The 72089-nt window shown below is 33.9% G+C and overlaps 2 protein-coding genes across 2 annotated transcripts; both read right to left on the bottom strand.

Moving 5' to 3' along the window:
- Nucleotides 1–21652: 21652 nt before the first annotated feature.
- Nucleotides 21653–22761, bottom strand: LOC142235864 (uncharacterized). The gene is made up of 2 exons (XM_075307117.1): nucleotides 22750–22761; nucleotides 21653–22699 (listed from the first exon to the last, which is right to left on the bottom strand). The coding sequence occupies exons 1-2, from the start codon at nucleotides 22759–22761 to the stop codon at nucleotides 21653–21655; spliced, it is 1059 nt and encodes a 352-aa protein (XP_075163232.1).
- Nucleotides 22762–33619: 10858 nt separating this feature from the next.
- Nucleotides 33620–64546, bottom strand: LOC142234371 (uncharacterized). The gene is made up of 3 exons (XM_075305494.1): nucleotides 64406–64546; nucleotides 64113–64229; nucleotides 33620–36053 (listed from the first exon to the last, which is right to left on the bottom strand). The coding sequence occupies exons 2-3, from the start codon at nucleotides 64113–64115 to the stop codon at nucleotides 34035–34037; spliced, it is 2022 nt and encodes a 673-aa protein (XP_075161609.1). The 5' UTR covers nucleotides 64116–64229; nucleotides 64406–64546; the 3' UTR covers nucleotides 33620–34034.
- Nucleotides 64547–72089: the final 7543 nt, after the last annotated feature.

Genomic DNA, 72089 nt, shown 5'->3' with positions numbered 1-72089 from the left:
TATATGGCCCCCATAAAAAGCGACCCCGATATTTCAATTCTAGCTCTATACACTCAAAAAAAAAATGAACTCTCTATTTCACTAAAGCCAATTTAACTTTATTTTAGTTCATGGAATTATTATGTTTGGAGAAAGTTTCCTTTACTCTAATAATTTTTTGTGTACGTTAGTTAAATTAACTAAAATCGAGGAAAAAAATATACTCAAATAATGCATAAAGATTAACTAAATTCGTGTTTTCCACAAAATAGTTCAGAATTTCTTTAAATTTGTAAATTTTACCAAAAATGCGTCCATCATGAACTTCGTATGTCACTAAAGACATTCTTGCAATTTTGAACTCCAAGTTTTTCCTTCAAACTACAAAATTTTCTTTAAGAAGTGAAACAACTTAGTTATGTCTAATAAATTTTCTTGAATTTGTCGGAAAATATTTACTTATTTTTATAACATCGACGTGATGCCAACGTTTGTAATACTGTTTAGTTAAAATTTTCTACAAATATTCAAAATTTTCTAAATTTAACCAAATGTTTTCTTCCTGGTGAGTTCACTGTTTTTTCAGTGTAATTACCACACAAAAGTTCATATCAGTTCGTAATTATTTCTTCCCTATACATACCTTTCAAGAACTGAATATATATATATGTATTTAATCGACCCTTCTTTCTTTTGTCTACTATATATCCCGATTGGACTAACTTACAATTTAGAAGATGATGTTAAGAAGTTTTGAGATGCTTTGCCATCGGCCGCAATACAGGTAATTTAATTGTGGATGACCGTCTTTAGTAGAAAATTTCTACGCAATTCATGGTGGAGGATACATAAGATTCGGCGTGGCCTAACTTAAGCCCGTATATAAAGGGTGATTTGTTAAGAGCTTGATAACTTTTTTTAAAAAAAAACGCATAAAATTTGCAAAATCTCATCGGTTCTTTATTTGAAACGTTAGATTGGTCCATGACATTTACTTTTTGAAGATAATTTCATTTAAATGTTGACCGCGGCTGCGTCTTAGGTGGTCCATTCGGAAAGTCCAATTTTGGGCAACTTTTTCGAGCATTTCGGCCGGAATAGCCCGAATTTCTTCGGAAATGTTGTCTTCCAAAGCTGGAATAGTTGCTGGCTTATTTCTGTAGACTTTAGACTTGACGTAGCCCCACAAAAAATAGTCTAAAGGCGTCAAATCGCATGATCTTGGTGGCCAACTTACCGGTCCATTTCTTGAGATGAATTGTTCTCCGAAGTTTTCCCTCAAAATGGCCATAGAATCGCGAGCTGTGTGGCATGTAGCGCCATCTTGTTGAAACCACATGTCAACCAAGTTCAGTTCTTCCATTTTTGGCAACAAAAAGTTTGTTAGCATCGAACGATAGCGATCGCCATTCACCGTAACGTTGCGTCCAACAGCATCTTTGAAAAAATACGGTCCAATGATTCCACCAGCGTACAAACCACACCAAACAGTGCATTTTTCGGGATGCATGGGCAGTTCTTGAACGGCTTCTGGTTGCTCTTCACTCCAAATGCGGCAATTTTGCTTATTTACGTAGCCATTCAACCAGAAATGAGCCTCATCGCTGAACAAAATTTGTCGATAAAAAAGCGGATTTTCTGCCACTGATTTTGGTAATAAAATTCAATGATTTGCAAGCGTTGCTCGTTAGTAAGTCTATTCATGATGAAATGTCAAAGCATACTGAGCATCTTTCTCTTTGACACCATGTCTGAAATCCCACGTGATCTGTCAAATACTAATGCATGAAAATCCTAACCTCAAAAGAATCACCCTTTACTTGTTTTTTTTTTTTTTTTTTTTTTTAATTTTTGACTAAGCATTTATTTCAAACAATCATTTTTTTTAATCAATCTAACTAACTACATATGGTCCCCATATATGCCGATCCTCAGATTTGACTGAAATTTGAAAAGTGATGTCAGTGTATGGCTTTAATTATACCCACCACCATAGAATGGTGACGGGGGTATAATAAGTTTGTCATTCCGTTTGTAACACATCGAAATATCGATTTCCGACTATATAAAGTATATATATTCTTGATCAGGGAGAAATTCTAAGACGATATAACGATGTCCGTCTGTCCGTCTGTCTGTCTGTCTGTTGTAATCACGCTACAGTCTTCAATAATCGTGCTGAAATTTTGCACAAACTCGTCTTTTGTCTGCATGCAGGTCAAGTTCGAAGATGGGCTATATCGGTCCAGGTTTTGATATAGTCCCCATATAAACCGACCTCCCGATTTGGGGTCTTGGGCTTATAGAAATCGTAGTTTTTATCCAATTTGCCTGAAATTTGAAATCTAGAGGTATTTTATGACCATAAAGAGGTGTGCCAAAAATGGTGAATATCGGTCCATGTTTTGGTATAGGCCGATCTCCCGATTTTACTTCTTGGGCTTATAGAAACCGCAGTTTTTATTCAATTTACCTGAAATTGGAAATCTAGAGGTATTGTAGGACCACAAAGACGTGTGCCAAAAATTGTGAGTATCGGTCTATATTTTGGTATAGCCCCCATATAGACCGATCTCCCGATTTTACTTCTTGGGCTTATAGAAACCGCAGTTTTTCTTCAATTTACCTGAAATTGGAAATCTAAAGGTATTGTAGGACCAAAAATACGTGTGCCAAAAATTATGAGTATCGGTCCATGTTTTGGTATGGTCCGCATATAAAACGACCTCCCGATTTGGGGTCTTGGGCTTATAGAAACCGTAGTTTTTATCTAATTTGTCTGAAATTAGAAATCTAGAGGTGTTTTAGGACCATAAAGAGGTGTGCCGAAAACTGTGTGTATCGGTCCATATTTTAGTATAGCCCCCATAAGAACGATTTCCCGATTTAACTCCTTGGGTTTCTAGAAACCGTAGTTTTTATCTGATTTGCCTGAAATTTTAAATATTCTGGTATTTTAGGCTCACAAAAAACGTGTATCGGATTAAGTTTTTATCGGTCCATTTGGTAATGCCTCCATATAGACCGACTTCACTTCTTTAGTGTGTAGAAGGCGCACTGATCATGAAAATTGCTTGAAACTCAATGTAGAATTTGCAGATTTTACTTCTACAGATTTAAGATTTCAAATCAAGACGTTATTTTCTAATTTTCTTGCATACTTACAAGATATGTTAATCAGTCCTCTAAAACTCAAACAAAAATGGTTCTTATAAATCCATAATCTGATATAGTCCTCATAGGTGAAATCTTTAAATTTATCTTCGGGAAGTGTCCTCAAGGCCTCCTGAAATTTCAAAGGAAACCCTAATATTTGGTTCATGGTGGTGGGTATTTAAGATTCGGCCTGGCCGATCTTAGTGCTGTATATACTTGTTTTATCCGATTCGGTTGTACTGAAAAAAATTGTCTTGAGGTCAAAGATTTCGTGTCTTTAAAATACGAATGCAAATTTTGCTTAGGATAGAAGACGCATTTCTCTAATATAAAGTTTTTTTACTTGTCTAAAAGTCGATAAACTTTTCAATGAAGTCGTATTGTCCTTATAATTAAGTGATTTAAATTAAAAATGGGTATCATAACATGAAAGAATAAATGTTTGGGCTAAGGTCAACTTGACTTTGATAATTCAGAAATATTCTTTAGATTTAATGAAATTGTCTTTGAATTAGTTGTCTTTTTGTATCTTGACTACAAAGCAAAAAATCGTTCAAATATAGGACATGCTTTTCAAAACTTTATTTTAAAGAAGTTTTTTACTTGAAACATAGCATAATTTCTACTGGAAGTCGAGTCTTAATTTGGAAAATAAAGTTGTCGTTAACTCGTTTTTAAAGGACTTTGATAGCATATGAAGGAAAAAAGATGAGAAAGCGAAAAATTAAAATTTGCTTCCTAGAAGCAAGTACACAAAACCCAAATTTAAAAGAGAATTGTGTCTTAAAAGTATCCTTACTTGTATTCTCCGCTTCTTTGGCTCGGAATCAATACCAATTTTTTTAAAGTAAAGACAAAATCTTTGGAACCGGGCATGCTTTTTTTTCAGTGTGATATTTGGAGTTTGCTGTCAATATATTCCCCCTATCTACCATGTTACCACATAGACTCATCTACAGTCAAAAAAAAAGTTTACTTATATCAAAAAATGTTTACTTTCCAAACTTTACTTTACTTCACTTTAAACCAAAGAAGCTAATCCTCAAAATAGGTCTTAGCATATATTTGAAGCGCTTTAACTTAACTCTAAAAATTCAATATTTCAGTTAATTTAAGGACGATTTCTTTAACTCAAAAATGTTAAGGAAAATTTACCTAATTTCAAAGATATACTTCTTTAACGGAGGGAAGCAAATTTCTAATATTTATGTCCTAAATTTAATAAAAACAATTTTGCAGCTAAGATTACAAATGTTATTTTAATTACAATTTTATTATTTTAAAGAAATTTGTCGTTAATATTTTGTAAATTGTACAACCTAAAATTTTCGTTGTGTATATAAACCGATCAAGAACAAAGTAGTTTATATAGGTATTTAATCGAAGACTTTGTATGTGTTTGTCCGGAACGAGCGGAGTCGAAGTTCCTCGCAATGCAATTTCATTTCATTAATACCATCACGATGACCACTTTGTGGAATTTTCAGTTGTGTCCACCCATATGAACTACCATAGAAATATCTGTTACTTACTAGAATCTTCTCCCATTGTTGTCTCATCCAATATATGCAGTTATTATAAATCATATATGATTATAATCATTGCGGTACCTTTGAATCAGATACAGACAAATGAAACTACAATCTTAAATGTATTTCAATTCAGTCAATATACTATTACGAATATTTAATCACATAGATATGAATCGCGGAGGAGATCAACGTTAAATGCATAGTTCTGGCATAGAAGAGAATTTAGTGGATTGCAAAAGACTGTTATCAACATCGCATCTTAGACATGTTTTATGGGAAGAAATAACAGCAATTAATAGGAAGAAACAACCTTGCCCAAGGTATTTTCGGTATAAAATCATCCCTCTAATATTGAAATGACAATATTATTATATTAATTTCACTGGAATAATAAGCAGAGGTTTCCAAAATAATGGTGAGTAGAGAAACTAAAAAAAAAACTATTTGTAATAATTTTGTATAACCTCGTTGAAGAAAGGGGTTATAAATCATTTGATTATCCAGTTTCCTTCAGAGTTGGTCCTTACGTCAGACTGACTTGTTTGTATTGTAATATTCTAAAGAATGGTCGCATTACTTCTGGTAAAAGGTAATGACTTTACTCAACTTGAATTGAGTTCGAATTTAAAACGAAATAATAAAATATAAGGGATATCCTGCAGTGAAAAGCTTAAATTTAACATTTGTTTGATCTTATCATAAGTCATTTCAGTTGGCTGTATACACGCGTATCCGTTCATGGATGAATGGAAAATGAAGATTTTTCCATTAATCTTAAATTCTTCATAGTAAGAGAATTTCAGCCATTAAGCAAAGACAATAGGCAGGCGTGACCTGCAACGCTTTGTTGGTTCCCAGTGATACTGTAGCTTCTTGTTCCCAGCAAAAAAAGAGCTTCCAAAAAAGTAGTTTGGATCCCCAATCTGTGATCCGGAAGTAGTGCAAACTTGGATCATCTCCAATGAATTTTACATAGGCTTGTCATAGGACGGAAGTACTCCCCTTTTGGATCTTTGCATTGCTTTAGAAGTTGTGCCCTGGAAGTTAATTTGAATGAAGAAATTTAAAAGCGAAAAAAAATTTTTTTCAACTAATTTCAATTTTTTTTCATCGATATGTTTTGTTACACTATTATTTTCCGATTATCTAATTTTTAAAATTGAAAAAACTTTTTCGCTCCGCCTGGGTTTGCTGGCACCATAACAGAACGCCTTAGCACACTCAGCCACAAACGCCATTGAACATAAAGCGTCGAAAGGTCGATTCATATTTTTTTGATATGATCGTAATACGACACCAAATAACATTCTAATGCTTCTCGAGATGTTCATTATTAGTATGAACGAAAAAATAAGAAAGAAATAAGAAACGCAGGTTCAAATCTCACCAGCGGCAATTTTTTATACCCTCCACCATAGGATGGGGGTATATTAACTTTGTCATTCCGTTTGTAACACATCGAAATATTGCTCTAAGACTCCATAAAGTATATATATTCTGGGTCGTGGTGAAATTCTGAGACGATCTGAACATGTCCGTCCGTCTGTTGAAATCACGCTAACTTCCGAACGAAACAAGCTATCGACTTGAAACTTGGCACAAGTAGTTGCTATTGATGTAGGTCGGATGGTATTGCAAATGGGCCATATCGGTCCACTTTTACGTATAGCCCCCATATAAACGGACCCCCAAATTTGGCTTGCGATTGCTCTAAGAGAAGCAAATTTCATTCGATCCGGCTGAAATTTGGTACATGGTGTTAGTATATGGTCTCTAACAATCATGCAAAAATTGGTCCATATCGGTCCACTTTTACGTATAGCCCCCATATAAACGGACCCCCAAATTTGGCTTGTGATTGCTCTAAGAGATGCAAATTTCATCCGATCCGGCTGAAATTTGGTACATGGTGTTAGCATATGGTCTCTAACAACCATGCACAAATTGGTCCATATCGGTCCATAATTACATATAGCCTCCATATAAACCGATCCCCCGATTTGGCTTGCGGAGCCTCTAAGAAAAGCAAATTTCATCCGATCCGGCTGAAATTTGGTACGTTGTGTTAGTATATTGTCTCTAACAACCATGCTAAAATTGGTCCATATCGGTCCATAATAATATATAGCCCCCATATAAGCCGATACCCAGAATTGACCTCCGGAGCCTCTTATTTAGAGGAGCAAAATTCATCCGATCCGGTTGAAATTTGGTACGTGGTGTTAGTATATGGTATCCAACAACCATGCAGGAATTGGTCCATATCGGTCCATAATTATATATAGCCCCCATATAAATCGATCCCCAGATTTGGCTTGCGGAGCCTCTAAGAGAAGCAAATTTCATCCGATCCGGTTGAAATGTGGTACGTAGTGTCAGCATATGATATCGGTTCATATATAATTTACCAAAATTTTATTTCTATAGAAAATTTGGTCAAAATTTTATTTCTATAGAAAATTTTGTCAAAATTTTATTTCTAAGAAAAATTTTTCCAAATTTTATTTCTATAGAAAATTTTGTCAAAATTTTACCTCTATAGAAAATTTTTCTCCAAATTTTATTTCTATAGAAAATTTTTTCCAAATTTTACTTCTGTAGAAAATGTTGTCAAAATTTTATTTTGTCAAAATTTTATTTCTAAAGAAACTTTAAACTTAATTATATACGTATTTAATCGGCCTTTTTAGTTTAATATATACCACGTATGGACTATGTGGTATATATTACGGTGTTAGGAAGTTTTAAGATACCTTGCCATCGGCAAGTGTTACCGCAACCCAAGTAATTCGATTGTGGATGACAGTCTTCAGTAGAAGTTTCTACGCAATCCATGGTGGAGGGTACATATGCTTCGGCCTGGCCGAACTTACGGCCGTATATACTTGTTATCAAATATTTTTCTAAAAAAATATTTTTTTAAGTTATGCATAGTTTTTATTTTTTATCTTCGGCATATATTTTCGTATAAATATATTTTTTTCATTAAAAATCAAAAAAAAATTCTCGTAATTTGCAAAACCTTCTCAAAAGAACTTCCATGGAAGCGAAAAAGTCAAACGGCAAAGGTTCAAATCCAAGCGGGGATGATTTTTTTTATTATTATTATTTTACTTTTCTATATTTTCTATTTTTTTATATTATTTTTTATTAGTTTTCTATTTTTGTGTAAAATTTAATTGTCCAAAATTTGCACTTAAAATAGCCTGATTGCGTTCTTTCTAATATTTGTCCACAAGGACTGCATCGGAAGTAGAAAAAAATCATTGGGGGTCCCAAGATGCACTTTAGAAGAAATATTTATGCACTTGTCCAAAAGGACTGCATCGGAAGTGGAAAAAAAACATTGTGGGATCCCAAGATGCGCTTTAGAAGAAATGTTTATGGACTTGTTCAAAGGGACTGCATCGGAAGTTGAAAAAACTCGATGGGAGATTCTGGAATGGACTTTAAAAGAAATGTTTGTGGAACAACTTCCAATTTTTTTTTTGCTGGGTTCATACTGACAATCGTCAAACAAATGATCTTTTAGCTACATATTCAAAGTGCACATACCAAAAACTATGTTTACAAAAAACGAATGAAATTCAATTTATACTAAAAATCAACTCAGTCTAAACTCAAAACAAAATGCCCCAATGTTTACTTTTTCAGTTTGTGAACAAAAAACAACTGTTACATCGGTTTTCTGATTGTTTTTTTTTTTTTATTATTATTTTATTTTTGCAGAAAACCTTATTTTTGCCTATCACTTTAGCTGCAATTGTAGCAGCTGTTGCTGATGAGCTACCCAACGACTATTTTTCATCGTTGTTTAAAAGTGATGATGCCTTCGTTAGACGTATTCCGATTCCAGAGAACTTAACACCAGTTCCAATTATTTCTGGCGTAATTCCAAGATATGGAGTAAAACCTTTACATGCTTATGTTGTTCCAGATTTTCAATACAGATTTCCGACTTCTAATTATGGAATAAGATTTGGAGACCCAGTTGCAATAAACAACGGTCATACTGGATCTACATATTTATCATCTAATGGTCCTTATATAGGCTACATAACTCCATCTCAAACATATCCCGTTCAATCATCTTATAGCGATGGAATATATGGAAACTCTTTATCATATATTATAGCACCTGCAGTTCAGTATTCAACTCGGGAAAATAATATTCCAAATTATGGCTCATTGGCTAATACTTTGGTTCGAAATTCGAATTTTGTCGCATCACTGGATTCTAGGAACAGAAATTTACAGTCAGATGTTATACCAATATCTGCCGTTACTTCGCCGCTTTTAAGCAATTCGATTTCTCTCTTCAAGAACCACGGGGAATTCAACAAGAAATTCGTTCATAAACCTCATACGCTTACGTACTCTCCGGCTAATGATGTCAAAGAAATATTAGTAGAGCCAATATCCACTGGAAATGTAAACGAAGACTTACCTGCTTCCATGTCCGCATCAGATTTTATCAATCCAATTTTCTATTCCGATAACAGGATTGTTAATAATGAAATGTTTGGCCATTATGACGATGCTGTACTACAGGGTATTCGATATGGTAATATGTATGATCACACATTAAGTTCGAGTTTTATTTCATCAGCCGCTCAGAACATTGATTCCCGTCCCACACCTGCTACACATTTTATCGGCTCAATTACCTATTCCGATAAAAGGCTTGATAAAAATGAAATGTTTAACCGTTATGATGATGCTGCTTTACATGATGTCCGATATGGAACTATGAATGATCCACCATCAATCTCGAAATTTATTTCTTTAGCCGTTCATAAGATTGATTCTAATCCATCTTCTATTCCTTCAGAACAGAAAAGGTCCCTACCGGTATATGCCAATAACGTTTTGAACAATCACATTTTACATACACCTCAAATGTTTACCCATATACCACCTGATAACTTCAAATACGAGATTAATAATTCAGTACCTGATTCCACTACTCTTGACTCGGTAATGGATAGCTCAAGCAATGCTAGCGAACATTTTGTAATACGTGATCCCATACCCGCCCACTCATTTTCCCCAGAAGATGGATATTATTACAAAGTTCCATCTAAAAAATTGAAGACATAACATAACTATCGAATAAGAGTCCCTTTGGCACTATGAATGTGGGCCTCATGAAAATTAGCTCCAAAACTTAAATGAAATAGGACCCAAAAATTATATGGAAAACAACACCACTTTTATATGGTATTTTAAATCAAAAATGAAAATGAGCCCTAATTTTATTTTCGAGTCAATTTTCATACTTCAGTTACTTTTTGTTGAGGCTCATAGTCATTATGAAGCGTCGCCGTATACCTAAAACTACAACTCGGAATTTCAGGCATTATTTTCATGAGCGAGGAAACCATTTAAAAGAAAGCTTTAGAGCAAATTGTCGATCAGCTTATGAGTTTTTGAAAATAAAAAATTGTGCGTGTTGCAAATTCGTGAACCAGAATAGGGGTGTATATTATACATCAAATATACTTTAAGAGCTTTCCTAGAATTAATGTTTATTTACATGTAAATTTTTGCTATTAACATATTTTTACAATTTTTTTAATAATGGTAAAATGGAATGGAACAATGGCAAATAGATTAAGATGTGATTTAGAAAGTCTATGTATCGATTGAAGTGTAATTTGTATACATAAATAAAAAACTTTTACAAAATCCGAAACGAGTATTTACTAAACCAAGATCGGATGTTCACAAAAAAATCGTTAATGGATGATTATGAATGATATTTTACACGGCCGTCATACGTTTAACAGGTTGGCCGGTCTAATAAAGAAAAACACATTTTTTTGTCAAAATTCGTTTTTATTATTCAACATAGTTCCCTTCAAGAGCGATACAACGATTATAACGACCTTCCAATTTTTTGATACCATTTTGTTAGTACTCCTTCGGTTTTGTCTCAAAATAGGCCTCAGTTTCGGCGATCACCTCTTCATTGCAGCCATTTTTTCCCTGCGAGCATCCTTTTGAGGTCTGAGAAAAAGAAAAAGTCGCTGGGGCCAGATCTGGAGACTACGCACACAGAGAAGGAATATGATCACCTCAAACATGTTTTAAGCGCAAAATGTTTGTCACTAAAATGTTATTTTCTCGTCAAATATAACCTGCTTGCCGAAATCAGATACATGATTTCCGAGAAAATAACATGGTTGCGAAAACCATGTTACATGGTCACCACCCAAAAATAACATTTTGCTCTTAAAACATGTTTGAGGTGATCATATTCCTTCTCTGGGTGCCGTGGGTGGTGAAGCAATTCGAAGCCCAATTCATGAATTTTTGCCATCGTTCTCAATGACTTGCGGCACGGTGCGTTGTCTTGGTGGAATAACACTTTTTTCTCCTTCATATGGGGCCGTTTTGCCGCGATTTCGGCCTTCAAATGCTCCAATAACGCCATATAATCGTCACTGTTGATGGTTTTTCCCTTCTCAAGATAATCGATAAAAATTATTCCATGCGCATCTCAAAAAACAGAGGCCATTACTTTGCCAGCGGACTTTTGAGTCTTTCCACGCTACGGAGACGGTTCACCGGTCGCTGTCCACTCAGCCGACTGTCGATTGGATTCAGGAGTGTAGTGATGGAGCCATGTTTCATCCATTGTCACATATCGACTGAAACTCTCGGGTGTATTACGAGTTAACAGCTGCAAACACCGCTCAGAATCATCAACACATTGTTGTTTTTGGTCAAATGTGAGCTCGCGCGGCACCCATTTTGCACAGAGCTTCTGCATATCCAAATATTGATGAATGATATGATCAACACGTTCCTTTGATATCTTTAAGGCCTCTGTTATCTCGATCAACTTCATTTTACGGTCATTCAAAATCATTTTGTGGATTTTTTTGATGTTTTCGTCGGTAACCACCTCTTTCGGGCGTCCACTGCGTTCACCGTCCTCCGTGCTCATTTCACCACGCTTGAATTTTGCATACCAATCAATTATTGTTGATTTCCCTCGGGCAGAGTCCGGAAACTCATTATCAAGCCAAGTTTTTGCTTCCACCGTATTTTTTCCCTTCAGAAAACAGTATTTTATCAAAACACGAAATTCCTTTTTTTCCATTTTTTTTTTCACAATAACAAAAGTTGCGTCACAAAAGACGCTCTACCTCACAAACTAGTTGACTTACAGACGTCAAATTTTGACACGAATCATTTGAAGGTTGGTACTATATAAAAATAATATGCATTTAATACTAGCGACACCATCTATGTGTCAGACCGGGGACTTATCACCCAACCTGCTATTTTTTCAGGTGTACACACATTAACGATATGGTCCGTTCTAAATGAGTATGCTGGGGGTAATTGCACAAAAGGTTTTGCAAACGAGTTCTTCACCTCAACTACACTGAAAGAAGAGTTTTCTTTTCTGAGGAACAAAATTTCAGACAAGCAAAGTTTTATTTTGAAGCTTTAGATTTTTCTTTAAAAGCAAATAAAAAGTTTAGAGTCAATAGTTGAATCGCTTATTATAAATTCGGGTATATGTGCCCTAAACGAAAATACTTTAAAGAAACGGGAATTTCGCTTGTCTAAAATTTCGTTCCGGAGGAAAGTATTTATACCCTTCACCACTACTGTGGTACGGGGTATAATAAGTTTGTGCATTTGTATGTAACGCCAAGAAGGAAAAGTCTGAGACCCATTTAGTATACCGATCGTCTTAGAATTAAATTCTGAGTCGATTTAACGATGTCCGTCTGTCTGTTCATGTATTTTTGTGCGCAAAGTGCAGGTCGCAGTTTAAGTCCGATCGTCCTCAAATTTGGCATAGGGTCGTTTTTTGGGACAAAGACTATCGCTATTGATTTTGGAAAAAATCGGTTCAGATTTAGATATAGCTGCCATATATATTTATCCCCGATCTGGTCAAAATTGGCGTGTTTATCAACCGATGTTCTTCAAATTCAGTACATCTAAATATTTTATGAGTCTCGAAAAACTTGCAAAATATCAGCCAAATTGATTCAGATTTAGATATATCTCCCATATATATCTTTCGTCCGATTTAGACTCATATTACCACAGAGGCCAAAGTTTACTACCAATTTTCCTGAAATTTTGCATAGAGAGTAGAATTGACATTCTACCAATGCTTGGTAAATTTCATTGAAATCGGTTCAGATTTAGATATAGCTCCCATATATATCTTTCGTCCGATTTGCACTTATATGGCCTCAAACGCCAGAGTTTTGCCGTGATTTGTTTCAAATTTTACACGAGAGGTAGGTTTAACGGTGTCGTAATGTGTGCCGAATTTGGTTAAAATCGGTTCAGATTTAGATATAGCTCCTATATATATCTTTCGTCCGATTTGGACTTATATGGCCTCAAAAGCCAGAGTTTTGCCATGACTTGCTTCAAATTTTGCATAAGGAGAACGTTTTATAGTATCGGTAAGTGTGCCACATTTTGTTGAAATCGGTTCAGATTTAGATATAGCTCCCATATATATCTTTCGCCCGATTTACACTCATATGACCACGGGGGCCAAAGTTATACTCCCATTTACGTGAAATTTTACAGAGATTGCAGAATTATTATTCTAACTATGCAGTTCAAATTTAGTCAAAATCGGTTCAGATTATATATAGCTCCTATATATACGTACACCAGAGTTGGGGAAATATGGTAGACTTTTTCATATTTTAGACCCATTTTCAATGGGATTTTCCTCCAATTGACTGGATAGTTTCCACAGAGAATATATTTAATATGATATTTAGTTGATCTAATTTAGTTCAGATTTAGATAAAGTCTCCATATATTCGTTTTTCCGTTTTATACAAATATGGCCAAAATTCCCTGACTTTATACAAAATTCTGTAATGATTTCCCCATATCTTAGTCATATCCTATACACTGTAATGCCAGAATTTCCACAGAACGGTTGAGTTTTAAATAAGGCTCCAAGTCGCCCGACTTGACCAAATAATATATCACAACCCACACTTGACCACATATCTTGGCGAGATCTAACCAATATTCTTGTAAAATCGCCACTGATGAGTTGCAAAAATTATAAATATTACTTAAATTGTCCTATATCTCGAATACATATGTATCGCCTCATAAATCATAAAAGCTCTTTTGTACAATTGCATTAAAATTTCTCTCGCTTCATATGTCCCATATTTTTATACCCACCACCATAAAATGGTGACGGGGGTATAATAAGTTTGTCATTCCGTTTGTAACACATCGAAATATCGATTTCCGACTATATAAAGTATATATATTGATGATCAGGGAGAAATTCTAAGACGATATAAGCATGTCCGTCTGTCCGTCTGTCTGTCTGTCTGTCTGTTGTAATCACGCTACAGCCTTCAATAATGGCGCTATCGTCCCGAAATTTTTTGTTTGCAGGCAGGTCAAGTTCGAAGATGGGCTATATCGGTCCAAGTTTTGATATAGTCCCCATATAAACCGACCTCCCGATTTGGGTCTTGGGCCTATAAAAACCGTAGTTTTTATCAGATTTGCCTGAAATTGGAAATCTAGAGGTATTTTGGGACCATAAAGAGGTGTGTCGAAAATGGTCCGTATCGGTCCATGTGTTAGTATAGCCCCCATATAGACCGATCTCCCGATTTTGCATCTTAGGCGTCTAGAAACAGTATTTTCTATCCGATTTGTCTGAAATTGAAAATCTAGAGGTATTTTAGGACCATAAGGAGGTGTGTCGAAAATCGTTCGTATCGGTCCATGTTTTGATATAGCCCCCATATAGACCGATCTCCCGATTTTGCTTCTTGGGCGTCTAGAAACTATATTTACCATCCGATTTGCCTGAAATTGGAAATCTAGAGGTATTGTGGGACTATAAAGAGGTGTGTCGAAAATGGCCCATATCGGTCCATGTTTTGGTATAGCCCCCATATAGACCGATCTCCCGATTTTGCTTCTTACGCGTCCAGAAACAGTATTTTCTATCCGATTTGTATAAAATTGAAAATCTAAAGGTAATTTGGGACCATAAAGAGGTGTGTCGAAAATGGTCCGCATCGGTCCATGTTTTGATATAGCCCCCATATAAACCAACCTCCCGATTTGGAGTCTTGGGCCTATAAAAACCGTAGTTTTTATCCAATTTGCCTGAAATTGGAAATATAAAGGTACTTGAGGACCATAAAAAGGTGTGCCGAAAATGGTGCTCATCGGTCCATGTTTTGGTACAGCCCCCATATAGACCGATATCCCGATTTTGCTTTTAGGGCTTCTATAAACTATATTTACCATCCGATTTGCCTGAAATTGGAAATCTAGAGGTATTTCAGGACCATAAAAAGGTGTGCCGAAAATGGTGCTCATCGGTCCATGTTTTGATATAGCCCCCACAGAGACTGATTTCCCGATTTTTACTTCTTGGGCGTCTAGAGACTATATTTTCTGGTCGATTTGTTTAAAATGGAAAATCTGGAGATATTTTAAGATCACAAATATGTGAGTAGCAAATGGTGCCTATCGGTCCATGTTTTGGTATAGCCCCCATATACACCGATCTCCCGGCTTTATTTCTTGGGCTTCTAGAATCCGTAGTTTTTATCCGATTTGCTGGAAATTAGTAATCTATAATAAAGTTTTAGACAAACGAAATTTCTTTTTGTTATTAAGTGTTTTCGTTTATTCAACGATTGTCTCTAAAATTTGTGTCAAAAGAAAACTTTGCTTGTCTAAAATTACGTTTCTCAAAAAAGAATACACTTCTTTCAGGGTATAGCAGACGCACTGATCATGAAAATTGCTTCAAACTGAAAGTAAAAGTTTCAGATTTTACTCATCGTATTTAAATAAATGCGGAAAAATCTACAGATTTAAGATTTTAAATCCAGGCGTAATTTCAACATATACACGATATGTTTATATTTTCTCTAAAACTCTAACAAAATTGGTTCTCATAAATCCAGAATCTTATCTGGTCTTCATAGGTAGAATCTTTAAAGTTTGTCTTCGGGAGCTGGCTCGTTTGGGAGAAGATTTGTCATCAAACCACCTACAATTCTATATATTATCAAGTAACCCACTACGACGAAGAGTTTTCATAGTAAACTATTATACTTGATTCATGGTGGTGGGTATTTAAAATTCGGCCCGGCCGAATTTACTGCTGTATATACTTGTTCTTTACTAACAATGTGTTTCATCCCAAGGCATTATCCGATTTAAATTTTAATTCTAGAGATTTTATAGAAGTACAAAAAATTGTTTCCGTTAAAAGTATTTGTATCTGGAAACGCAAACCTTTATATAGCTCCAAGCAAATTTGAAGTAGCTGAGATGGTAATACAAATGTTTGTCTACATAGTGGTGAAGGGTATAATATGGTCGGCTCCGCCCGACTTTAGACTTTCCTTACTGGTTTTTCTTTGCATCTATTTATCCAGTTTTTACAGGGTTACTTCTATTATACTTACATGCTTCCATTATGAGAGTTTAATTCGTTTATATATAGATCAAAAATATAGAAGATATTTCTACTTTTAATTTCCACTTTTTTTCGCACATTTTCGTTAATACTAAACCATCCGCTTTGGAGAACAAGTTGGAGATATCTGAAGCGTCAATAGTTTTGCTATGATTTAAGTGGAGGGAGGTAAGTGAGATTAGGCTCTGATGCAGCTACTTCCTAACTGGATGCCACGGCAAAAAGGCAAAAACTCAGTGAAAACAGAACGTCTATGGCTTCTGGATCTTCTACATACACGCCGACGTTGTGTCTTCTAGTTGTATCCATTATCTCTCCTCAATGAATGAGCAGGAGTCGAAGGAACAGATATACTACTTGATGCTATAGGTGGTACATGAAATGTGGCAGGGGCATGCCCCAATATATCATAGCTTTCACCAGGAAGTGGTGGTAAAAAATCAGTCTGCAGTTGAGCACCAGCTACAGTAACCAAAGCAAATGCCACGAATAGTATCTAAAATTTATATTTTTAATTGTTTTAAAATTTACAATTTTAGTTGTTTTAATATACAAAAAATACTTTAGAAATATTTACCATTTTAAGCAGCGATTTGCTGCTACAATTTAAATTATTCAAGATTGTTTAATCAGATTGCAATCATAAATGTATCTTTTTATACAAAATTGCACAGGTGAATTCGTTAAAATATATATCCATCTATTTACCTCGGTAATGTATTTTAATTTCATTGAAAAAAAAAGTTAATTTACCAATTGTGAACAGATGGGGGCTATATTAACTTTGTCATTTCATTTGTAACACATCAAAATATTGGTCTTAGACCCCATAAGTTATATATATTCTGTGTCGTTGTAAAATTCTGAGTGGATGTAAGTTAGGTTAGGTTATGTGGCAGCCCGATGTATCAGGCTCACTTAGACTATTCAGTTCATTGTGATACCACAGTGGTGAACTTCTCTCTTATCACTGAGTACTGCCCGATTCCATGTTAAGTTCAATGACAAGGGACTTCCTTTTTATAGCCGAGTCCGAACGGTGTTCCACATTCCAGTGAAACCACTTAGAGAAGCTTTAAAACCCTCAGAAATGTCACCAGCATTACTGAGGTGGGATAATCCACCGCTGAAAAACGTTTTGGTGTTCGGTCGTAGCAGGAATGGAACCCACGACCTTGTGTATGCAAGGCGGGCATGCTAACCATTGCACCACGGTGGCTGTGGTGGATGTACGATGTCTGTCACTACATAAACGGAAAATAACGTTTTTAATATCTGGTGACATCGATTGCCCGGGTTTACTTGAAAATATTCTTAGGACTTTGCGTATTAGTGAGTTGTTTCATATACCCCGTCGTAGGACTAATTATGGTTCCAATGAACCAATGATTCGTGCATTGGCTGAATTTAATAATATTTCGAATGAGGATATTGATATATTTGATAAATTTTCTAAATTTGTTAATATTCTGGATTTAATATATTTTTAGTTCTAAGTAGTCTGTAAGGAATGTTGTATTTCCATAGACTTAAATAAATAAATAAATAAATAAATAAATAAATATATTTAGGTATAAAAATGTTATGTTTGAAACTTAAATTTTTAGCAAATTTTTTTTAAGTGCACGCATATAATGTTCCCCGTATTTGACTTCTTGAGCCTCCTGGATAAGAAAATTTCATATTTTCCTGCTAAAATTTGACACTAATCACGCAAAAATAGATCCATATTGGTTCATAATTCTATATAGCCTCCATATAAATCGACCCCCATATTTCACTTCAGGATCTCTAATTACCGCACAAAAATTGGTTCATATCGGTTCGTAATTATTTATAGACTACCTTACATATACCAAGATCACGAACTGAATTATGAATTATATATAACTTAATTAATTTGCCTTGTTTTCGTCTAAAATATACCGCATATGGACTAACTATCAATTTAGAAGACGATGGTGGAGGGTACATAAGATTCGGCCTGGTCGAACTTACGGCTGTATATACTTGTTTTTCTAAAATTTGTATTAAATATGTTTTTTTTTTCTTCTTTCACTGTGAATCTCTTAATCATATGAATCAGTTATTGTTTACAAATGAACTTGTTCAACACAATCAGACTAAAAAAGGTATATAAAAGCAACAAGAGAAACAACACGATAATGAAAGTAAATTAGCTTGTACTTTTCTAGCGGAGTATTCTAAAAAAAAATAACGAGTATACACTTAAAAAAAATAATTCCTCCCTCCGATACGAAATCTAAGAACAAGGAAATTTTGTTTCCGAGAAAACTAATTAATTGTTTGCGTATTTTCCGGCTAATGTTCGGTCAAAGTTACAGATTAAATATCTATAGCATTTTCACTTCAAATGAAACCTTTTACATTTCAAATGAAAGCATTTTCAAATCAAATGAATTCTTTTTCCAATCAAGTGAAACCTTTTTCAAATCAAATTAAACCTTTTACAAATCAAATGAATCTTATGTAATTTTTAATGACATTGTGACCCAGATGATGGTTACTGTGTACATATGGAACGCCAAGAAGGTAACAAATGAAAATGCTAACAAGTATATACGGCCGAAAGTTCGGCCAGGCCGAAGCTTATGTACCCTCCATCATGGATTGCGTAGAAACTTCTTGTAAACACTGCCATCCAGAATCGAATTACTTAAGTTGCGGTAACGCTTGCCGATGGCAAGGTATCTTAAAACCTCCTAACACCATCTTGTAAATTGTATGTAAGTCCATACGTGGTATATATTAAATCAAAAAAGATCGATCCAATACGTATATAATTCAGTTTGACAAACATAGACATAAAATTTTGACAAAATTTTCTACAGAAATAAAATTTTAACAAAATTTTCTATAGAAATAAAATTTTCACAAAATTTTCTATAGAAATAAAAATTTTAACAAAATATTCTATAGAAAGAAAATTTTGACAAAAATTTCTATAGAAATAAAATTTTAACAAAATTTTCTATAGAAATAAACTTTTGACAAAATTTTCTATAGAAATAAAATCTTGGTAGTTTATTTGTGGCTCGAGTGGCAACCATGATTATGAACCGAATAAAATTTGAACAACATTTTCTATAGAAATAAAATTTTGACAAAATTTTCTATAGAAATAAAATTTTGAAAATGATGAAAATTATGAACCGAATAAAATTTTAACAAAATTTTCTCTAGAAATAAAATTTTGACAAAATTTTCTATAGAAATAAAATTTTGGTAGATTATTTTTGGCTCTAGTGGCAACCATGATTATGAACCGATATGGACCAATTTTTGTGTGATTGGACCAATTTTGGTATGGTTGTTAGCGACCATATACTAATACCACGTTCCTAATTTGAACCGGATCGGATGAATTTTGCTCTTCCAAGAGGCTCTGGAGGTCAAATCTGGAGAACGTTTTATATGGGGGCTATATATAATTATGGACCGATATGGACCAATTCTGGCACGGTTGTTAAAGATCATATACTAACACCATGTTCCAAATTACAACCGGCTTGGATGAAATTTACTTCTCTTGGAGACTTCGCAAGCCAAATCTGGGGATCGGTTTATAGGGCGGCTATATATAATTATGAACCGATGTGAACCAATTTTTGCATGGTTGTTAGAGACCATATACCAACATTATGTACCAAATTTCAGCCGGATCGGATGAAATTTTCTTCTCTTTGAGGCTCCGCAACCAAATCTGGGGATCGGTTTATATGGGGGCTATATATAATTATGGACCGATGTGGACCAATTTTTGCATGGTTGTTAGAGACCATATACCAACACCATGTACCAAATTTCACCCGGATCGGATGAAATTTGCTTCTCTTTTAGGCTCCGCAAGCCAAATCTGGGGATTGGTTTATATGGGGGCTATATATAATTATGGACCGATGTGGACCAATTTTTGCATGGTTGTTAGAAACCATATACCAACACCATGTACCAAATTTCAGCCGGATCGGATGAAATATGCTTCTGTTAGAGGCTCCACAAGCCAAATCTGAAGGTCCCTTTATATGGGGGCTATACGTAAAAGGGGACCGATATGGCCCATTTTCAATACCATCCGACCTACATCGATAACAACTACTTGTGCCAAGTTTCAAGTCGATAGCTTGTTTCGTTCGGAAGTTAGCGTGATTTCAACAGACGGACGGACGGACGGACGGACATGCTTAGATCGACTCAGAATTTCACCACGACCCAGAATATATATACTTTATGGGGTCTTAGAGCAATATTTCGATGTGTTACAAACGGAATGACAAAGTTAATATACCCCCATCCTATGATGGAGGGTATAAAAATGTTATACTTTAACGGTCATTATCATGTCGCTCCGGTAGGCTTTAACTGCCAGTTAACAGAAATAAACTACAAATATATTCACTAAGGTTAACTTTAACTGAAAATGTGTATGCAGGTAACTTATTAACTGATATGTGGAATATATAGGCAAGATGAAAGATGCATCTGTTATAAGGTTTAAAAGGTTGTTAGCTAACGCAGCACTAAGGGAGCTTCATGAAAATGGGATAAGAAAAAATATGTATTTCGTCGCAAACGAATATTATTTTGTGATTTTCGTTTTTTTTTTTTTTTTTAAGAAATTCTCAAATTTTTAGTTTTTTGTGCTACGTGTGCTTATATGATATTTGATATATATTTCTACCAAAACGGCACAATTTCGTAAAAATAAATTTAGGTCACCAAACATTTTTTTACAATTGACCTCAAAGAAATTTGTTCTAGCCTTGTAAACCCATTGTACATTTTTGATTAAATGGAATTGCTTATGACAAGGTTAGATAACGATTAGTGATAGATTAATAGTCCGAATAAATTTATGAATAACATTTACGTATATAAACTTAAACAAGGGTTTATATTTAAGGAGGAGTTTTTGCTTTTAGCAATATAACAATTTATTCGATAACAATTTTGTTGGGGTAATTATAAATTCCTTCATAACAAAGAATTTGTTTGATTTCAGAGATTCATTTGATTTGAAAAAAGTTTCATTTGATTTGAAAAAGGTTTCACTTGATTTGAAAAAGGTTTCATTTGAAGTCAACCAACTGCTTTTGTTATTGATCCATTTATACAGAGGCAACATGCAGTTATCGACCTTTGACAATTATTTGTGTTATTGTAAGCAAATGAGTACTAAGCGCACGTATCGGAAACATAGCATTAAAATCAAATTGAGCGTATTGGTCCTTTTTCTGAGGAATGAAATTTTAGACCAACGAAATTTGTTTTGTGAACTTTTGAACTACCAAAATCATGTATCGAAAATTAGTAGGATAAAGAGCACAATAACATAAATAACATCTTGCCGAGCGTTATAGAGAGACGGACTATATGAAAAAATTCAAACATCAAATATTTTAAAATTTATTTATTGAAATGTTCTAGTATGTTGGGTTACGTTGTATTGTCCACAGACAATCCCATTGGGGTCGTTATACTCCGAGACTTAATGACGATGACGACGAGAGGTTTTCAAGACACGATGGCGTTGGGTCTTGTAACGGTAGCCATCAGCATCCGAGTAGGTGTGGGAAGGCGAAGACGCAGCTGTATTATAACTTTCATAGGTGGCAGAAGGTGCAGAGTAAGAAACAACCGGTGCGGAATAGGTAGCAGCTGGAGCAGAGTAAGTTGCAGTAGGGGCAGCATATGAGGCAGTGTTATATGAAGCAGCTGGGGCCAAATAGGCATTCGATGGAGTAGAATGGGATGCTACTGGTGGCAAATATTCAGTGCTTACATCGCGACGTTGACGGTTACGTTTGTTGCTTTTGTAATGATAACCTTCGGCAGATGAGAAGGTGTGGGCAGGAGTGGAAGCAGCTTTATCGAAGTTATCAACTGTAAAACTTGGTGAAGAAGCAGCAACGGAATATGTAGAAGCAGGAGCTGAGTATGAAACTGGAGCAGTATAAGATACGGTAGCTGGAGCGGCAAAGGAAACAGGGACTGGAGCAGAATACTGAATAGCGGGTGCGGAGTATTTTACAACAGGAGCAGTATACTTCACAGCAGGGGCGGTATATTTGACTGCAGGAGCCGAGTATTGGATGGATGGTGTAGAAGCAGCCACGTTGAAGGTAGAGGTTGGAAGACTATACGAGACAGGAGCTGTATATTTCACTGCGGGGGCAGTATATTTCACAGCAGGAGCAGAGTATTGGACTGCAGGTGCAGAATATTGGACAACGGGGGTTGAAGCAGCAGTAGAGAATGTTGAAACTGGCGCACTGTAAGTTACTGAAGGAGCACTGTAAGATACGGCAGGGACACTTTGAGCTACAATTGGAGTACTATATGAAACAGCAGGAGCACTGTATTTAACAGCAGGAGCTGAAGCAGCAACATTGAAAGTGGGAGCAGGAGCCACATAAGTTCTAGCAGCTGGTGCCGATGAAGATCCATGGTGGGGAGGCAAATATTTGCTATTCACCACATGACTGACATCGGCAGCGGCAACAGCAACAAAGGCAAACAGGGAAATGAAGATTTTCTGAAAATGTCCGTAGTTGAAAATTAATTCATATAAAATATTTAAAATACTATACCAACCATCTCGTATGAGTTAATGTTCTAAAGTTTGAAGACTTCAAAATGATGCCTTACTGTTGTCAGTCACAGCTTTTTATATCAAAAGCTCGCTTGAACTGATTTGGTTCGATCATCCAAACTAATACACAAAAGATAGTCCCCAATCTGTTGATGCAGATTATAGCTCTGGATAACTAGAACATTTCTTTTTCTTTCGAAAAACCCCAAATATATTTTTCAAAAGCTATTATTCTCAATGATGTTATAGTGATAAAAAATATAATGGAATCGATCTTAAGTAGTTATTCTTTTGATGCATAGATTTATGATTACTTCTGTTATTATTAAAGACCAGTTTACTTTCACTTTTTTTGTATGCCAATTCTCATTTTTTGACATACTTAAAATACAACACAAAATCCATATTGCAATGATAACCATGAGAGTATTACTAGTTGCTATTTTTTTTTTAATTAAATCTTTAGTTTTGTTTTGTTTTAATTAAATCTTTAGTAAAGATCTCCTTGCGTTCCAAAATGTGAAACTGATTTCGCTAAAAAGAAACGAACAGAAAAGTAGTTATTACGAATATCTATAGCATATGTTAAGGCGGTATTAGTTTAAGGCATTTTCAAATATAAAAATGTACATCCTAAAGGTGTGCAAACAATTCGATGTTAATATACGGGCTTTAAAACTGTAATTCTTATACAGTACAATGTTTCTAAAACCTTTGCATCACCATGGTAGTAATGTGGGTAGTAGAGGTGTGCGAGTGACTGACAATTCATGTACACTCACGCACGATACGCCTGGTAGCCAATCCCACTCACGAAAAGAAAACAACTACTCACGCACGAACTGCTTTTGAAGTCTCACGCACGATTCACGACAATTCACGTGTTCACGACAAATTCACGAGACTCACGACATTTTCCAAACGAAAATCAGCAAATTCGTTATGGCTTAATACTTTTGTTAACAGCTTGGAAGTGGGCCAAGGAGTTTTTACTCTTAATTTCAAACAAACAAATATCAGCAAAGGTAACAAAATTCAAAAATAGAATTTAGTTCTAGAGCTAAATTAATTTCAGTTAACATACGAGTATGAATTAAATCTTGATTTTTTTCGTGAGCGTAATTTTACAGAAATTTTATTCACGAACCGATTTTATTGCTCACGCACGACATATTTATATTAGTCCCATTCACGCACATTCATGAGAGTTGCTTTAGATTTTGTTCACGACCCACATGATTCACGTGTGAATCACGCGTGTCACGCGCACATTGAAATATATTTTAATGGACATTTTATTGGAGCCTTTGTGTTAAAAAATTGACTCATGAGAAAAGAAAACAAGAGAACAACAACGTAAACATAATATCGGTGCACTTTTGATCAAACAACATAAGGCGAGAATTTTTATACCCACCACCATAGAATGGTGACGGGGGTATAATAAGTTAGTCATTCCGTTTGTAACACATCGAAATATCGATTTCCGACTATATAAAGTATATATATTCTTGATCAGGGAGAAATTCTAAGACGATATAACCATGTCCGTCTGTCTGTCTGTCTGTTGCAATCACGCTACAGTCTTCAATAATGAAGCAATCGTGCTGAAATTTTGCACAAACTCGTCTTTTGTCTGCAGGCAGGTCAAGTTCCAGGTTTTGATATAGTCCCCATATAAATCGACCTCCCGATTTGGAGTCTTGGGCTTATAGAAATCGTAGTTTTTATCCAATTTGCCTGAAATTGAAAATCTAGAGGTATTGTAGGACCACAAATACGTGTGCCATTGTGAGCATCGATCCATATTTTGGTATAGCCCCCATATAGACCGATCTCCCGATTTTATTTCTTGGGCTTATAGAAATCGAAGTTTTTATCCTATTTGCCTGAAATTTGAAATCTAGAGGTATTTTATGACCATAAAGAGGTGTGCCAAAAATGGTAAGTATCGGTCCATGTTTTGGTATAGCCCCCATATAGACCGATCTCCCGATTTTGCTTCTTGGGCTTATAGAACCCGCAGTTTTTATCCAATTTATCTGAATTTGGAAATCGAGAGGTACTTTAGAACCGTAAAGAGGTGTGCCAAAAATGGTGAGCATCGGTCCATGTTTTGGTATGGTTAAGTAGTTAAGATATATATACTTGTTTTTTATAAAATCGATAACGAAGCCACATAGTTTGGTATAGTTAGCGTCTTTTTAAGAAACCTAGATCCGAAAAATTAATTCCAGTTTGTTTTTTTTTTATTTATTTTTTTTTTATTTTAAACAAAAACTTAACGAAAACATTGCAACTAAATTGGTGATTGTTTCCCCTCCTAATTTTCGTATGCATTTTTCTTGAGTTTATCAACTAATGAATGAGAGTAATAGGGTCACATTTATGCCAATCGGGTGATCTAAATAGAAGCTATATCGATTCCATATTTTACTTTTGTTTATACACGCAAACAAAATAATTCTTTCCACCCAAACGAAATTTTAGACAAACAAATATCGTTTCCCAATTGCTTTTATTGTGATAAACGTTTATTCTGTTACAGGATATAACAGATGTTTTTAATTTTGTAGCCCCTTTTTCTTTAATAAAAACAAAGCAGAAGAAATTATTCTATTTTATATTTTTTTAATTTTACCTTTCGCCTGGACGGAGAATCGAACCGCGGACCATACAGTTTGTAACCCAACACACTATCCACTGGGCTACGTAGCTGTTATTGTCATCAATTATCGCTATAGCCATCAACACACAGCAGCGCAAATGGTCAAACAGTTATATTTATATAGTATAGTTTTCGGCGCTCACGAGAACGTTAAAGAAACTTTATTTAACAGAATGGTTAGCATGTCCGCCTTGGTCATGGGATCAATCCCTACTTCGGCCGAACACCAAAAGGGGTTTTTTTTTACATATATGCCAAAATTGTAAGGGCCGATGTTGAATGTGAACCACACCTAAACGCCAAGTTTTTTCCGAATTTTATTTGACATTTCTCTATTTCAGACTTACTCAATTTGAACCATGGACGTCGTGAATGGGCAGAATTGTTCCAAGAAATGGCAACAGTGGATGATCAATTTTCGAAGAAAATCATCTTCAGTGATGAGGCACATTTTCACCTCAGTGGATTCGTCAATAAACAGAATTGCCGCATTTGGGCGAATGAGAATCCAACACAGATAAAAATAAGTTTGAGAACCAATAACTTTTGTTGGAAAACCAATAACAAAATTTGTTAATTTTCCTGCAACAAACTAATTTGTACTTTTAATAACCATTATTACAAAAAAGTTGTTAGCAATCATCACCATCAGAAGGCAACAAATAATTTGTGTTCTCAATAACATAATGTGTAAATAATTTGTTGAGCATCCAACAGTACAAAATATTTGTTGTTGAACGTTACGTTTAATCCTCAACAAATATTTTTTAATTTGAACGAAAAAATTTGTTTGTGGTTTGTTGGAGTTTATCAATGACCTGTAACAAATTTATTGGTGTATTGATAAAAAATTAAATTGAAATTAAAATTTAAAGAATTTTGCTATGAATTGCACGAAAATTGCCGGAACAATTTTGTAGATATTTTGTTAAGTACACACAGAGAAGGAATATGACCAAAATGTTATTTTTGGAGGGGGAACATGTAACATTTTTGCGTCGAAAATCCTATACTCAGTTTTGTAAATGTTTGAAAATTTTAAATTTGAGTAGTCCCGGGTCTAGCAAGCATTTTGACAACTTTTTTCCCAGTGCTATATATTCTTGTTAATTAGAATTGTAATAACTCTAATCCCGATATTAATATGGTTTTATTATTTATCTCATACAAAAACACATTTAAGAAACTACCATATTGAAAAATATACAAATAATATATAAAATATATAAATATAGCTTTCGTGCATATTCTCAGCGATGTGTGCGTAACCAGTCTTGTATTTTTGTTTTCATATCGATAGCAGTCAACTATTTTCGCAACAAAGCAATTTGTTGAAAATTCAGAATATTTCTATTATTTCCTCTGTGAAGCATCTACAAACACATTTTTTCCAAAATGAGACCGGTCAGGCAGTTACTGTGAATGGTGTTCGCTATCGTGAGATGATAACGAACTTTTTATGGCTCGAATTTGAAGATATGGATGTGGATATCGTGGTTTCAGTAGGACGGTACCACTTGCCACACAGCTAACGAAACAATGGCTCTTTTGCGCAACAAATTCAATGGCCGTGTTATCTCACGTAATGGCGATGTCAATTGGCCGCCAAGATCATGTGATTTGACACCGTTGGACTTTTTTTTGGGGGTTATTTGAAAGAAAAGGTGTACGTCGATAAGCCAGCAACAATTCAAGAGCTAAAGGATGAGATAATTCGGCACATTAACGGCATAGAACCTCCATTATGTCTCAGCGTCATCGAAAATTTGGACCATCGGATGAAGGTGTGCCACCGAGGTCGCGGCGCTCACTTGGCCGATATTTTGTTCCATACATAATTGAGTAATTCCAATATATCATAATAAGATAAAATTACAACAATTTCCTAAATAGTTTGTGTTTTATTCAAAATCAACATCGGCCCTTGAAATTTTAACCACCCTTTATGTTCGGAAGATTCCGAACAGTTCTTCGACATTACATACTACTATATTAAATTTTCACTATGAAACTTCAAAACGTGTCTTATTAAAGACTTAAAGTCAGAAAAAAATTTGTAAAAAAAATATTTTCGTCGAAAAATAAAATCTTGGGGATCCATCCTAATGATGCTACAGGAAAATGTTGTTAATGAGTTATAGGCGTAAAGTTTTTTCAAGAATATATGTTAAAATTAAAAGTGATTCCCATATATCTAAGAATTAAATTCGTCAAATCGGTGAAAGAAGCAATCCTTATCATTGGATTTCTTTCGACTTCTTAGTTCTCAAAAATAAAATTGGGGCATCTATATTTCAATACATCTAAACAAATCCGTCATATGGTATATCGGATTACAAGTGCTATCTATATGCTCAAGAACTAAAATCGGTAATCAGTCCATATGGGGACTACATCAAAAACTGGACGTTTAATTTAATTTTTATGTATTAATGGACACTATAGTGTAAATGTCCAGAAATTCATATGAAAATAGTAATTTTGAAAACCTTAAAAGTACAATCAAAAGATCGGTCTTTACCCATCCTTAACCACAATTTACCCTGACAGCGTTAGGTTTGCAATTTAACTAAAAACTATTGATGACATATATCAACCTTCATTGAACAAGTGTTTTCAGCCGAGATCGAATGGCATTTCACATTAGGAACCATTCAGAAATGTCACCAGAATTACCGAGTGGGGATAAACAACAGCTAAAAACTTATTTGTTAGTCTAGTTATAAAAAAAAACTAACATCTGTTAAGGCGAAATTCTAATATATGTTATATAAAAATTAGATCATCCTAAAGGTATGCTAAAAATTCTGTCCATAAAGAATAGCTGTCTGTTGAAGGCTTTATCAAGCTATTGTGTTTATAATTGTACTGTTTATACAGTACACAGTTTTAAAGCCTAGGTTTTTACTTAACTTTAGTTTTTTTTCGATGTATCTTTTTAACGCACAGTAGAAATGTGTGCGGTACTGATCATAGAATGAAGCCGCCGACCTTTTTTGCCATAAATAAAAAATAAAATAAATAAAAAAATATTGGTTTAAATCGGAAAAATGTAATAATAAATGTCGTATTTTTGCCAAAATGTTGAACCCTTCAACCGCAATCAATCAATTTCAAGCTGCTATAATATTTTAACACAAATTTAGCTCAGAAAATTTGAACGAAAAGTAAATTTGATTCTATCTTTGGTTGTACAACTAACCTCATTACCATTCAAATTGATTTTATAATGGATAATTCTCCGACGCCGGAGAATTATCCATTATGAAATCACCTTTGCCTCATAGACTTCTTCCTCAATTAAAAAAAAGAGGGAGTGAAATTTTTTAAAGCACATGTAAATTTTAGTTTAATCAGACAAAATTTCCATATAAATTTTTGGGAAAAGTCAAAAAGTCAATCTATATGTTGACTCTATCAGACACATAGAATGGATACGGTGCAACGGCATCTACAGGTGTACTTTCTATTTACTCGTTGTTACATCGAGTAAATACAAAGTACATTTCTGACAGAATGGTTTGCAAATATGGCGAGAGATCGTTTATATAAGAGCTATACGTAGAGTGATCAAAAAACCGGTGTTTTTGAAAGTCGGGTTTTCACGATTCTTAAAAACCGCCCCATTTTTTAACGCAGTGGGCGGTATTTTAAAAATTAAATAACCGGCATAACCGGTCCAACCGGGTTTTTCCCAAAAGTAACAAAAACGCTTAATTTTATATAAATGAAGGAAAAGATACTTCAATGTTGCGGTAACAATACCGTAGATAAGCATTAAAATTTTGTGTTTCTTTTATTTTTTGGTTCCATTTGCTTTTTGTGAATATTTCTGAAATGTTATATTACAGACGGTGTTGAAGAGTCTCGACAACTAAAAATTTTCTTGTACATACTGCATTTGGTTTTCGAAGAATCATTTTGTTCCTTTTCACAATATCACAAACAGAGCTCATTTTCTACAGAAAGGTACACTCAAAAAAAAAGTGACCCTACCGTGGAAGAAAATGTAGGTTTATTTTAGAAAATTTTAACTAAAATAGTTTTCTAACTGCAACTTGTTACATATAAGTTAATACTTTTTGTCAAATTAAAGAACATTTTTTAAAAATAATTAATTTTTTTCTGTTGTTTAAGAAAAGTTCATATGTTGGAAGAAAAAATTGGATATACAAATTGTTAAAATGTCTTATCTGTACGAAGTTCGAGACAGGTACAATTTTAGTAAAATTTACTCATTTGAGAGTCTTATGAACCCAATTTAAGCAAACTTCTGCCATTTTAGGAAAATATGAACTATTTTATTTTTTAGTAAAATTGTGCACTATATTTGTATACAACTTTTGTTTACTTATTTTTAGTTCACGTCATTAAAGATAATAAAAAAATTATTCAAATAAGGAACATTTACTCATATTGTGCAAAATTTAACTAAAATCAACTAATCTTCATAAACTAAAATAAAGTTCAGTTGGCATTAGAGCCCCTTTTTTCTGGGTGTACACCAAATTAAGTCGAATAATAATAACGTAAGAAATATCATAGATTTTGTTGACAAAATATACGCTCCCAATTGAACAAGCACGATTTGCTTATATTTCATGGACGAATACTATGTTGGAAGTGTTCAGAAACGAGTTGGAAGTGCGCAGAAATTATATTCGGAAAGTTTTCTTATTTTAGTTTACATTGAAAATAAAAAATCGAATACCGGATTTTATTATATTAAAAACACCGGTTCTACCGGTCCACCGAAAATTGGATTTTATACAAAACCGACAATCGGTGCAAAACCAAAAACTGTTACACCGGTTTTCACCGACCGGTTTTGATCACTCTAGCTATACGATAAAGTAACCATGCTGATAAAAATTTGCTTGTCCTGCAGATAGATCTGATTCCAATGGATGGATGGACGGACGTATCGTCTCAGAATTTTACCAATTGGAATCAGTTTTACTGTTGTTGAAATTTCTTTATGAAAAAGTATACCACATTTTTGTCACTTTTTGAAATAAATGTGCCACCATTTATGGCTTGTGACACCTTTTGTGCCACTTCTTAGAAATCCTCAATGGTAACGCTGTTTGCAATAGACATCTTAGTATATAAACCAAAGATTCAAATAAATCAGTATTGTTTTTATACCCTCCACCATAGGATGGGGGTATATTAACTTTGTCATTCCGTTTGTAACACATCGAAATATTTCTCTAAAATCCCATAAAGTGTATATATATTCTGGGTCGTGGTGAAATTCTTAGTCGATCTGAGCATGTCCGTCCGTCTGTTGAAATCACGTTAACTTCCGAACGAAACAAGCTATTGACTTGAAACTTGGCACAAGTAGTTATTATTGATGAAGGTCGGATGGTATTGCAAATGGGCCATATCGGTCCACTTTTACGTATAGCCCCCATATAAATGGACCCCAAAATTTGGCTTGCGATTGCTCTAAGAGAAGCAAATTTCATCCGATCCGGCTGAAATTTGGTACATGATGTTAGTATATGGTATCTAACAACCGTGCAAAAATTGATTCACATCGGTCCATAATTTCATATAGCCCCCATATAAACCGATCCCCCGATTTGGCTTGCGGAGCCTCTAAGAGAATCACATTTCATCCGATCCGGCTGAAATTTGGTACATGGTGTTAGTATATGGTCCCTAACAACAATGCAAAAATTGGTCCACATCGGTCCATAATTATACACAGCACCCATATAAACCGATCCACCGATTAGCCTTGCGGAGCCTCTAAGAGAAGCAAATTTCATCCGATCCGGCTGAAATTTGGTTAATGGTGTTAGTATATGGTCTCTAATGACCATGCAAAAATTGGTTCACATCGGTCCATAATTATATATAGCCCCCATATAAACCGATCACCAGATTTGACCTCCGAAGCCTCTTGGAAGACCAAAATTCATCTGATTCAGTTGAAATTTGGTACGTGGTGGTAATATATGGCCTCAAACACCCATGCAAAAATTGGTCGAAATCGGTCCATAATTATACCCTGCGCCACACTGTGGAACAGGGTATTATAAGTTAGTGCATATGTTTGTAACACCCAGAAGGAGACGAGATAGGCACATGGTGTGTTTGGCAATAATGCTCGGGGTGGTTCCCTGACTCGATATAACCATGTCCGTCCGTCCGTCTGTCTGTGAACACATTTTTGTGATCAAAAACTAGGTCGCAGTTTAAGTCATATCGACTTCAAATTAGGAACATCTTCCTGTTTTGGATCAGAATAGAACCCTATTCATTTTGGAAGAAATCGGTTCAGATTAAGATATAGCTCCCATATATATCTTTCGCCCGATATGCACTTATATGGATCCAGAAGCCAGAGTTTTATCCCGATTTGCTTGAAATTTTGCACGAGGAGTACAATTGGTAGTATAGTCGAGTGTGCAAACGTTGATTGAAATCGGTTCAGATTTGAATATAGCTCCCATATATATCTTTTGCCCGATATGGACTTATATGGCCCCAGAAGCCAGAGTTTAGTCGCAATTTGGTTGAAATTTTGCACATGGAGTACAATTAGTAGTGTAGTCAAGTGTGCTAAATTTTATTGAAATCGGTTTAGATTTAGATATAGCTCCCATATATATCTTTCGCCCGATATTGACTAATATTGTCCTAGAAGCCAGAGTTTTGGCCCAATTTGGTTGAAATTTTGCACATGGAGTACAATTAGTAGTGTAGTCACGTGTACCACATTTGGTTGAAATCGGTTTAGATTTAGATATAGCTCCCATATATAGCTTTCGCCCGATGAACACTCATCTGACCACAGAGGCCAATTTTTTACTGCGATTTAGTTGAAATTTTGCACATGTAGTATAATAAGCATTGCTACTATGCGTGCCAAATTTGGTTGAAATCGGTTTAGATTTAGGTATAGCTCCCATATATATGTTTTTTCTGATTTCGACAAAAATGGTCAAAATACGAACATTTCCCTTTTAAAATCGCCTCTGCTTAGTCGAAAAGTTGTAAAAATGACTCTAATTTTCTTCTACTTCTAATACATATATATCGAGCGATAAATCATAAATAAAAGTTTGTGAAGTTTCCTTAAAATTACTTCAGATTTAAATGTTTCCCATATTTGTTTACTAACATTTTGTTCTACCCTAGTGCATTAACCGACTTCAATTTTGAGTGTAAAGATTTTGTAGAAGTCTATCAAATTCTGTCCAGATCGAGTGATGTATGTATTTGGGACAAACCTTTATATATAGCCCCAACACATTTGACGGATGTGATATGGTATCGAAAATTTAGATCTACAAAGTGGCGCAGGGTATAATATAGTCGGCCCCGCCCGACTTTAGACTTTCCTTACTTGTTATATATAGGCCCCATATAAACCGATCCCCAGATTTGAACTCCGGAGCCCCTTGGAAGAGCAAAATTCATCCGATTCGGTTGAAATTTGGTACATGATGTTAGTATATGGTATCCACCAACCATGCAGGAATTGGTTCATATCAGTCCATAATTATATATAGCCCCCATATAAACCGATCCCAAGATTTGACCTTCGGTGCCTTTTGGAGAAGCAAAATTCATCCGATCTGCTTGGAAATTTGGTACGTGGTGGTAGTATATGATATTTAACAACCATGCCAAAAGTGGTCCATATCTGTCCATAATCATATATAGCCCCCATATAAACCGATCCTGAGATGTGGTTTTGGAGCCTCTTGGAGGAGCAAATTTCATCCGAGTCAGTTGAAATTTGGTACTAGCACAATGCTAGTAACATATATGGCCGTTAACAACCATGCCTAACTAGGTCCATATCGGTCTATAGTTATATATAGCCCTCAGATAAATCGATCCCCAATCATACAAAAATTGGTCCATATCTAGTTCATAATGCTATATAGCCCCCATATAAGCGACCGCCATATTTCAATTCTGGTTCTCTACGTTCTGTGCAAAAGTCCATGTCGATTCGTAACAATTTGTAGACTTACCTATACATAACTTTTTTGTCTAATATATACCACGTATGGACTAACTCACAATTTAGAAAACGATGTTAAGAAGTTTTAAGATACCACAACCCAAGTAGTTCGATTGTGGATAACAGTCTTTCGTAGAAATTTCTACGCAATCCATGGTGGAGGGTACATAAGATTCGGCCTGGCCGAACTTACGGCCGTATATACTTGTTTTTAAATATATTTATAAAATTTATTCGTATGCTTAATAGTTATACTTAAGCTAAATTTATAAAAATTTGATTTGTTTTTATTTTTTCGTAGTCTTAATTGAAAAAGACACCTATTATACAAAAGTTTAGTACACCAAGTGATATACTCTAAATTAAAATATAATTTAAATTTAATGACTAAGTGTTTCATCATTAGTGTACGAAAGTGTCTCGAGTTCGAATTCCTTAAAGAAAAATACTCACAAACTTCGCATCACTAACAGAGGACGTTGAAACAATAACAAAATTCTTGAAACTAAATACAAAGGCTAATTCATTTAGTCGTTAATTCGAGTATCCAAATTTTCGACTAAGTAATCACAATTTCGTGTCCTGGTCTTGTCATGCCATTGGCGACTGTTTGTTTCACTCTAATAATTGAAAGGAATACCGGGTATGGGATATGAGTAACCACTTTGAACGGGTGTTGGCAATTCAAATTTGACGGCGGGTGTTGGATAACTGTAACCGGGTGTCTTGCTTGCTGGTGGTGGAGGTGGCCGATGTGTTGGTAAATCGAATTTCACTGCAGGTGTTGGATAACTGTAACCAGGTGTTCTACTGGGTGGAGGAGATGGTGGTGGGCGGTGTGTGGGCAAATCGAATTTCACTGCAGGTGTGGGATAACTATAACCAGATTTTGGAGCTTGTGTTGTAGGTTTCGGAGCAGGTTTGGTAGGTATTTCAAATTTAACAGCTGGTGTTGGATATGAGTAACCCGATTTTGTTGGGGCGGGTTGTGTCACTGGTCTGGGTGTTGTTTTGGTTGGCAAATCGAATTTCACAGCTGGAGTGGGGTAAGAGTAACCTGCTTTAGATGGAGGTACAGTTGGGGGAGCTGTTATTCTCTGAGTAGTTTTTGGTGGCAATTCAAATTTCACAGCTGGAGTAGGATACGAATAGCCGGCTTTGGTTGGCGGTGGTGGAGGGGGAGCGGTTGCCTTCGGTGTAGTTTTGGGGGGTAATTGAAACTTCACAGCTGGTGTTGGGTAGGAGTAACCAGATTTTGTCGGTGGTGGAGGCGATGTTATTGGTTTATGAGTGGTTCTGGGTGGTAGTTCGAATTTGACCGCTGGTGTAGGATAGGAATAGCCCGATTTTGTTGGAGGATTTATAACCTTTTGGGTAGTTTTAGGAGGTAATTCAAATTTCACAGCTGGTGTGGGGTATGAGTAACCAGACTTTGTTGGTGGCGGTGGTGGTGGAGCAGTTGGTTTGTAAGTAGTTTTGGATGGCAACTCGAATTTTACAGCGGGTGTAGGATAAGAATATCCGGATTTTGTTGGTGCAGCCGTTGGCTTATATGTAGTTTTGGTTGGCAGTTCAAACTTCACAGCTGGTGTGGGATAAGAATAACCCGGAGTTTTCGTTGGTGGTGGTGGTGCAGTAGGCCTTACAGTTGTTTTTGGCGGTAATTCAAACTTCACAGCCGGAGTGGGATACGAGTAACCGGATTTAGTAGGCACCTTTGGTGGTGAAGTTATTGGCTTTTGAGTGGGCTTGGATGGCAATTCGAATTTAACAGCAGGTGTTGGGTAAGAATAACCCGGCTTAGTGGTTTTTACTGGAGACACTGTTGGCTTAGTTGGTGAATCAAACTTCACAGCTGGTGTGGGATAGGAATATCCTGATTTTGAAGGTGGCGCAGTAGGTCTAATGGTAGTTTTAGGAGGCAATTCGAATTTTACTGCTGGTGTGGGATAAGAATATCCAGGTGTGGAGGGTTGTGGTGGTGGGGCGGTAGGCCTAATGGTAGTCTTAGGAGGCAATTCGAATTTTACTGCTGGTGTGGGATAGGAATATCCAGGCTTGGAAGGTTTTGGAGGTGGTGCAGTAACTTTCTGTGTGGTCTTTGTTGGCAAATCGAATTTTACGGACGGCGTTGGATATGCATAACCAGATTTAGTCGGCTGAGCTGGTGGAGGAACAGGTTTATATGTGGTTTTAGTTGGTAAATCGAATTTCACTGCAGGTGTGGGATAGGAGTAGCCCGATTTGGTAGATTGTGGTGGAGGAATAGGTTTCTGTGTACTTTTCACAGGCAAATCGAATTTCACTGCAGGTGTGGGATACGAGTATCCCGATTTTGTAGTTTGTGGCTGTGGTGGTGGGATAAACTTTTGTGTTGTTTTAGGAGGCAGTTCAAATTTCACAGCAGGTGTGGGATATGAATATCCCTTAACAGGCTTTGGTTGTGGTATTGGTTTTTGCGGTAGATCAAAAGGAATCTTTGGCTCTGGATAGGAATAGCCTGCATTAGGTTTTGGATATGAATAACCATTGCCAATTTGATTATCAGGGACCAAATAATTCGATACGGCATCATAATAATATTGACCCTCACATATGCCGCCTATGCCCAGCAGCAGCAGCGGAACGAGTAAACTTTTCTGAAAAATTAGAAAAAGAAACACAAAACTTTTGATTAATGATTTGAATCAATGTATGACCAAGTGCTTAAAAAAATAACGAGAAAATGATTTCAGTTCAAGTGTGTTTTGTTGTGTGCATAGCTTTTCAACCTTTCAGTGGTTTTCCGCTGAACTCAGACATTGAATTTTTTCATTGGCACACAATCTTTGGTTGATTCGATATCGAATGAGGCAAAGAAAATTCTTTGAAACCATGTTGAAGATCACCAGTGAAAATGTATTTTTGGTTGTAGCTGAGACGATGTAGACCTGATGTAAGTCTCACCGGATATTCATTTTATTTGACGTCAAGAGTTTGATGATTGACCGCGAATCTTCTATGACGTATGATTTATTTCATTTAATGATATTCTAGCTTTAGGTGAGATTTAATGTAGACATCTTAACCCACTATCTTTTGTTCTTATGTGTTTATAAAATCGTCAATAACATTTAAATAAGGTAACTTTAGAGCAACTCTTGATTGTTAATCAGAGACGTGGTGACTATTTTTTAGAAGGTTAATTTTTATATTTTTATTGACAAATTTGTGGTATTTTTTGTGGTATTACATTTATTGTTGACTTTTGTGCATCATACTAGGAATTTGGATATAATTCTTAAATATAGTCTTATTAGGGTTGGGGCTATAATGAACTATGTTCTCGTTGGGCAACTAAGCAATCAAAGTCTCTTCATTCTGTCGCAGAGTTAACGTTTCATACAATTTATGACCATTTTCATTGTGAAAATGAAAATTTTTTGTTATATTTTGTTGGCTCAATTTTATTGATTTTTTTTGTAACTATGTTTATTTATATGCAAAACCATCTAAAATACAGTGAAAAAGCAGGGCACCAACCAGAAAGGAAAATTTTGGATAATTTTAGAAATTTGGTTTAATTTTACAAATTTTAACTAAAATTACAAACGCAGATGTTACGCCCATTTCACAAATATACCCAGCAAAAAAATTTGGAAGTTCCTCCAAAGGCACAACTTTAAAAGCACTTCCAGAAGATGCACTCCCAATGATGTTCTTTATTTTAAATACCCAGGATGTTCTTTTAATTAAATTTTTTATAACTTGGTTTTTTTCATACTTTTAATGGGTAATTTTAACTTTTTTTGTTTCAAATAGGTTAAAAACAGAGTAAAAATTCATAAAATGGTACAATTCATTTAAATTTTGTCGAAAAAAATGCTAAAAAAATTGTGAATTTTTGAAAATATTTGAGGTCAAACGTTTCCGACAAAACAATTATTTATTTGACAAAATATCACAGAATTTTGTTATTTACATCGAAAATATTGAATTCGGATCACACCTAAGAAGTGATGCAATTTCACTGCAACGGCTGCTTAAAGGGAGGACTTCCATCCTATGACAAGACCATGTTAAATTCATCCCATCTGCGTCAATTTTGCACCACTTCCGGATCCAAAAAGAACATTTTCATTACTTTTTTGGTGACGCTTTTTTTTGCTGGATAAGTAAAAAGTTTTCGACAAATTTAAGAAAATTTATTAGACATAATAATTTTTCTAAAAAATTTCAAACTTTGAAGTGGAAAATGGGGTTCAAAATTGCCAACACTCCTTTAGTACCATACGAAGTTCATGATGAGAGCATTATTGGTAAAATTAAAAAATTTTAATTAAAAAACATAATAATTTCATGAACTAAAATAGAGATAAATTGGATTTAGTGCCAAATAGTTCACCGTTTTTTTGAGTGTATTCAATTTACCCCCACTACCATCATACCTCTCTGTATATAATTTATGTGCAAATTTCCACCCACAATTGCGCACCTCCTTTATTTTCAATGTTTCACTTAAAGTTGTTACCAATGTAAGACCTTTTAAAGAATCTTTAAGAATTCTTTGGCTTTTATGGATGTTCAAAATACACACACGCACGCACTTTAACTACTTCAAAAAAAAAACATGTGTCATAATTTCATTTATTTATAGCTTGAAATATGCTCATATGCCTGTTCCATTGTTTGTTTTGCAAAATTAAATCAAATAGGGTTTCCTTTTGTTGTTATTGTGGTTTATTGTTATCTTCTTCTAATTCATTAATCTCAAGGTTGTGGGTTTTCACAGTAGCACAACAAAAAATTGCTCTCAATTTGTGCACTATTTGACATGGAAAAAAGTTTTTTCATAACACTTGAAAAATGATTGTTGTTAAATGGTATTGTTTTCAGCATTTTTGCATCTTTATTCTCTACCAAACAATGGAGGTATATTAAGTTTATCAGTCGATAAAGATTGTATTCGGGTTTCGAGTTGATACATAAACTAAGAAAAAATTAAAGGATTTCTATGATATTAAGGATTTTTTATTACATTTATTAAAACCAAGTTAACCTCAGTTCAAAAAATTCTCTTTCATATTAAGATATCAATTTTAAAGTCAAATCGCTTTTTTGACTTTTGGGCAAATAAAAGCTCCATATATCATAGAAATACATCTTCTTTATTAAGGCCGGTAGTATGTTCATTCTGCAGAACAATTTCCACAAATATTTACTTTGTTCATGGAAAGCGGCGTTTATTTAAGTAACAGAGAGCGGTACTTAACCAGATAGCGATATTGAATTAAGTTATTACACGCAAATATATATACACATAGCCCTTTATATGAAAAAGAAGAAGAATTTTATTTCAGAAAATAATTTTGTTATTGAAAACAAAATCAATACAAATCAAACAAATAAGCGTCTCTTGAATCTAGTTCAACAACTTTATGCGCAATTATTTTTATTATATTATTTATTTTATTGAAATGAATTATCTTGCTTATAATTTAATTATTGAACAAAAATGAATTATTAACTATAAATTTAGCCAAAACGGCACCCCAAAATCTTTCTACAATCCACAAGAAAAGCTTTTGCTCAATTGAATTAAATAGTTTTCCTGTTCTTACACTGAAAAAAGATATTGTCGTGAGGACAAAGATTTCATGTCCTTAAAATACGAATGCAATTTTTGCTTAACATAGAAGACGTATTTCTCTAATATAACGTATTTTCCTTGTCCAAAATCGATAAATTTTTCAATAAAGTCGTACTGTCCTTATAATTAAGTGATTTTACATAAAAATGGGTATCGTAACATGAAAGAAATATTTTTTGGGGTAAGGTCAACTTGACTTTAATAATTCAGAAAAATTCTTTAAAATTAATGAAATTGTCTTAAATTTGTTGTATTTTTGCAACTACAAAGCAAAAAATCGTTCAAAAATAGGACATGTTTTGCAACACTTTCTTTTAAAGATATTTTTTACTTGAAACATAGCATAATTTCTACTGGAAGTCGAGCATGAATTTGAAAAATAAAGTTATCTTTAACTCGTTTTTAAAGGGCTTTGATAGCATATGAAGAAAAAAATCTGAAAAAACGAAAAATCAAAATTTGCTTCCTAGAAGCAAGTGCACAAAACCCAAATTTAAAAGAGAATTGTGTCTTAAAAGTATCCTTACTTGTAGTCTCCGCTTCTTTGGCTCGGAATCAATACCAAAATTTTTAAAGTAAGGACAAAATCTTTGGAACCGCGCATGTTTTTTTTCAGTGTAACTGAATTGCTTAATTACCATAAAAGGTACTTATATTATAATTATTTTCTAGTTAAATCTCTCAAATCACTTGTAAATCTTCATCGAAGGCTGTCAGTAGCTTTGGAGCACTAAATCTGTATTCTATATAATCTTGAACTTTGTTTTTTTTTCTTTCTTGTTTTTTTCCTTCTTCACTGATCTGATCTTGGTTTCTGTAAATACAATTCTGGGAGTTGTCAGTAATTTCCTCCATTCTAGTCCATTATTGAAATAACACTCGTATTTGTTCAAGCTTGACTATATTAAACCAATATTCGAATTACTTTTATTTAATGCATATTTTAACTATTCTTCCATGGGCAATTGATCTGCTACTCCTTTGGTCCTTTACATATTTTCGGAGCAAAAATATGTAGGCGATAAACAATATGGCTCATGTAGTCTGTCTATAGTTGATGTAAATTACCACAAAGTCGACGTCTGCCAGCTGTGAGATCTTCACGCTGTTTTTAACAAACAAATGTATACGCATCAACTACTATGCGTGGCACATTTGCTTTTTCATGAGTGTGAACATGTTTTCATAACTAAAAACCCAAGTGTTTTTTGGTTTCCATAACGAACAATGTCATTATTTTTACTCAAGCTATGTGGCATTATTTTCGGTTTGTTCTGCTTTTCATTTCAATTGTTATGGAGGTGTTTTAATGATTTCTATGGTTTTCTTATGAAAATTTGAAGTCATAAGTTGGTGTTTAAGGCTTCTGTTTAGCTATATAGCTGTGTTTTTTTTTTAGACAAACATATGTCTGTATGTTTTCAATGGCTACCATCACTCCCATCTTCTTTTCATTGTATCTATTGAATTCGATTGAAAACCTTATATGGAGGTTATACTATGAGTACAAAATCTAAGCTAAATAAGAATTTTCTTTGTAACAATAGACTTTTAAATAAGAAACTCATAAGTTTTTTTGATTAATTATTATTTTAAAATGAAAATTGTTAGTATTTGTTTTTCTTCAAAAAAAAAAAAAAAAAAACAATAATTCTAGCTAATACAATATCAAATCAAAAGACTTAAGAAACAAACTTGTCTAATTTGATCGACTCTCTGACATATATTTAGAAATCATATGCGGGAAATATCATGTTTAGATGATATGACTTAAAATAGCATGAATGAAACATCAAAAAGGTGATTAAATTTTTTTGAGAGGTTCCGTTGCTTGATATCTTAAATCGTTTTATATTTTATGCGTCATAGTTTGTTTTGTATGTAATTTAAACAATGTATACATTTTGGTATGTATAACATAAACTTGTTGATTTTTTTTCTGATTAAATAAATCATGTACTACTACTACACAAGTTTACAAAATTTGTACACCCTCAAAAAAAAAATCGCTTCTCTAACATATGTTCCAAACATATTTTGCAGGAAGCTCTTATATTGTTTGATACTGCCAAAACATTAATATGTTTGTTTTATGTGAACATATTATATGTTTGGAAGCATTTTGAGTCCAAAAATATTATATGCTTGGAAGAAGTTTCCCCAAAGCAGATTGTGCTCATTCCCTCGCATAATTTTCACTTCCACGAAATTTTTTAGTTCTTGGCACCTTTTTCTGTAATACAAATAATAGTGAAGAAATTATTCAATTTTATAATTTTTTTAGATTTTACCTTTCGCCTGGACGGAGAATCGAACCGAGGACCATACAGTTTGTAAGCCAACACACTAAACACTGGGCTAAGTAGCTGTTATAGTCACCAGTAGACAATTATTGTTATAAGTTATATTTATATAGCATAGTTTGCAGCGCCCACGAGCCCATGCAAACATAACATTATTTAACAGAAACATACATTTCTTGGCCACGTGGAGCAGTGATTAGCATGTCTGCCTTGCATGCAAAGGGTCGTGGGTTCAATCCCTGTTCCGACCGAATTTTTTTTTTTTTAATTTACACATTTACATATATATATACTATATTAAATTTTTATAATGAAACTTCGAAATGTGGGTTATTAGAAACAGTGCTTGATATAAACGAAATGGACTTAGCTTTTGGATAAAACATTATTTTTTTTATTGCAAAAATAACAATTTTGTAACAAAAAACTGTTTTTTTTTGGTATAAAAGTTTGGAATTTCGGAAGGAATTCAAAAACTCTAAAAAAAGAAGAACGTGGAGTCGAGTATAAATATACAAAAATAATTTCATAGTATATACATAAATGTATTTAGTCGTGAACAGTTTTTTACTAGCATTCAACTCCATTTTAAATGCATTTAAAACTTATCGTGTTTGTACTTAAATTCATTTTTACCTTTAAGGCCGGTATTAATTTGGCATTATCGCTCTAAAATGGCCCTGTTTTTCCTTTTACTTTTCTTTAATAATTCATAAATTTTTTTTTTTTCAATTGCTTTAGCTGCAAAACTAGAACTTAATGCCCGCTTTTGTTTTTGAAAGTGTCCGTCAACTCCTCTTGGACTATTAATCTTGGACTTATTAATAAAGAGGAACTAAACTTTGTTTTTTATACAGTTTACAGTTAACTTTTTCACTATTTCCTCCATTTTTCATTTTACTGACCCAACTCTAAAAAGTGTATAGTGCCCTTTCGTTATTTTTATGAAGACCCCTTTGTACTTTTTTTTTTATTTCCTTTGCCTGAATATTTCGACTTATTCCTCGTACGCTCCGATTTCTTTTAAAGAACCAAGAAAAACAATTGTGACCATAATGCCAAAATGATAAACAAAGCACATAAATTGCTGCTCTCAAAGCGAAAACGCCTGCTGTTTTTTTTATGTCTATTCTCTTGGTTCCGAATGTCTATTCTCTTTACTCCAAATACTCATTCTAATATTCAAACAAGTATATACGGCCGTAAGTTCGGCCAGGCCGAAGCTTATGTACCCTCCATCATGGATTGCGTAGAAACTTCTTCTAAACACTGTCATCCACAACCGAATTACTTAAGTTGCGGTAACGCGTGCAAGGTATCTGAAAACCTCCTAACACCATCTTCTAAATTGTATGTAAGTCCATACGTGGTATATATTAAATCAAAAAAGATCGATCCAATACGTATATAATTCAGTTTGACAAAGTAGACATAAAATTTTGACAAAATGTTCTACAGAAATAAAATTTTAACAAAATTTTCTATAGAAATAAAATTTTCTATAGAAATAAAAATTTTGACAAAATTTTCTATAGAAAGAAAATTTTGACAAAAATTTCGACAGAAATAAAATGTTAACAAAATTTTCTATACAAATAGACTTTTGACAAAATATTCTATAGAAATAAAAACTTGGTAGATTATTTTTGGTTCGAGTGGCAACCATGATTATGAACCGAATAAAATTTGAACAAAATTTTCTATAGAAATAAAATTTTGACAATGATGAAAATTTTATTATGAACCGAATAAAATTTTAACAAAATTTTCTCTAGAAATAAAATTTTGACAAAATTTTCTATAGAAATAAAATGTTGACAAAATTTTCTATATAATAAAATTTTGGTAGATTATTTTTGGCTCTAGTGGCAACCATGATTATGAACCGATATGGACCAATTTTTGTGTGATTGGACCAATTGTTGTATGGTTGTTAGCGACCATATACTAACACCACGTTCCTAATTTGAACCGGATCGGATGAATTTTGCTCCTCCAAGAGGCTCCGGAGGTCAAATCTGGAGAACGTTTTATATGGGGGCTATATATAATTATGGACCGATATGGACCAATTCTGGCACGGTTGTTAAAGATCATATACTAACACCATATTCAAAATTACAACCGGATCGGATGCAATTTGCTTCTCTTTTAGGCTTCGCAAGCCAAATCTGGAGATCGGTTTATATGGGGTCTATATATAAGTATGGACCGATGTGGACCAATTTTTGCATGGTTGTTAGAGACCATATACCAACATCATGTACCAAATTTCAGCCGGATCGGATGAAATTTGCTTCTCTTTGAGGCTCCTCAAGCCAAATCTGGGGATCGGTTTATATGGGGGCTATATATAATTATGGACCGATGTGGACTAATTTTTGCATGATTGTTAGAGACCATCTACCAACACCATGTAGCAAATTTCAGCTGGATCGGATGAAATTTGCTTCTCTTAGAGGCTCCACAAGCCAAATCTGGGGGTCGGTTTATATGGGGGCTATATATAATTATAGACCGATGTGAACCAATTTTTGCATGATTGTTAGAGACTATCTACCAACACCATGTACCAAATTTCAGCCGGATCGGATGAAATATGCTTCTCTTAGAGGCTCCACAAGCCAAATCTGGGGATCGGTTTATATGGGGGGTTATATATAATTATGGACCGATGTGGACCAATTTTTGCATGGTTGTTAGAGACCATATACCAACACCATATACCAAATTTCAGCCGGATCGGATGAAATATGCTTCTCTTAGAGGCTCCACAAGCCAAATCTGGGGATCGGTTTATATGGGGGCTATATATAATTATGGACCGATGTGAACCAATTTTTGCACGATTGTTAGAGACCATCTACCAACACCATGTACCAAATTTCAGCCGGATCGGATGAAATATGCTTCTCTTAGAGGCTCCACAAGCCAAATCTGGGGATCGGTTTATATGGGGGCTATATATAATTATGGACCGATGTTGACCAATTTTTGCATGGTTGTTAGAGACCATATACCAACACCATATACCAAATTTCAGCCCGATCGGATGAAATATGCTTCTGTTAGAGGCTCCACAAGCCAAATCTGAGGGTCCCTTTATATGGGGGCTATACGTAAAAGTGGACCGATATGGCCCATTTTCCATTGCCAAGTTTCAAGTCAATAGCTTGTTTCGTTCGGAAGTTAGCGTGATTTCAACAGACGGACGGACGGACGGACGGACGGACGGACGGGCATGCTTAGATCGACTCAGAATTTCACCACGACCCAGAATATATATACTTTATGGGGTCTTAGAGCAATATTTCGATGTGTTACAAACGGAATGACAAAGTTAATATACCCCCATCCTATGATGGAGGGTATAATAAATAATATTTAGACTTAAGCATATCAAATTTTTGGCCTTATCATAAAACAATTTTCCGAAACAACATACAAGCGGTTTCACAGAAATTGCTCTCTTTTGATTCTCTCGTTGCGTTATGTTTATACCTTTCGTCAACCCTCCCGGTTTCCATCTCTATTTCTTTCTCTATACTCTCTCTCTGTCACTCTCTGAATAAAATATCACAACATATATATGTTTACTCGAAATTTATAAATTTATATATGTTTACATTCACACATATTATTTTCATGAAACATTCATGCCCCAAACATAATATATTCTAACATATTAGCATATGTGTCCCAAACATTTAGTTTTAGTTTAGGAACATTACATGTTTGTACTTAAATATATAGTGTTTAAAAATTGTGCCCGAAACACATTTTGTTTATATCGGAACTTATGAAAAACATATTTTTCTAACAGTGTAGCTTTCGCCCGATTTACACTCATATGACCACAGAGGCCAATTTTTAACTCCGATTTAGTTGAAATTGTGCACAGGGAGTAGAATTAGCATTGTAGCTATGCGTGCCACATTTGGTTGAAATCGGTTCAGATTTAGATATAGCTCCCATATATATGTTTTTCGGATTTCGACAAAAATGGTCAAAATACCAACATTTTCCTTGTAAAATCGCCACTGCTTAGTCGAAAAGTTGTAAAAATGAATCTTATTTTCCTATATTTCTAATACATATATATCGAGCGATAAATCATAAATAAACTTTTGCGAAGTTTCCTTAAAATTGCTTCAGATTTAAATGTTTCCCATATTTTTTTACTAACATTGTGTTCCACCCTAGTGCATTAGCCGACTCAAATTTTGAGTCTAAAGATTTTGTAGAAGTCTATCAAATTCTTCCAGATTGAGTGATATTTGACAAAAATTGTCAAAATACCAACATTTTCCTTGTAAAATCGCCACTGCTTAGTCGAAAAGTTGTAAAAATGACTCTAATTTTCCTAAACTTCTAATACATATATATCGAGCGATAAATCATAAATAAACTTTTTCGAAGTTTCCTTAAAATTTCTTCAGATTTAAACGTTTCCCATATTTTTTTTTTTACTAACATTGTGTTCCACCCTAGTGCATTAGCCGACTCAAATTTTGAGTCTAAAGATTTTGTAAAAGTCTAGCAAATTCTGTCCAAATCGAGTGATATTTAATTGTATGTATTTGGGACAAACCTTTATATATAGCAGGCAACGCATTTGACGGATGTGATATGTTAGATCCACAAAGTGGTGCAGGGTATAATATAGTCGGCTCCGCCCGACTTTAGACTTTCCTTACTTGTTTTTTACTAACATTGTGTTCCACCCCAGGGTATTAGACTGAAATTTTAAGTCTACAGTTTTTTGGAAGTCTAACAAATGGTTTCCATGTTCGAGTCAGATTTAAATTCATGTATAGGGGAACAGAAATCTTTATATATAGCACCCAACACATTTGACGGATTTGATATGGCGAAAATGTGGCTCTACAAAGTGGTGCAGGGTATAATATAGTCCACACCGCCCGACTGAGTGTATTGTTTTTTTTTGGGGTTTTTAAAGGCATGAACTAAAAAGGGGGAAAAGTTTTATAAAAATTAAGTACACAAAGTCAAAATTGGCACAAAACAATTTTCTTCGCTTTGACAAAAAGTATTGTCTTATTTGTATGCTGTTGAATTTATTTTAGCAAAAATTTTTTAAACCTATAAATGTGAATAGCCGTTCGGGCTCGGTTACAAAATGGAGGTCTCTTGTCGTTGAGCTAAAGATGGAATCGGGTTTGGGTAACACGGTAACATCATATAAAAGGGGGATATCGTATTTTTAATATGAATTATTAAATACGTCCTATGTCACACATAAACATAAATCGCAAGCAAATCTTCTGAAGGCAATAGCACGTTATGGCTAAATATATCGCATTAGCAAAATAATACAAACATTTTGCAAGATATCTGTTATCGATAAGTCGCCCATGGAGGAAATTAAATTGAATAAAGAAAACTGTTATGGAAAATAAATTACAATTGTAATGTTACAAAATTTACGTATATAAAACTTCACCCAAAGTGGACAAAAATCGCACAATGCAGAAACTCTAAAAATCTGTCCTGACTGGATGAAAAATTACGAGAGTTATGAAATTTTGCTTTGTCGATTCACCCGTCAGATCAAAAAACTTTTTCACGAATGAACTGATGTTCTCAAATACCGGAATCGAACACCTTTATTTATGTATCTTTATACATTTTTCATAAGTATTCCATTTTGAATGCCGAGTGTTGTATTTTTTCTTTGCATCACGTTTTTTCTTAATTCAAAATTAACACATTATCCAATGTTAAGAAATTGTTACCTGAGTTCACGCAACGTTTTGAAGCATGGAGGGCAAAAAATCAACTTCACGCAACTTCTCCTATTACAAACTGACACTTTAATCTTAGGGAAGCGCACGCTTGTGTGACATTATAAATAACCGCCACTAAATGGTTACGAATATTGGTGTGGGTAAAATTGTTCGGAAACAAAATAAGTAAGATAAAGCTAAATTTGGAGACAACGTATATAAGAGACCCTAAAAAATTTGTGAATTATTTTAAAAATAATAGTTGGCTTATGGGGATAATAACTATCAAGCTCTAGATGTAGATGAATTAGATTTTGTCAGGGTATAGTAGGTTCGGTGTCTTTATTCCTGCCAGAAATTTTGGTTACTTACCGCATATTATATATCCTGAGTCAATCTAGACACAACTGTACGTCTGTCTGTTAGCTACAAGTCGCATTTTAGTCAATCTTTTGACCATACTTAGTAATTCACGAATATGTAATATCATATTTTTTTCGCTTTCACAATTTAGTGTTCGACCCGCACTTATATATAAATGTCAAATCAAATAACCTTGAGTTTCTCTTAGTTTTTATGGTTGATTTTGATTTGTCAGTTTCAAATGTTCTGAAACATTTTTGATATACTTGGTTATTATTTTTATTTATTGTTCCAAATCATACAAACATGGAAATGGAACATTTTTATGAGTGGCTCAAACAAGTTACATTTTGGCAAACATTTCCTTAATAGAGCATATTTTCCAATGTGATTTATTGTAAAATGTTCACAATTTTATGTGTCTCATGGACAGTAATATTTTTTTTTATATACAACCGTGGAAATAGTGTTGTTTGTAATCTATCTTAAAGTGGTTTAAAACTGTGAGTTAGTAAAAAGCAGAGCGGAACCAAATATTAAATAAAAGCAAATCATATGTGGTACAGATGTCATTCATTTATGATATATAGCCCTATGTGAGGGAGAATATAGTTTGCTATATTTAATTTCCGGATTTCACTATTCAGCAACGAAATTAATAGAAGAAGAACAGTTAAATATATGCGAAGAAGACAACGATAAATTTTAATGGAAAATATTCACTGAAAACAGTTACCCAGTTCCAAAGATTCCTCTTCTACTTCTTTAACTAAATTACTTTGATATTGATTCCAAGCGACGGAAGCGAGGATATATTGAAGACGCATTTGGGAAAAGCATTATTTATTCGTTTCTATAGCCCGTTTATCTTTATTTTAGTTAATGAAAATTATTCGATTTTCCTTATTTAATTAGTTTTTTCCTAATAAAAGTTCATATTTTCATACTTTAATAACATAAACAAAAAAAAATGAGAAAAAGTGTTGTATACAAAAAAAGTACATAATTTTACTAAACTCGAAATTCCCACAAAAAAGTTCATAATTTTCAAGGTCAAACCACAGAGTAGAATTCAGTTTTGAAAAGTTCATGCTAATTATTGTAGATACAGGCAAATCGGATAAAAACTACGGTTTCTACAAGCCCAAAAAACAAAATCGGTAGATCGGGCTATACTAAAACATTGACCGATGCTCACCATTTTCGGCGCACCCCTTTATGGTCCTACAATACCTCTAGCTTTCCAATTTCAGGCAAATTGGATGAAAACTACGGTTTTTATATGGCCAAGAAGTAAAATCTGGAGATCGGTCTATATGGGGGCTATATCAAAACATGAGCCGATACTCACTATTTTCGGCATACTTTTTTATGGTACTAAAATACCCCTCTATTTCCAATTTCAGGCAAATTGGATAAAAACTACGGACTCTAGAAGCCAAAGAAATACAATCGGGAGATCGATCTACATGGGGGCTATACCAAAATATGAACGGATACTCACCATTTTTGACACACCTCTTCATGGTTCTAAAATACCTCTAGATTTCGAATTTCAGGCAAATTGGATAAAAACCATGGACTCTAGAAGCCCAAGAAGTACAATCGGGAGATTTGTCTACATGGGGCTTATTCAAAAATATGGACCGATTTTCAATTTCAGACATATTAGGTAAAAACTGCAGTTTCTATAACCCCAAGAAGTAAAATCGGGAGACCGGTCTATATGGGGGCTATACCAAACCATGGACCGATACTCACCATTTGTGGCACACCTCTTTATGGTCCCAAAGTACGTGTACATTTCCAATTTCAGGCGAATTGGATAAAAACTACGGTTTCTATGAGCCCAAGACCCCAAATCGAGAGGTCGGTTTATATGGGGACTGTATCAAAACCTGAACCGATATAGCCCATCTTCGAACTTGTCCTGCCTGCAGACAAAAGACAGAAGTTAGTGCAAAATTTCAGCACGATTGATTCATTATTGAAGGCTGTAGCGTGATTACAACAGACAGACAGACGGACATAGTTATATTGTATTAGAATTTCTCCCAGATCAAGAATATATAGTCGGAAATCGATATTTCGATGTGTTACAAACGAAATGACAAACTTATTGAATTGAATTGTATTGAATTGACAAACCTATTATACCCCCATCACCATTCTATGGTGGTGGGTATAAAAATACTTACATTACACTAGCCAACAACCATTTTGTGAATTGTTTCTAGCATATTTTTTCTTATTGATTATGACCTACTAAACACGAAAATGATTTTTAAAAAATTTTCTGTCGATTGGTTTTCGAGATATAATTTTTTTAATTTTTTTTTTTAATTTTTTGGAGGTACACCTACAATTTTGAGCATATCTTTCGTTTTCTTTGACCTTTTTGATCCTAATACCAAAATTATAAGTCCGCTATTTGTTGTCAGATTTTGTTAGGTAAGGGCTTAATTTCTTTGTAAAGATTCCAGCTACACGAAAAAAAAACAAAAAATTGCCGTTTTTTTATATTTTATATGAATTTTTATATGTTTTTTTGCCACATTTTTACTTAAAAAACGCCGTTTTTTTAATTTTTAAGCCGCTAACATCCAAACTACTTACCCGATTTGAAAATTTTCTGAGAATGAGTTGTAGACGGCTCAATTTTCTTTAATTTGAGTAGTATTAGGATCAAAAAGGTCAAAGAAAACGAAAGATATGCTCAAAATTGTAGGTGTACCTCCAAAAATTAAAAAAAAAAAATAAAAAAATATATCTCGAAAACCAATCGACAGAAAATTTTTTAAAAATCATTTTCGTGTTTAGTGGGTCATAGTCAATAAGAAAAAATATGCTAGAAACAATTCACAGAGAAAAGTTTGTTATTTGTTGCCTAGTGTTATTGTTAAACACACCCAGAGAAATGGTTGGTTGCAATTCGATCATTACAATGAGGAAATGATGTCAGTAACTTATTTTTTGTTACAAGAACTATGTTTTGATTATTTTCCCCATTATACATCCAACACGACCATAAAAAAGTTCACAGGATCAAAACGAAATTCCCATAACCATTCAATTGGTTACAATAGCCAATGGCGATAAATTTGGTTTTATGCTGCATAAAATTGTTGAGCTAACCACCAGCATAGTGAGACTTACATCATGGGAATCAACAAATGGTTGGTACAACCAAAAGTTGAGTATACTAATGGAACCTTAGTTCAATTATAGGACGTGCGTATGGTAGTTGTTGCAACAAATAAATATTTATATCAACATCGACATGGTAAATGGTATGACGCTACAAAATTTGCAAAACGGGGAACAGCATTTACTTGATAATAGTCCGCAATACATTGAATAAAGTTTATCCCATAGAAAAGTTGCCTTCAGATTAGTATCGCACCGATTTATAAAAAAGGAATATTACAAAAGTTTCCATAAAAATTGCAGGATTCATACACCAACAAACACAAATACTTTTTACGGCAAGCGAGCTTTTTTATTGTATTAAGCACACAGGACGAGCATAAGTCGATCTGTATTTACATTTAGAGGCTTAAGGAAGAAATTTCTGGCAAGTATATATTGAATTAGGTTCTGTAGTTTGAACACATAATTGCAACCTAATAACCATCATTGGTCATTGGTATACAAACATTACCTATAAAAAATTGTAAATTGTAATGTAAATGTAATGTAAATTGATCTCACATATATGTAGATCAAAAGCCTTTGTTGTTAGCACCTTTTGTATTTATTTTCGTAGTTTATTATGATTGTAAATCTTGTAATAAATTAATAAAATCTCAATATTATCTGTCCTTTCATTTAATATTGGAATTTGGTTAGGATAATAATAAAGAAAATCGAGGGCGGTTGCACCAACAAACAAAACAATGAATTTTAGATTGCGACAACCAATGCAAAGTTGATCCAACATACTACCATGCAGTTACAATTGCCAAATGTTAGTTGTGCTGACAGATATCATTGATAGTTGATGGAACCACCTGCTTTCGGTTGGCAAATAATTCGGTTGAGGCAACGAATTTGTTTTCTGGGTGCACAATTTAAATATACAAATTCACACCCAACATACACTGATAGAAAAAGTTTCGTTGTATCAACGAAATTTGTCATTAAAATTGATCCAACGAAACAAATTCGTTAATACAATGAAAAATTTCATTATAACGATGAATTTTCTGTTAAACAGTGAAACGTTTCATACTATTAACGAAAGATTTCATTGTCTTAATGAAATTTTTATACTGTATAAATGAAAAACTGTCTGTCGGCTCAATTTTAATGAAATTTTCTTTGTGTGTAGTCCAGTTACAAAAAAAAATAGTATTTAAAGAATAATATTGAAAGCAAGTTGATATTGTTTTAATAGATTTTTTAGTTATATAAAATATGTTATTGACATTAAAGTCGAATCTCTTAACTCCAAGGAAAACGCCTTAATTTAAAAGATTATCGACTTTTTGTCAAGAAAAAAAAATAAGTATACAGAAATGCGTCTTCTACGCAAAACTCGCATTTGTATTTTGAAGATGGGAATTCTTTGTGTTCAAGACATAATTTTTTAAGAATAAGGAGTTGAATGTGAGTAAATCAGTCAATTCGAAACTACTACTAGTTTTGTTGCCACCAAGACACTACTGAAAAACACACCAGGATTTTAATTAACGATCAAATAACATAAAAGTCTATCATATTTCTGAAATCTTAGCAGTACAAAATCCCAAAAATATTTCACTACCCATATATGTAACACCCACAGAAATTTATTGGAACGTTGATCGAAATTCTCAAAAAAAAAAAAAAAAAAAAAAAAAACAAGACAGTTCTATAACTAAATGGCTCATTCGTTGATTTTTGATTCTCTAAAACTGTCAATGATTCAACCATGTTCAATCTGTTTTTGTTCGCAAATAAAACAGTCCCAAAGCCAGATGGATTGTTTATTTCCCTGTGTATTGTGTATTGAGTAAGTCAACTGATGTGATTCTCTTAACGATTTAGAACAATTACCTTATTAAGCCATCGTACCATCAAATTGATGGGACCACTTACCACCACCAACACCAATACGATCAATGATCTAAGAAATACTCTCGCTTTTACGATCATAGCAAAAGATTTGTATTTATCTTTACCTTTTATTAACATCATTACGTTTTTGAATAAGCTTTCGACTTAGAAGTGTTCCTTGGTCTGGGTGCTCTATTCAAAGATCATTGGCCCATAAACTTCAAGATATTTATCGATGAAATACCAAAGATGTCCAATTGTTTTGAAACATTTGTACTTTGTACATTGTCAGATACATTTAAGTGCATGTATTAGATTGATATTTGTTGCATAAATTAAGAGCAATGAGTAGGTGATGCTTTATATGCAATTAAAAATGTTGTATTTTGTATACATTTAAATTTAAAATTCTATACTTTTTATGAGTTTATATGCCAAGAGTAAGAAATAACAAGTATATACGGCCGTAAGTTCGGCCAGGCCGAACCTTATGTACCCTCCACCATAGTTTGCGTAGAAACTTCTACTGAAGACTGTCATCCACAATCGAATTACTTGGGTTGCGGTAACACTTGCCGATGGCAAGGTATCTTAAAACTTCCTAACACCGCAATATATATACCACATAGTCCATACGTGGTATATATTAAACTAAAAAGGCCGATTAAATACGTATATAATTAAGTTTAAAGTTTCTATAGAAATAAAATTTTGACAAAATAAAATTTTTACAACATTTTCTATAGAAGTAAAATTTGGGAGCCACCGTGGTGCAATGGTTAGCATGCCCGCCTTGCATACACAAGGTCGTGGGTTCGATTCCTGCTACGACCGAACACCAAAAAGTTTTTCAGCGGTGGATTATCCCACCTCAGTAATGCTGGTGACATTTCTGAGGGTTACAAAGCTTCTCTAAGTGGTTTCACTGCAATGTGTAACGCCGTTCGGACTCGGCTATAAAAAGGAGGTCCCTTGTCATTGAGCTTAACATGGAATCGGGCAGCACTCAGTGATAAGAGAGAAGTTCACCACTGTGGTATCACAATGGACTGAATAGTCTAAGTGAGCCTGATACATCGGGCTGCCACATAACCTAACCTAACCTAACCTAGAAGTAAAATTTGAAAAAAAAAAATTCTATAGAAATAAAATTTTGACAACATTTTCTATAGAAGTAAAATTTTGAAAAAATTTTCTATAGAAATAAAATTTTGACAAAATTTCTATAGAAATAAAATTTTGACAAAATTTTCTATAGAAATAAAATTTGCAAAAAAAATTTCTAAAGAAATAAAATTTTGACAAAATTTTCTATAGAAATAAAATGTTGACAAAATTTGCTATAGAAATAACATTTTGACAATGTCTTCTATAAAAATAAAATTTTGGTAGATTATTTTTGGCTTGAGTGGCAACCATGATTATGAACCGATATGGGCCAATTTTTGTGTGATTGGGGATCGGCTATATATAACTATAGACCGATACGGACCAATTTTGGCATGGTTATTAGCGGCCTTATACTAACACGACGTTGCAAATTTCAACCGGATCAGATGAATTTTGCTCCTCCAAGAGGCTCCAGAGATCAAATCTGGGGAACGGTTTATATGGGGGCTATATATAATTATGGACCGACATGGACCAATTCTTGCGTATTTCTTAGAGACCACATTCTAACACCATGTTCCAAATTTCAACTGGATCGGATGAATTTTGCATGGTTGTTAGAGACCGATGTGGACCAATTTTTGCATGGTTGTTAGGGACCATATACTAACACCATGTACCAAATTTCAGCCGGATCGGATGAAATTTGGTTCTTTTAGAGGCTCCGCAAGCCAAATCGGGGGGTCAGTTTATATGGGAGCTATACGTAAAAGTGGACCGATATGGACCAGTTTCTGCGTGGTTGTTAGAGACCATATACTAACACCATGTACCAAGTTTCAGCCGGATCCGATGAAATTTGCTTCTCTTAGAGCAATCGCAAGCCAAATTTGGGGGTCCGTTTATATGGGGACTATACGTAAAAGAGGACCGATATGGACCAATTTTGCACGTTTGTTAGAGACCGTATACTAACACCATGTACCAAATTTCAGCCGGATCGGATGAAATTTGCTTCTCTTAGAGCAATCGCAAGCCAAATTTAGGGGTCCGTTCATATGGGGGCTATACGTAAGAGTGGACCGATATGGCCCATTTGCAATACTATCCGACCTACATCAATAACAACTACTTGTGCCAAGTTTCAAGTCGATAGCTTGTTTCGTTCGGAAGTTAGCGTGATTTCAACAGACGGACGGACATGCTCAGATCGACTCAGAATTTTACCACGACACGGAATATATATACTTTATGGGGTCTTAGAGAAATATTTCGATGTGTTACAAACGGAATGACAAAGTTAATATACCCCCATCCTATGGTGGAGGGTATAAAAATAAAATATGATTTACAAATTAAATTGACGTGTTAAGTACCACAGACTGTTAGTAATCAAAAGATTTAAAAAAAAACTTTTTTTGTTAACAGCGGCATTAGAAAAATCATATTAACCAGATGTGTATAAAAAAAAAGAAACTTGATCTCCAATATACTTCCTATTCATTATTTTCTCAAAAATGCATTTTGATGCATTTAAAAAAAAAATGTTTAATCTAAGTTATTAGAAAATTATGAACAAAAAACAATTTTAAATCACATACTACACCCAGAGAAAGAATATGATCACCTCAAACATGGTTTAAGAGTAAAATGTTATTTTTGGGTGGTGACCCGTTAAAAAATTAGGGTTTATCACCAAAAGTCTGTTCCTTTCTTCCAAATAAATTTCCATGCAGTGAATATAATCCGTATTGCATAGTGAAAAAGATTTGTGACTCCCTGAACAAAGATTATCGAGTAAAAAATAAACGACCGCATATTAAAAATTAACTTCTTCAAATGATATTTTCTTTGTTATATTCTAAGTACTTATCATAGTTTTAAAACACTTTAAACGGACTAAGACGGCTCGATCTATTGCGGAGGAAATTCTCATATATGAATATCCTATAAGAATTCCTACTTATATCTTTCGAACCCAAATAATTGTACATTACATTTAGTAAAATTATTGCAATTTTTAACTATGAAAATAATTTTCCACAAATTCAATAAAATCTAGGAACTATTTTGTAGAAAACACGACTTTAGTAAAATTTTATGTTTCATTTTTCTTTTTTGTATAAATTGGCTTCCGTGTCCATTTTTGAGTATAGCCACGGCTAGAGCCGCTCAAAACAATTGCGTGCTTATGTGTACAAATGCTCAAGTGTTTAGGACCCATATTTCCGTTAGGCGAATTCAGTTTAAATTCTTTATAACCTAACCGCAAAGTAGTTTAGGATATACAAATTAATAACAATTTAGGAGTTTTTTTCTGACATATTATTTCTATACAATATTTATCTTCGACCACTAGCATCAAGGTTTTTTCATATTCTTTGGACATAAAAAGCTTAAAATAATGTTTGTCCATTGTACTGTATGTTTTGGTTCTTTAGTAATTGAATAAGAAGTATTATGAAGCTTATGATTTGATTCCTTAATATACAGAACAATGGAATGATTTTAAATCACTATTGTTTGAAAAAAGTTAAGACTTTATGCCAATCACAAAGTTTATCGTATTTTGTAGTCTTAATTTAAAAAACTCAATCGAAATTAAAACATAATAATTATAATAAAAATCAAACAAAAGACAAAAATATGAAATGGAATTTATGATTATATCCACCTGTCATTGTTATTAGTCTATCTTGGCTTTAAAGTTAATTTAATTAAACCGAACAATCAACCAAATAGACAATTCACAACAAAAAACAAAAGATTTTGAACTTTGGCAGAAAACCAGTTCCGTAGATGAATTACAATGTTCACATATGGAAACCAATGACCATAGAAATTAACACATTTTATGAACATCAAAACCTAATATCTGTCAAATTTCATTCCATTGAAATATAGAGTGTTACGAATAAATTTTAAAAAGTATGAAGCTTTGAAGACTGCTGGGCCCCAATAGAATTTACAAAATTTCGTTTGTTTTAGCCATTAATTTGCAGAATTTAATATACGGATGTGAAGTTTATATGGAAATTAAATTACTCATAAATGAGAATTATTTGATAACTAAAGTGGTTTAGAAATCGTAACAAGATATTAAATTTCATACATATATGGTCGAAGGAATTTTTATTGATTTAGTTTGGAAAGCTGGCTGTATCATTTTGACGCCTTCTTAGTTCTGATATGGTTTGGTTACTTTCATTTATAACAATTTCTATATCAACTTATGTGTATTCATATACTTTATTTGATTTTCGCGAATATTTCTTTCTTAATTTAAATATTAGCCAATTACATCATCAACTTCTTTTTCACAGTAAAAAAAAAAAGTTCAGAGATAGTCTCAAGCCAGACTTCATAGGGATAACATATTGACAGATCCATATTATCCGATTGAAGCAAAAAATTAATTTCTTTTCAGACTAACAAAGTTGTCTAATGTTACTAAAGTTGTTTCTTTCAGGCTAAGAATGTTCGTTGGAGATAAAGATGGCAACGGGTACGAGTACAATAAATAGGGACTAATTTGCTTAATTCAATTTGAAGTAATCAATAATGTGGGAGTTAAATTAAAAATATATTTATATACATTTTAGCATGCTTTTTCTTTTTGCGATGAATGAAATGAAATAAACAGATAAATGTACACTAGAGGTGTGCACGTGAGTAATATTTTGCTCATTTTAATCACGCACACTCACGCCGTTGCCGTCAGCGTGACTCACGACACACGCGTGAGTCACGACAATTTCGTGTCATGTGCACACCTCTAATGTACACCCAAAGAATAACTACGTCTTTCGGGTTTGAAAATGTGGACAATATAAATTCCCCTTTTTGAAAAGGATTTCTTTAAGAGCAAATAAATTCGAAATTATGGCCAGCGATTCAACGACTGCCTCTTTTTCTTCGCATTTAAGAAATGTTTGTTTTTGTCAAAAGAAAACTTTGCATTTCCTCAGAAAAGAAACCCCAGTGTAGTATTAAAAACATATGTTTAAAAGTAAAAACTGTATTCTTAATCAAAAACAAAACTTTGAATCAGGGATGCAATATATTCAAAACAAACATTAGCCTGTATTTGAAGCTAGTTTATTTCAAGTATACGCAAAGAAAAAAAGGTTTGAAAATGGATATCATAAGTGTTTTTCGTCTCTAAGAGTTTTCTGAATTTTTTCAAATTTTTATCACCAAAAACTCTTTTTCTTTCTTTCTTCTTTTCTGGCTTTATGTCTTAACAAATATACACTTTGAGGTTCCGTATATTTAATATAGTATTTGCGTGCCTTTCGTGCTTTGGTTTGTTTAAATCGGCTTGTGTGTGCCAACAATCTGGTCTACATATAGAACTGCTTGACTGTATGCGTTGATAGCTATGGCGATTGTGTGTTAACGACAATAAGAGCTACGTGACATAGTGGATAGTGTGTTTGCTTAGAAACTGTGGTTGACGATTCGATTCTCCTTTTGCACACAGGGAAGGATTAGGATCATCTCGTAGAGCAAAATGAAACAAAATATTGTTTTTTTTTTGTCCATCATAAAATGGTTATCGAAATAAGATACATAATGTTGGAGTTTGCTCCAACATTATGTATCTGATGACATGGTTGCGACAAACATGTTACATGTTCACCGTTCGACAAATAAGATTTAACTATAGCAGGTCAGCGTATTCCTTCTCTGGGTGGGGACGAAAGAAAAAATTTCAAAATTTTATAAAATTGAATATTATTGTTATAAGGGAAGAAGTACTGAACAAGTATATGGTTAGGTTAGGTGGCAGCCCGATATTTCAGGCTCACTTAGACTATTCAGTCCATTGTGATACCACATTGGAGAACTTCTCTCTTATCTCTGAGTGCTGCCCGATTCCATGTTAAGCTCAATGACAAGGGACCTCCTTTTTATAGCCGAGTCCGAACGGCGTTCCACATTGCAGTGAAACCACTTAGAGAAGCTTTGAAACCCTTAGAAATGTCACCAGCATTACTGAGGTGGGATCAACCGCTGAAAAACTTTTTAGTGTTCGGTCGAAGCAGGAATCGAACCCACGACCTTGTCTATGCAAGGCGGGCATACTAACCATTGCACCACGGTGGCTCCAAGTATATACGGCTGTAAGTTCGGCCAGGCCGAATCTTATGTACCCTCCACCATGGATTGCGTGGAAACTTCTACGACTGTCATCCACAATCGAATTAATTGGGTTGTGGTATCTTAAAACTTCTTAACATCGTTTTCTAAATTGTGAGTTAGTCCATACGTGGTATATATTAGACAAAAATATATGTATAGGTAAGTCTACAAATAATTACGAATCGATATGGACTTTTGCACGGTACGTAGAGAGCCAGAATTTAAATATGGGGGTCGCTTATACAATTGTGAACTTGATATGGACCAATTTGTGTGTGATTGGGGATCGATTTATCTGAGGGTTATATATAACTATAGACCGATATGGACCTAGTTAGGCATGGTTGTTAACGGCTATATACTTGCACAATGTACCAAATTTCAACTGACTCGGATGAAATTTGCTCCTCCAAGTGGCTCAAACCAAATCTCGGGATCGGTTTATATGGGGGCTATAATGATTATGGACTGATATGGACCACTTTTGGCATGGCTGTTAAATATCATATGCTACCACCACGTACCAAATTTCAACCCGGTCGGATGAATTTCGCTTCTCCGAAAGGCACCCGGGGTCAAATCTGGGGATCGGTTTATGTGGGGGCTATATATAATTATGGACTGATATAAACCAATTCCTGCATGGTTGTTGGATAACATATACTAACATCACGTTCCAAATTTTAACCTCCAGAGGTCAAATCTGGGGATCGGTTTATATATAATTATTGAACGATTTCGACCAATTTTTGCATTGGTGTTTGAGGCTATATATTCACACCACGTACCAAATTTCAACTGAATCAGATGAATTTTTGTCTTCCAAGAGGCTCCGGAGCTCAAATTTGGTAATCGGTTTATATGGGGGCTATATATAATAATGGAGCGATATGTACCAACCTTTACATGGTCATTAGAGACCATATACTAACACCATGTAGCAAATTTCAGCCGGATCGGATGAAATTTGCTTCTCTCAGAGGCTCCGCAAGCCAAATCGGGGGATCGGTTTATATGGGGGCTATATATAATTATTGACCGATGCGGACCAATTTTTGCATAGTTGTTAGAGACCATATACCAACAACATGTACCAAATTTCAACCGGATCGGATGAAATTTGCTTCTCTTAGAGGCTCCGCAAGCCAAATCGGGGAATCGGTTTATGTGGGGGCTATATATAATTATGGACCGATGTGGACCAATTTTTTCATGGTTTTTAGAGACCACACACCAACACCATGTACAAAATTTCAGCCGGATCGGATGAAATTTGCTTCTCTTGGAGGATCGGCAAGCCAAATTTGGGGGTCCGTTTCTATGGGGGGCTATACGTAAAAGTGGACCGATATGACCCATTTGCAATACCATCCAACCTACATTAATAAAAACTACTTGTGCCAAGTTTCAAGCCGATTGCTTGTTTCTTTCGGAAGTTAACGTGATTTCAACAGACAGACGAACGGATGGACATGCTCAGATCGACTCGGAATTTCACCACGACCCAGAATATATATACTTTATGTGGTCTTAGAGCAATATTTCGATGTGTTACAAACGGAATGACAAAGTTAATATACCCCCATCCTATGGTGGAGGGTATAAAAAGGCAAATGGTTGTAAATGATTGTTTGTCTTAAATAATTAATCTTCTCAATACTTTTTGGCTATCCTTTTTTCTACCCACCAAATAGAAATTAATCTTAAATGTATGTATTCATATATTTTTAATGTTCTATTTTTGTGTTTGACCATTTATATTCGGTTAACATTTTTATGAGCTTCGCAATGATAAGAGTGTAGCTGTTTATTTGACATATTAAAAACTGACAAAATTCATTTAATTCTATTCAGTCAATCTTATGTAGTAGTTTATCTCCAGCTATTATAACACAAATTCCAAAGTGTCAGATATTTTCTACAATTGTTAAGCACTTAAGTATGCGGAAAGTACTTATCAAGTGAATTAAACTGCATTACTCTGATATTAACTAAGTACATTATCGTCAATGTCATTCTATTGAGCTATTGACATCAACAAGTTTTGCAGAATAATTTCAGTAATACGATTAGCAAACATTCTCACACAGTCGAATATGTTTATATAGAGGAATGGGATTATATGCTTAGGGGGTTATGCCACGCTAAGAAAATCCCAACAGAGTTTTCAGCAGTTATTGCAAATTCTTAAGAAAAGTGTTTGATGGTATCTGTAGGGGTTTATTCTCTCTCCAACAAATTTGCATTGTTATTACGATTTAGTGACAACACCGATTTGAACAATTAACGAAAATGTTCATTTTTTAAGTAACAGTGTCCCTTATGTCTAATAAAATATACCAAATCTATATTTTAATTTAATTTTCATTGTGTGTCAATTATATTCTCTTTTGTAATGTTTGTCGTCTTATCTTGGCCGTTGTTTTGAATTATCCATAGTTAAGTAGGACTATGCCCCATGTTCCAATATTCGGAATTGCAAAATTTTCTTATTCCTACAAAAGTAAACTTAAAACATGGCAACATAATTGAATACAGATTTAAGTTCGAGATTATTTCGATACTTTCGTTACACGAAAAATAAATTCTTGCGATTTGAGATTCCGAATATGGGGGTAATTTATTTTTATCGTCCACCGTGGTTTTGAAACCTTGGGGATTTTTTTTATTATTTTTATATCTAGGACTCGTAGCGAAAAAAAGCGAAAGAGCCGAAACATGTCCGCTTCCAAAGATTTTGTCTTTACACTAATAATTTTGGTATTGAAACACAAAATTGTATCTGGGAAGCATTTAAGATACCTTTCTCTTTTAAATTTCAGTTTTGCGTATTTGATTTTAGGAAACAAATTTTAATTCATTCCTTTTTTCTGTTTTGTGATCTTAAAGTCTTTTAATAACCACAATTTATATTTTTAAATTTCGACTCAACATGAAGTATAAATTATGCCATGTTTCAAGTAAACAGAGTCTTTAAAATAAAGTCATTTAAAGCAGCTCCTATTTTTGAATACGTTTTAGCTCCTTGTTGTGTTAGACAAAAGCGAATTTAAAGACGATTTCAATAATATTGAAGGTATGTTCCTAGTTTTTAAGCACAAATTGACATCAGTTCTATAGACTATAAAGATGCCAATTTTAAAGACTCCTAACTCTAAGGAACCAATACCTTCATTAAAAAGTTTATCGACTTTTGTTAAGGGGGAAAAATTTAATCACTGAAATGTGTTTTCTAAGACAAGCAAAACTCGCATTCGTATTTTAAGGACATAAAATCATTTTTCTCAATGTACTACTAGACGCAAAGAAAACAAACGTTTGGAAAACGTGTACCGAAAACGTTTTTCTTTTGTTAGAGTTTTTTGAATTGCTTCGAAAATTTTAAACTTTTATTACCAAAAAAAAATCGTTTGTTACAAAATTTTTATTTTTTCAATAAAAAAAGTTATTTTTGAAACAACAACACAGTCCATTTCGTTTATATCAAACACTGTTCTTTTCTGACTTTAGGTCTTTAATAAGACACTTTTTACAGTTCAAAATTTAATATACCTCAATGTAATGTTGAACATTTTTTCGGAATCTTCCGAACAAATCTGGAATATATATATAAAAAAAAAACAAAAAAAAAACTTTGGTCGAAGCAGGGATCGAACCCACGACCCTTGGCATACAAGTCGGACGTAGCAACCATTGCTCCACGGTGCCAAACTAAATGTTTGTTTCTGTTAAATAAACTTTGTTTACTCGGTTCGTGGGCGCCACAAGCTATGCTATATAAATATAACTTATATGGATATTTATCTATTGATCACCATAACAGGTACATAGCTCAGTGGTTAGTGTGTTGGCTTACAAAGTGCATGGTCCGCGGTTCGATTCTCCGTCCAGGCGAAAGGTAAAAAAAATTTAAAAATTTATAAAATCGTATAATTTCTTCTACAATGTTGGTATTACAGGAAAAGGTGTTAAGAACTAAAAAACCTCGTGGATGTGAGAAAGATGTGAGGAAAAATGCAATTAGCAAGAAAACAATGTTTTTTTTTTTTTTTTTTTTTTTGAGTTTGTCTTTATGAAATTGTTTTTACATCCTGGAAAATAATAAACGTTTATCACAAAAAGTATGTACTTTTCGTCCAAATACACTTCCTTACAGCGAAAAGCAAATGAGAAACGAACTTTGTTTGTCTAAAATTTCGTTTGGGAGGAAAGAATTATTTTTTTGCGTGTAGAGTCTCAAGAACCAAACTCGCGGACCAATCACCAATTCATACGAAGATCCTTCTTATTATATCCTTCTACTTATTTCATTTAGGTACAATACCGGAAATTTAACCTAAATTCAAAATATCTGCTCTAGTATTTCATGAAAATCGAATAGAAACTGGGACATGAAGTAAAATCTGGAAAGTGGTCTATTTGATAGTTATATTCCGAAGTAGACCAATCATAGAACTAAAACTGCCAATATTAAAAATTGGAGTCATATTGGGGCCTTTGTTAATGCTAAATTACAATATAAAGTCGAATATAAGTGAAACGTCTACTTTATTTCGAAAATGCTTTTTACTTAAAAAAAAAGCAAATAAAATGTACTTGAAGTCCAGTTTGAATTTGGAATTTTAAGTATGGTTAACACTTTTATGAAGGACTTAGATATTACATGGAGAAAACATACAGAAATACAAATACATTATGAATTGTGTCCTTGTGTAACGTAGACTAAACATAAATTTAAAAGGGAATTGTGGTTCAAATGTATTCTTAATACGATTATCTGCTTCTTTGACTCGAAATCAGTACGAAAATCATTAGCGAAAAGAAAATTCTTTTAAACTCATCATCATTTTTTGTTCAGTGTATTGATTAAGCAATTATCAATATTCGCCAATGAGTACATTATATTTATTTATCGCCCACTGTTAGTATACTTATTTCATCACTCATAATTGCCAAAATTGGAAAGTCAAACTGCATACGATCATGAATAATCAACATTGCGATCACACAATGTCTGGTAATGTCATTAAATCATATGATATGAAGATTTGACATTAAGAGGACTACACTCATTGATCAATGGAAAGAATCCAGTTTCAAAAATTGGAACATGTAACTTCACAAAATTAAGCTGGCATTCTCAATGTCAGTCATTGCACTAAATATTTTTATAAACGTTCATACTGGCAGCAACAATTTCGCCGATGCAAATTAGGTCACAAATTATAAAATGTTAAGCACAGATTGGTTGCAATTAATGACATTGATCATAATTTATATTCAGACATTTTCTAGAATTTTTTTTTAACTTGAGTTAATTATTCACACAAATATTCGGTTTAATTGTGTTGTTTACACACTCACCATTTTCAAAAGAAACACTTTAACTGTTGTTCAATATGGGTGAATATTCTTGGAATAAATTGCAGCTTCTAAAACTAAACAAATTTTTAAAGAAAATTTGTTTCGGTATTTTTAAACCTAAAATTTTAAGAAATTTCAATTAATATTTTTTCCAAACGACATAAATTGTTTATTAAAAAATTTTGTAAACACTATAATTTTTTTCTTTGTATCTAAAAAAGTTAATTTTTCAAGTCATTCATTTCATCACTCATATATGTATATCTATAGAATATTGTTTCTTTAAAACGCACTATATTTTAGAAATTCTTGTAATATTTTAAAATAATTTGTTTTTCTTTTCGTTCGTTTTTATTTTTTGCCTCCAATGAAAACCACTCGGAGTCGACAGAACGTCGACCTACACTCGCACGTTTGAAAACAGCAAATAACAGACTTGACACGAGTTGTTGCTGTATTTATTTATTTTTGGAGCAATTTGCCGGATTCTCCCCCATCTCTACACTGTTATCGTTTGTTAATGTTGATGGTGGTAGATGATCATTCGGTCGGCTTCTTGACGGGCGCATTACGAATGAGCATTTTCTTCATCACCCTTGTGTGGTGGTGAGTGCTCTCAACTACTCATCGTGTTCGTTGTCGAGATGATGGTTTTGTTGTAAACACAGTAGTTGAGTTCTGTATGTTGGCGCCTTTTCTAAGCGCGAAGTTGATACGCATGCGTTCTTTTTAGCGCTACAATTACATGCAAATTGTGTGGTTTATGGCGAAGGGGTGAGATTAGCTTGTAGTCTCGAACACTTTTTAAATTTTTGAAACTTATTCAAAACGAGTGCATGCATCTAGAATCTAAGATTTACATATTCAGAATTTATTGCAATTTGCATTGAATGGTGATGAGACTAACATTAAAACATCCATCTTTTGTGAGCTGCTCCACTTGTTTGTCAAGTTAGGCTCTGTTTAACATAGAATATCATCTGATATATCCGTGGGTGTTTGTTAATCACCTGTTTAGGCATCTTAATTTCAATGTTGCCTAATAGGATTTCATGAATATCTGAGATGCTGCGGTTGAGGTGAAAATATGAGAGTAAACAAAACAAGTAAGTAGTTCACATATATAATCCGCCACAAGGACAATTTCGGTGAAATACATGGTGCTGCTAAAGTCGATTATACAAAAAATCCATCAGATTTGTTGTATACACAGAAAAAAAGTAAACTGTTTTATAGTAAGAATGAATTACGTCGCGCGAAAATTGAACTAAATTGAATTCCACATTTTGACATTTCCACAAAGAGTTTTTAAAACCAGGAAAATGTAATGTCCTTTTATACTTTTTAACTACAGTTCACGAAATTACATCCTCTCATAGAAGAAAAAATGAACTAAAAGTAAGGAAGAAAATCATTGAAGCCAAACCATGAAACGTACACTGAAAAAAATATTGACCTAATATGGAAGATTATGCAACTTAAATTTTAGGACTCAAAATTTACGCAATGATAAGGACAAAATTCTTTAAAATAACTACATTTTAATTAAAAGAAAGTTTATAATCCTTGCTTCAATTTTTTTTTCATTAAAAATAAAGAAAAACATTTTTTTAAATTTAAGAAAAAAATGTAAGATAAAAACGCTTCAAATATAAGCTAAGACTTATTTTAACAATTTGCATCTTCGGTTTAAAGTTTTTTTAGCACTAAGAAAACAGTTTTTACTTTGAAGTACTTGGCATAATTTGGATTTTAAAACTGGAATTTGTTTGTGCATGAATACCTTTATTAATATATCGCAACCAGAGAATAAAAATTCGATGAATGAGATCTGTATCCAATTTTAATTTTATCGATCTTAGATTTGAAGCCAGAGTGGTCCGTAAAAAATGTCTTTATTTTAAAGAAGCCGCATCTTTGGCTCGGAATCAATACCAAAATCCTTAAAGGAAGGTCAACATCTTTGGATCCAAGTAAACTTTTTTTTGAGTGTATGCTTTAGTTCATATTGAACTTATATGTACGCTCATTGAATTTATACCCACTTTTAGTTCATAAAATGTTTGAGACATTAAATTTCATTAAGCTGTGGAAAGTTGCAAAAAATAATAAAATTAAATTAATAGCAAATAAATTTTTTCAATAAAAATAAATTAAATTTAACGTTAGTTAAACTACGGATTTTTTTCTGTGTACGCTATATTACATAAATAAAATTTGACATAATAGAAAATTTGCCTTAATGTTAAGTAAAACATTGCTGATTTAAGGAAATATATAAAATTAACTGAGAATAAACACAGTCCCGATAAAGTCGTTGGGTCTTGGCGAAATTCTATTGAAATCACGCTAACTTCCGATCGAAACAATTTGAAGCTTTGTACAAGTACTTTATTATTGATGTAGGTCGGGTGGTAGTGCAAATGGGCGATATCGGACTACTATTAGGTTCAGTCCCTATATAAACCGACCACCAAATTTGACATGCGGATGCATGCAAAAATTGATCGATATAGCCCCCATATAAACCGAACCCCAGATTTGACCTCCGCAACCTCGTGGAGGAGTAAATTTCATCAATTCAATTTGTTTCAAACTACTTTTTATTTCAGCCTTTATATATACGATTTTGTTAAACATAGCTATATATATATAGCTATAGAGTATATAAGACTTTAATTAAACTTAAAAATCAAAAATAAAAAATTGAACTCTTAATTAAACCAAACCCTTTGTACAGTTTATTTTGTCGCTTACTATATATCCCAGCAAAAAAAAAACGTTGCCAAAAAATAGTGAAAATAATTTTTAATGCATTCTAACGCTAGTCTTTTTAGATTGGATTCAGCATTTTTTCGACAAAATTTTAATTTTATTATTGAAACAAAAATTTAAAAGTGTCCATTAAAAATATTAAAAAAGCGAGTTATAACAAGTATATATGGCCGTAAGTTCGGCCACGCCGAATCTTATGTACCCTCCACCACGGATTGCGTAGAAATTTTCTAAAGATACTAAAGACGGTCATCCACAGTTAAATTACTTGGGTTTCTGCCGATGGCTAGACATCTTAAAACTTCTTAACATCATCTTCTAAATTGTAAGTTAGTCCATGCGCGATATATATTAGACAAAAGAAAGGTCGATTAAATACCTACACCCTCAAAAAAAATCGCCTCTCTAACATATGTTCCAAACATATTTTGCAGGAAGCACATATATTATTGGATACTGCCGAAACATTAATATGTTTGTTTTATGTGAACATATTCTATTTTTGGAAGCATTTTGAGCCAAAAATATTATATGCTGGAAGAATTTTCCCCAAAGAAGATTGTGCTCATTCCCTAATATAATTTTCACTTCCACGAAGTTTTTTAGTTCTTGGCACCTTTTTCTGTAATACAAATAATGTTGAAGAAATTATTCAATTTTATAATTTTTTTAAATTTTACCTTTCGCCTGGACGGAGAATCGAACCGAGGACCATACAGTTTGTAAGCCAACACACTACCACTGAGCTACGTAGCTGTTATAGTCACCAGAAGACAATTATCGTTATAAGTTACATTTATATAGCATAGTTTGCAGCGCCCACGAGCCCATGCAAACATAACATTATTTAACAGAAACATACATGTGTTGGCAACGTGGAGCAGTGGTTAGCATGTCTGCCGTACATGCAAAGGGTCGTGGGTTCAATCCCTGCTCCGACCAAACACCAATTGTTTTTTTTTTTTTTTAATTTACGCTTTTATATTTATACTATATTAAATTTTTATAATGAAACTTCGAAATGTGGGTTATTAAAGATTTACAGTCAGAAACAGTGCTTGATATAAACGAAATGGACTGAGCTTTTGGATAAAATATTATTTTTTTATTGTAAAAATAACAATTTTGTAATAAAAAACTGGTTTTGGTATAAAAGTTGGATATTTTGGAAGGAATTCAAAAACTCTAACAAAGGAAGAACGTGGGGTCGAGTATAAACATACATAAATAATTTTATAATATACACAAATTAAATAATATTTAGACTTAAATTAAATAATATTTAGACTTAAGCGTATAAAATTTTTGGCCTTATCATAAAGCAGTTTCCGAAACAACATATAAGCGGTTTCACAGAAATTGCTCTCTTTCGATTCTCTCGCTGTGTTAATTTGATATCTTTCGTCAACCCTCCCGGTTTTTATCTCTATTTCTTTCTGTATACTCTCTCTCTCTTTTTCGCTCTCTGAATAAAATATCACAACATATATATGTTTACTCGAAATTTGTAAATTTATATATGTTTACATTCACACATATAATTTTTATGAAACATGCATGCCCCAAACATAATATATTCTAACATATTAACATATGTGTTCCAAACATTTAGTGTTAGTTTGAGAACATTACATGTTTGCACTTAAATATATTGTGTTTAAAAATTGTGCCCGAAACACATTTTGTTTATATCGAAACATATGAAAAACATATTTTTCTAACAGTGTACATATTCAGTTCTTGAGCGGTATATACCGGGAAGAAATAATTGCGAACCGATATGAACTTTTGTGCGGTAATTATAGAGCCAGAATTGAAATATGGAGGTAGCTTTATATGGGGGCTATATACAATTATGAACACGAGTCTACCAAAAATGGTAGATTTTTTACTGTTTGGTATATTGGTACAATTCTTGATGTTTTGGAAGATTTTGCATTATATTCCTCTCCAACTATGAAATGCTTCATAAATTTTCTATAGAAATAACATTTTGAAAAAATGTTCTTCAGAAATAAAATTTTGACAAAATTTTCAATAGAAATAAATTTTTGACAAAAGTTTGTATAGAAATAAATTTTTGAAAAAATTTTGTATAGAAATTATATTTCGACAAAATTTCCTAAAGACATAAAATTTTGACAAAATTTTCTATGGCAATAATATTTTGGGGATCGGTTTATTTGGGGGCTACATATAATATAGATCGATACGGACCAATTTTGGCATGGTTGTTATACACTAGCGCAATGTACCAAATTTCAACCGGATCGGATGAATTTTGCTCCTCCAAGAGACTCTGGAGGTCAAATCTGGGTATCCGTATATAAAGGGTGATTCTTTTGAGGTTAGGATTTTCATGCATTAGTATTTGACAGATCACGTGGGATTTCAGACATGGTGTCAAAGAGAAAGATGCTCAGTATGCTTTGACATTTCATCATGAATAGCCGAACGATCTGCCACAACGTCGAATTTTCAGTGAATGGGCCCTAGAAAAGTTGGCAGAAAATCCGCTTTTTTATCGACAAATTTTGTTCAGCGATGAGGCTCATTTCTGGTTGAATGGCTACGTAAATAAGCAAAATTGCCGCATTTGGAGTGAAGAGCAACCAGAAGCCGTTCAAGAACTGCCCATGCATCCCGAAAAATGCACTGTTTGGTGTGGTTTGTACGCTGGTGGAATCATTGGACCGTATTTTTTCAAAGATGCTGTTGGACGCAACGTTACGGTGAATGGCGATCGCTATCGTTCGATGCTAACAAACTTTTTGTTGCCAAAAATGGAAGAACTGAACTTGGTTGACATGTGGTTTCAACAAGATGGCGCTACATGCCATACAGCTCGCGATTCTATGGCCATTTTGAGGGAAAACTTCGGAGAACAATTCATCTCAAGAAATGGACCGGTAAGTTGGCCACCAAGATCATGCGATTTGACGCCTTTAGACTATTTTTTGTGGGGCTACGTCAAGTCTAAAGTCTACAGAAATAAGCCAGGAACTATTCCAGCTTTGGAAGACAACATTTCCGAAGAAATTCGGGCTATTCCGGCCGAAATGCTCGAAAAAGTTGCCCAAAATTGGACTTTCCGAATGGACCACCTAAGACGCAGCCGCGGTCAACATTTAAATGAAATTATCTTCAAAAAGTAAATGTCATGGACCAATCTAACGTTTCAAATAAAGAACCGATGAGATTTTGCAAATTTTATGCGTTTTTTTTAAAAAAAAAGTTATCAAGCTCTTAACAAATCACCCTTTATAAGGGCTATATATAATTATTGACTGATATGGACCAATTCTGGCATGGTTGTTAGAGACCATATTCCAAATTCTGGCATTGTTGTTAGATACCATATTCCATCCAACGCACCAAATTTCAACCGGATCGGATGAAATTTGCTTCTCTTAGAGGCTCCACAAGCCAAATCTTGGGATCGGTTTATATGGGGTCTATATATAATTATGAACCCATGTGCACCAGTTTTTGCATGGTTGTTAGAGACTATATACCAACACCATGTTCCAAATTTCAGCCGGATCGGATGAAATATGCTTCTCTTAGAGACTCAGCAAGCCAAATCTAGGGATCGGTTTATATGGGGGCTATATATAATTATGGACCGATGTGGATCAATTTTTGCATGGTTGTTAGAGACCAACATCATGTACCAAATGTCTGCTGGATCGGATGAAATTTGCTTCTCTTAGAGGCCCCACAAGCCAAATCTGGGGATCGCTTTATATGGGGGCTATATATAATTATGGACCGATGTGGACCAATTTTTGCATGTATTTTAAAGATCATATGCTAACACCACGTTCCAAATTTCAGCCGGATCGGATAAAATTTGCTTCTCTTAGAGGCTCCGCAAGCCAAATCTGGGGATCCGTTTATATGGGGGCTATACGTAAAAGTGATCCGATATGGCCCATTTGCAATACCATCCGACCTACGTCAATAATAACTACTTGTGCCAAGTTTCAAGTCGATTGTTTGTCGATAGGAAGTTAGCATGATTTTAACAGACGGACGGACTGACGGACGGGCATATTTAGATCGACTCACCACGACCTAGAATATATATACTTTAAGGGGTCTTAGAGCAATATTTCGATGTGTTACAAACGGAATGACAAAGTTAATATACCCCCTATTCTATGGTGGAGGTTATAAACAATTTAGTTAATAGAAATTCCTGTGTAGTTAATATAAAGAACATCTTTAAAAATGCTTTTAATGCTGTGCCTTTAAAACAACTTCCAAATTTTTTTGCTGGGATGTAAAGCCCTTATATAGACCGACGTCTCCAATTGACTCAAGACCTTTTCTACGGAGCGGACCCTTCAGGATCTGAACAGCCTGAAGTTACTTGGATCTAAATCATTCGATCACACTAACACAGAAGAAAATATTTTATGTCTCCAATCACAAAAAATATTGATCCAATTCACTCTTAAATTGAAATGTCTTCATTCACAGAACTAATAGTATTAATCGCCAATGGCAATAAAAAAACTAATTGATCCAATTAAAAATTTAATTGATACCATTAATTTCCGTGATTAATTTTTGTTTCAATTAAAAAAAAATATTTTTTGTTTAACAATTAAATTTTTAATTGATTTTTTTTTTGAATTCAATTAAAATTTTAATTAGAGAAGTTTTGGTGATATTTTTTGTGTGCAGAGAAAAAACATGATATTGAAGACTTTTGGTGGCGACCATGTAACATTTGCAGAGCTCATTTAATATGTTATGATCTTGGAATGTTTGTTAGAACCATTTAAATGCTTTATGGTGACACCCTTAATTTTTTTCTGGCAGAAAATTCGCTTCGCAAGGACGAAATAAGGTTTTTTCCGCAGTTGAATTCTGTAAATAAGGCTGCGCTAAACATGTCCAAACAAGTTTTTTGTGCGTGTAAGGTGGTTGTGGAACGAGATTGGTTTAATTTTTGGAAAGGTGCATTATTTTGGTGCGGCTATAAAAAGGAGGTCCCTTGTCATTGAGCTTAACATGGAATCGGGCAGCACTCAGTGATAAGAGAGAAGTTCACCAATGTGGTATCACAATGGACTGAATAGTCTAAGTGGGCCTGATACATCGGGCTGCCACCTAACCTAACCTAACCTTGCTGCAGAAACCAAGAGTTGTGGGCCAATAATTCTGACTTCTTTACGTGTACTTTGATGTGAG

The sequence above is a fragment of the Haematobia irritans genome, chromosome 4, assembly GCF_050003625.1.
Source record: "Haematobia irritans isolate KBUSLIRL chromosome 4, ASM5000362v1, whole genome shotgun sequence".
Classification (NCBI taxonomy): Eukaryota; Metazoa; Arthropoda; class Insecta; order Diptera; family Muscidae; genus Haematobia; species Haematobia irritans.
This window is presented reverse-complemented; position numbering and strand designations above follow the sequence as displayed.